Below are 72089 nucleotides of genomic sequence, written 5' to 3' on the forward strand. Positions count from 1 at the left end.
TCGGACATGGATGTGTGTGATGTCCTTAGGTTAGTTAGGTTTAAGTAGTTCTAAGTTCTACCCCTAGAACTGATGACCTGAGATGTTGAGTCCCATAGTCGTCAGAGCCATTTCAACCATTTAAAGGATCGTATCCACTACTTCTGGAGCTCGCCATCATCTTTCTCCCAGCACACTATAGATGAATTATTCATAATTACAGTAAACTTACGAAAACCTTACAATAAGTCGAAAGTGTCACTCGAGCCCAGAACAATGTTCCGTGTAGTTGTGCATTGTGTCGGAGGTAAGTGAATTGCGGGTGCTCGTACTTTGGATACTTACGCTACCAAAGTAGCAGAAGTGTTTGGCTTCTCAAGAGACACCGTATCGAAGATTTATACTGTATACAGCGAAAGCGGAAAAACATCATCTGCATCATGAAGCAGACTAAAATGTGTGTTGATCGTTTCGGACGGTCACAAAAAGGTCACCAAGGCTTACGTGAACGTTTTGGCTGCCAGGCCCATCCCATGATACAATGCTTGTTTCCCAAAGATTATGATTCGTTCCAAGGGGACAGGGCCCTCTGTTCAAACAGCTCGGAGCGTCAGGGCCTGGTTTTGTGAGCGGCAGTATTAATAATCGCATCCTCCCAGGACTCCAAAGTTACCGTATGTCATTATTATAGAGCCTTTGTAGCCTACTTTGCAGAGAACGCTGCGAGATCTCCAGCCGCCTCCATCATCGTTACTGGAACTTGCCATTATTTTTCAAGAAAAGATGATGTAAGATCGAGAGAGTTGGAAATTGTTTTGAATACGGGTGGTTTTCCTACACTGAGCTATACATGGTAATGTGTTTTTGGTGTTTCCATATTTTTGTTCACCCCATTTACGTGCATTGCAAAGCGCGCTGAAGTACATGGCAGAGAGGGTTTCACATTGCACCACATGATATTCTTTCCATAGTTGTTGTTATACAGCTACTGTCAACTACAAATCAAACGGCTGATTTGGGCTGTTTGCCATTTTCAAGTGGGTAGTCCAATAGTCGTAAGATTACATAGCTACCTATCGCGGTTGTATACAAATGACCAGCTGTCATTTTAACACGTATAAGCTGTCTTAGTGAAGAAGAGCGAAAATAGCGCTCTATATTCGTCTACGCTCGTCTTTACTACGGTAGCAGTTACGTTTGAAAATGACATCTGTCCATTTGTATACACCTGCAAAAGGATGACAGTATTAATTCACTAGAAGAGTACGTGATTGAAAATGGCAAACAGTCGAGATCAGCTGATAGTGATATAAATAACACTGACTGTGTAACAAGCCTAGTGGAAAGTGGAATTTTTTTGAATGAACTTGTGAACGCGGCGCTCTAATTGAAAAGAAACAGCGATTTTTCCTGTTCATTTCTCTTGCGGAGGGCTTCAAGAGAGATTGATAAATACCGCTGTGGTCGCTGTGAATAGTTTAACCTCGTGTTTCCGGTCCTACAAAAGCCATTCGTAAGGAAATGTATTCTTAGATTTATCACATATTACTAGCACTGAAATGCTGTCAGTGGGTTTTTGCGAGGTAGTTTACGTCTAATTGCATGCCACTGCGCCATTTAAAGGTATTCAAAACTAGAGAACCAAACAAACCTGAGTCCAATCGTGCTGTTCTTCGTTGTATACAAGAAGTATCCATGTTTATCTTGTGTGTTATGTGTCTCGCAAAGTTCAGCTATATTCTAGGACAGAGTTTTGTAACCAATTTCCTTTTCTGACTTATTACATTTTCCTTAATCCCATCAATGAGATGACGTATACTACCTGCTTTAACTGAGAATAAGCCATCGTTGTCACTACGTTTTTACAGACAGTTACATTTATGAGTTGACTGGCTAAAATTGTGATTCACTGTCGTTTATTGTCACGTAGCGCCCTCTTAAAATTCGTAGAATACTCTACGCTTAGATCTGTCAGTTCTCAGTTTTTCAGGATTCATTGTCTGCGGATGGCAGATCAGCCAGGAACACCAGAAGACCCCTGAATATGACTCCAATAAAGAGTTCAATACGTTGAGTATTCTTGAGGTTTGATGAAAAACACGACGTGGCTTAAAATCGCAGAAGATTTTACCAATAACTATTAACGATTTCTGTCCAGTTGTTAACACACCGTATGAATAAAAAGGACTCTCATACATTTCTCTGAGGCACACCTCAAATTACTTCTATACCTACCAAAGATAACATGCTGCTTGCTCCACAATAAAAAATCCTCAGTGAAGTCAATTTTGTTTGATATGATCGAACTTTCATTAATACTAGTAAACTTTGATGCGACACAGAGTCAAACGCACATAGCACGGGAAAATTCATGCACTATGTGGCATTCTGAATGTCTCCTTCCTACTATATTACTTTAGTCATTTTATTGTTTATCTCTGAGTTATATTCCATCCTATGTATGCTGTCCATCCTTATATTCCAAACTACGTATGCTGTCCATCCCTTTCAATAGATACACGTCTTCCTTACTTGCTTACATCCATCCACAAGGGCTATGCCATCTACAGATCGTAGAATTGGTATCAGCTCTGCTCGCTCTTTTATCCTTCTTCCGAAATTTTCGTTCTCATTCTTCATTGCATTGAGAGTGGCGGTCCAAGTTGCATTCCCACTTTACACCTGTCATATCACGAATAATTATAGTTCTTTGTTAGTCTTCCATTTTTTTTACAACCACTTGGATTCTATATATGCTATAGATTACTCATTTGGCTCTATACTTTAGCCCTAGTTTTGTAACGACAAATATTGTAAAATGTAAACTTTGGCAGCCGGAAACGTCTCACATATTCAACATTAAATAATGTTATGCCGTACTCAGAGGAATTTCGTAATGAAACCCAACGTTTCGTCTCCATCTGCAGTTTTCAAGGGATTTTTTTCAGCCTTATTGAAAGTCCGATGCACACCCTTGCTTCCTATTGATCAAAGTAAAATTTCGTTTCCACGTGCTTCAATGCAGAGCCGTTACACGTTTTGAATACTCGGACGCAGTTGGCCATTGACGATTGATCCGCTGTTGTTACCACCACATCGACATAGGCTTAAGTTTCACCCCCTACTGCTTTCGATTAAAATATCTCATTCTTTACCTTATCAGTCCACCTGTCTTTCAACATACGTCTGTAGCACCATATCTCAAATGCTTCGATTCTCTTCTGTTCCGGTTGTCTCACAGTCCATGTTTCACTACCATACAATACTGTGTTCAAAATGTACATTCTCGGAAGTTTCTTCCCCAAATTAAGGCCTATGTTTGATGGTAGTAGACTTCTCTTGGCAAGGAATGCCCTTTTTGCCAGTGCTAGTCAGCTTTTGATGCCCTCCTTGCTACCTAGGTAGCCGAGTTCCTTAACTTCATCTACTTCGTGACCGTTAATACTGATGCTAAGTTTCTCGCTGTTCTTATTTCTGCAACTTCTCATTACTTTCATCATTCTTCGATTTACACTCAGTCCATATTCTGTACACATTCGACTGTTCATTCCATTCAGCAGGTCATGTAATATATCATTGCTTTCGCTCAGGATAGAAATGTCATCAGTGAATCGTATCATTGACATCATTTAACCCAGCAGGTAATGTAATATATCATTGCTTTCGCTCAGGATAGAAATGTCATCAGTGAATCGTATCATTGACATCATTTAACCTTAAATTTGAATCCCACTTGAACTTTCTTTTATTTCCGTCACTCTTGTTCGATATACAGATTGAACAGTAAGGGCGAAAGACTACATCCCTGTCTTACGCCCTTACTAAACCGAGCACTTCGTTCTTGGTTGTCAAATCTTATTATTCCCTCTTGCCTCTTGTACATATTGTATACTACGCGTTTTTCCCTACAGCTTACCCCTATTTTTCTCACAATTTTGATCACCTTGCACCATTTTACATCGTCGAAAGCTTTTTTCAGGTTGACAAATCCTATGAACGTCTCCTGACTGTTCTTTGGGCTTTCTTCCATTATCAACCACAAAGTCAGAATTGTCTTTCTGGTTCCTTTACCTGTCTTAAAGCCAAACTGATCTTCATCTAACACATCTTCAATTTTTTTTCTATCCTTCTGCATATTATTCTTGTCAGCTGTTGAGCTGAATGTGCGATAATTCTCGCACTTTTCAGCTCTTGCAGTCTTCGAAATTGTGTGGATGACGTTTTTCTGAAAGTCTGATGGTGTATCGTCAGACATGAATAATCGTTTTGTTGCCACTTCCCACAACGATTTCAGAAATGCTGAAGAAATTATATCTATCCCTTCTGCCTAATCTGATTTTAAGTCTTCCAAACCTGTTTTAAATTCTAATACTGGATCAGCTATCTCCTCTAAATCAACTCTAGTCTCCTTTCTCATCAGACAAACATTCCGCCTCATAGAAGCATTTAAAGGCTCTTCCCACTTATCCTCTCAGCATTTAATAGTGGAATTCCCCTTGCACTCTTAACATCACCACCCCTGTTTTCAATTTCATCCAAGGTTGTTTTGATTTCTCTTTATTCTGAGTCAATCTTTCCGACCATCATCTTTTTTTTTGCGATTTATTCACGTTTTTGAGCAGCCATTCAGTTTTAGCTTTCCTACACTTTCTGTTTATTTCGCTCCTACGCGACTTTTATTTCTGTATTCCTGAATTTCTCTAAATATTTTTGTACTTTCTTCTTCCACAAATTAATTGAAGAATTCCTTCTGTGACCCATGATTCCTTTGTAGTTACGTTCTTTGTACCTATGTTTTTCTTCCCAGCTTCAGTGATGGCCCTTTATAGAAATTCCCTATCCTTCTCAACTGAACTACCTACTGTACTATTCCTTATTGCAGTTTCTATAGCCTCAGAGGACATCAAGGGTAAATCCTCTGTGCTTATTACTTCCGTGTTCAAATTCTTTGCGTGTTGATTCTTCCTGACATGTCCGTTGAACTTTAACTTACTCTTGATCAACAATAAATTGTGACCTGTGACTATATGTGCCCCTGTGTACGCCTTACAATCTAAAATCTGATTTCGGAATCTGTGCCTGACCATGATGTAACCTGACTGAAATCTTAAAGTATCTCCCTGCCTTTCTCAAGTACACCTCGTGCTCTTGTGATTATTGAACAGAGTATTGCTATTACTAGCTGAAATTTACTGCAGGTATCATTTAGTCTATCTCCTCTCTCATTCATACTAGCAAGCCCATTTTCTACTGCAACCCTTTCTTCTATACCTTCCCCTGGAACTACATTTCAATCCCACATTACTATTAGACTTACATCTCCCTTGACGTACTGGATTATCCACTCAAAATCCTCATACACTTTTCCTATCTCTTCATCTTGTGCTTGCAATGTCGGTATGTATACCTGAACTGTCGTTGTCGGTGTTGGTTTGTCGTCGAATCTGATGAGAAGAACCCTATCACTGAACTGCTCATAATATCTGCCTCTCTGCAGTACCTCTGTAATCATAACGAACCCCACTCACGTTATACTATTTTCTACTGCTGTCGATACTACCTTACACTCATGTGACCAGAAATCCTTGTCTTCTTTCCATTTCACTTCACTGACGCCCACTGCGTCTATATCAAGCATTACCATTTTCCTTTTCAGATTTTGTAGCTTGCCTACCACCTTCAAACTTCTGACATTCCACGCTCCGACGCGTAGAACGTTATCCCTTCGTTGTTTATTCGATCTTCTCCTCACAATCACCTTCCCTCTCCTCGCGGAGATCCGAAAGGGGGACTAGTCTGAAATCATTTGCCAATGAAGAGATCAGCATGACACTTCTTAAATAACAGACCAACGACGCTACAGAGACTGGAAGTTATAGGTGCTGGCGCCCGGAAATATATGTATATACAGGATGATTCCATGTTGGTGTCGGGAACTTTCAAGGATGATGAATAAGTGTGGCACAGGGTACGGCCGCATCGAACCAGTCAGAAGACTAAAAACAAGAGCGTCGTTGGATGACGTTTCCGCATATAGATCCCTATTTAAAATATTATATACGCACTCCGCTTAATAAGTACTAGTATCTGGTAACGGGAATTTTGGATCAAACCGTATTTGGTGTGCTTCGTGAAATGAGTGTATTATTAATGAGAAGGGAATTGTGAAAATATATTTACTCTAGTTCCGAAAACTTTTGTTTTATGTAATGACAAATAAGGGATGGTACATGTACCTTGCCACCGTGAAGGTCTGAAGGAAAGGGGCGCGGAGATATAACGAAGCTTATTTGAAAGCAAGTGTAATTGTATTACAATATTTCTTGAAGAATTTATCGATGCATGGTCTCGTAACACTATGCATTAATAATCTCTTCTCTTACTTCCAGCTTCGTCAAGTGCTAAAACTCCAGAATAGTGCCAACAAATGCTTAGCCGTCAATGGGTCGTTATCATGTAGCTGTCCACAATACTTCACCCGATTTTACATTATAACCAGCATTTCTATCTGTATCATGTATATAGATCAGTACAAGCACTTTTCAGTTACACACTCTTTTTTTCTTCAAAGCAGTAATCTACAAGATTATAAAGAGATCCGCGAACCGATGAAGAAGTCCTCAGATCGAAAGCGAATAAGACAGGCTAGCAGTTTTTTCTTCAACTATTCATCCTACAAATCGAAACAAGCAATGAAGGAATTTTTTAACAAATAATGCAGAACTAGGATTAAATCAGGGCAAAGGATATGGGTTAGAGGTTTCGCTAATAAACCTGCTAACTTTATTGAAAGTGAGAAAGACTTACAGGCATTCTTGACCGGATTGTCTACCGAGTGCTTAGTCAACAAACTGAATAATTACAAAGCTTATGACACAGCAGAGGCTTTACAGCCATTTGACAAATGTCTGTCACTCTTATTTATTTCTGTCCTACTGTGACGTCGGATAAGCCACTTAACTAGTTCCCACAGGGGAGAATCTTTCGGAATTCTTCACGAAATTATTTTACCCTTACGCTAAATCTCTATAAACACATTGTTCGTATGGGTAGTACTTCTTTTCCCTGACTTCAGGACCTGAGATGAGTCCAGCTGCTCGTTGCTAATGGGGGTATCTGCATACGCAAACTGCCTGTAACCTTTCATTCCTTCCCGTCATATCCTTGCGTCAAGACTTCCAGAAACTTCGTGAAGCCTCGCCATGGTTACTTGCTTGTTACTGGACATTTGTCTGTCCACCACGTGACAGTGGTCGCTTTCGGCTCACTACACGAAATTGTGATTCCAGCACTCAGTTATAATCTGAAGACTTCATGATCCAATAGGCGGATGCGATGCGGTTTAGACAAATCAGTCTTAATTCAAAGTAAGCACACTTACATGTTGTATTGCACTCTTCTTTATAATCTTAGTCGAATGACTTATTTACTGAACATAAAAAATCGGAAATGAGAGTGGTCAATGAGATATCATGTCACTATCATGTGTCAATGTAGTGTTACAGGGGCCACGAAATGCACGGTAGGCTGACAAAATAAGAGATATATGTCGTACCGGTTCTCTACACATTTCGAATTTGCCTCTGGGCCGATATTATGAGGGAAGTGTGCACCACGCCATCTGACGCGCGGGATTAGCCGAGCGGTCTGAGGCGCTGCAGTCGTGGACTGTGCAGCTGGTTCCGGCGGAGGTTCGATTTCCCCCTCGGGCATGGGTATGTGTGTTTGTCCTTAGGATAATTTAGGTTAAGTAGTGCGTACGCTTAGAGACTGATGACCTTAGCAGTTCAGTCCCATAAGATTTCACACACATTTGAACATTTTTGAACCACGCCATCTGCCAAGAACTGTGTGCACAGGGCGCATATTGCAGCGGCGCGCAGGCTAGGTGAGTACAAGACTAGAGGTCTCGGCAGTTTACTGTGGACGGAGGTTGTGTCACATTATATTACTGTGGCTGTTTTCTTATAGATTGTGGGGCACGTTGTGTGCCTGATACCCATAAATTTCAAGGTACTGGACTGTGACTGTTCTCTACTTCCCTTAAATGAAATCTATGTTTGAAAGTCTATTCCCGGTTACGGGTGCTGACGGCAGTTAAAAGATTGATGATTCATGCCGTTGTTAGTGAAACGTATTACAGAGTTGCTCTGTTTTGCAGTGTGCTATCCGAGCTTTTGTGGTTGCCTTCCCCTCCGCATTTTGAGCCGCAGGAGCTGTTTGCTGCATACTTACTTTGCATAGCATGTCCTGTTTGGACCGTTATTGCACCCTCACTATCTACGTAGCGAAATAGACGGTATGTGTGACGCCGGTAACCTGTCATGTTAAGTGGGATACAACCGATAAGGTTTTAAATGTTAATCAGTTAATTTTCAGGTTGGCACGACATTAATAAGTATCAGGTTACCTTCCATTCAGATAGCTGTTGCGATTAGCGACTGTTATATTGACTTGCAAATAATAGATTTCAGCTATCAGTCGTCCTTTTTAAATTTTATTGGCAGATCTAGATTTCAGCTAGAAACTAGCCATTCTCAATGCACTACAATTTTTGATCAATGCATGTAATGTCTGTAGGTCGGGCTTCATTGAACTGTGGACGAAGCCCGACCAATAGGCATTACATGCATTGATCAAAAATTATAGTGCATTGAGAATGGCTAGTTTTTAGCTGAAATCTTGATCAACCAATAAAATTTTAAAAGGATGACTGATAGCTGAAATGTAGCATTTCCAAATTAATAAGTATGTTCAACTGGGTACTATAGAGAATTACTAATTCTTGTGATAAAAGTACATGCTGTTATTAAGTTTAATTGGGTTGTTTTTCTTATAATTGTTTCTTGATTGGGATCGGACTGTAATTCTGGAGGTCGTTTACCACTTGAATTTTGACGTTGTAATAATATTCAGAAATAAATGGGTAATGAAAAGTGCAACTTGTACGTAAATTATCCCTGCCAATCTTACCATCAGCGCCTACTAAGTCTGAAACTTTGAGTTGGTGTTTTGTTGCCCCACTCTTGGCGAGGAACGATTTCAATACCCAGGGAACCACTGAGGAGCGAAACATATGGAATGTAGAAGATGGGACAAGAGATAACACGGGATCCCTGCAGACTCGGCGAGAAAAGGAGTATCTAGAGAACATCAAATAGAACAAGAATATAATGATGGGGCATGTGTTCAAGGTACTAGCTGAACCATTGGAAGGCAACAATTATAGAGAAAGACAAATATTTTAATTTACTTAAAAATACTTGTGGTTATTTGGCATAAGCGCTACTCTGAATTGAAGAGTTAGGCGCATTAGAAATGGAGGTAGTCCGCATTAAACCATAAGAAATCTGATGACTCATAATTCACGTGCTATGAACAATTACCATATACTGTTATTACCACTTACTGTTAAAAATTCGTGAGTATTGAGGTATCAGGGGTTCCAAAGATAATATGCACCGTTTCCTACGAGCAGTAGATGTGACTCTCGTTTCGTAGGTGAACCTTGAAACTTTGTAGCACAGCCAATGCAGCGACTCTCCAGACACTCTACTGATAATAGCAATCCACTTGAAACTTGTAACGCAACAATATATTGCGTGTTATTGATATTTCTAGCTCTGATATTCGAAAACGACTTCCATTTGCTATCCTACAAGTTAACACAATTCAGATACTTATTGACACTATGATAAAAGATCATGGGGTAGCGATATGCATATATACAGATGGCAGTACTATCGCGTACACAAGGTATGAAAGGCACTGGATTGGCATTTGTACCTAGGTGATTCTTGTGAAAAGATTTCCGACGTGATTATGACTGCATGAAGGGATTTAACAGACTTTGAACGCGGAATGGTAGTTGGAGCTAGACGCACTTTACATTCCATTTCGGAAATCGTTAGGGAAATCAATATTTCGAGCTCCACAGCGTCAAGAACGTTCCGAGAAAATCAATTTTCAGGCATTACCTCTCACCATGGGCAACGCATTGGTCGATGGTCATCACTTGACGCCCGAGAGCAGTGGCGATTGCATAGAATTGTCACTGCTAACAGATAAATAAACAACACTTCCTGAAATTACCACAGACATCAATGTGGGACGTGCGACGAACGTATCCGTTGGGACAGTGCTGGGAAATTTGTCGTTGATGGGCTATGGCAGAAGACGACCAACGCGGTTGCCTTTGCTGACAGTACTACATCGCCTGCAACACCTCTCCTGCACTCGTGGCCATATCGGTTGGACCTTATACGACTGGAAAACCGTGGCCTGCTCAGATGAGTCCAGATTTCTGTTGGTGAAATTTAATAGTAGGATTCGAATGGTTCAGATGGCTCTAAGCACAATGAGACTTGACATCTGAGGAAATCAGTCCACAAGATTTAGAACTACTTAAACCTAACTAACCGAAGAACATCACACACACCCATGCCCGATGCAGGATTCGAACCTGCGACCGTAGCAGCAGCGCGGTTCCGGACTGAAGCGCATAGAACCGCTCGGCCACAGCGGCCGGCTAGTAGGATTCGAGTGTGGCGTAAGCCCCACGAAGCTATGGAACCAGGTTGCACTGCGCAAGCTGGTGGTGGATCAGTAATGGTGTCGCCGTGTGTACATGGGACTGAATGTGGTCCAACTGAAACGAACATTGACTCGAAATGTTTATGTTCGGCTACTTGGAGACCATTTTTCGCCATTCATGAGCTTCATGTTCCCATACAACGTTGGAATTTTTATGGTAGCATGCGCCATGTCACCGGCCCACAGTTGTTTGCGATTGGTTTGAAGAAAATTTTGCACAATTAGAGCGAATGATTTAGCCACCTAGATTGCTCGACATGAATAACATCGGACATTCATGGGACATAATCGAGAGTTCAGTTCGTTCACAACAAGCTGCACTGACACTTTCTCAGTTATGGACAGCTACAGAGTCAACATGGCTCAGTATTTCTTCAGGGGACTTCCAACGAGATGATTCAAAAAATGGTTCAAATGGCTCTGAGCACCATGGGACTTAACTTCTGTGGTCATCAGTCCCCTGGAACTTAGAACCACTTGAACCTAACTAACCTAAGGACATCATACACATCCAGGCCTGAGGCAGGATTCGAACCTGCGACCGTAGCGGTCGCGCGGTTTCAGACTGTAGCGCCTAGAACCGCTCGGCCACCCCGGCCAACCAAGTTGAGTCCACGCCACGTCCGGTTGCTCCATTACGCCAGGCAAAACGTGGTCCCACACTCAAGTTTCCTTAATCACAATGCAATTAACCACTTAAGTGCCAAAGTGAAAATGAACGAGCATTAATACCATTGATTAACATTTTAAAACTTATCGCTTGTACCCCATTTAACATGACAGGTTGAAAATACATTGCAAAACACTTTTTCTTAAAATTACATGGAAAGTTTTCCTTACAAAAGAAAATTAACGACATCATTAAATGCTGGATGGAATACAATTATCCAACAAATGTACTTTGCTAATGACAAACACCCAGACTGATAATGTAGGGAATGGAGTTTACTGCTACCGCACAGGTTATCCACATTTTCAGTATTTCAAAATTTTCAGTCCCTCTAATGTTTCTTTCTGACGGTTGTAAATCGGAGAACTTGAATTTAACCTGACACAAGAAATTAAAATCAAATATGGTTGGTAAATAAATTATTAATCCATGTATAAATTTGTTAGTTACACGCAACTATTCTTTTATATATGCATAGTACTACCCTTATCATTACACACCTAGAAGGAGTGTTAATTGAATACAACATTTGTACAAAGGGAGTAATGTTGTTTCACTTTAGGCCGCTATCTTCCACAGAGTTTGAAACAGACATTGTATCAAATGTAATACATCGTAATGAAATTTGGGACTAAACTTGTCCCGGTAAACTAGTGACTAACACTGCAAGATCGAAGGTTCATGTAAGCGCGAGCTGTTGTCCAATGATGTTCCAATCGGTCCTTGATTGGAGACAGATCTGGTGATCGTGCAGGCCAAAGCAGCAGGCCGACATTCCGTAGAGCATGTTGGGTTACAACATGTGTGCAAGCTTTATCCTATTGGAAAACACTGCTGTTCATGAATGGCAGCACAACAGATGGAATCATCAAACTGACGTACACATTTTTAATCAGGGTGAATGAGATAATCATGAGAGTGCTCTTATGTCACACTAAATCGGACGCCAAACCATAACTCCACATGCAGATCCAATGTGTCTAGCACGTAGACAGGTTGGTCGTAAACCCTTTGCTGGTCTCCTCCGAACCAACACAAGGCAGTCAGTAGTACCGAGGTACAACAAGTTTAACAGCACTACTAGCGCCACTCAACGCGACTGGTGCAGAATTTGAGTAAACTTTATCTTTCAGAAGTAGAAACAAAGTAGAAACACGCCTACAAACTTTCATTCATGTCGCACAACTTCTTCTTGGTGTTCTATTTTTTCCGTCAGTGTATTTACTGATCACGATAAAAGGTATGACTTCCAACAATATGGTAGTAGCTGCTCGGCAGATCCTCGAATCGTGTTGTGTTAATAATTGCAGGAAGGTAAACATAGCGTTGGTCTCCTCTTGCATTCATCGGAAATGTCTTCATCAAATTGAAATAAAATTTGTGAAAATATATAAGTATCATCGCACCATCGAAAAAAAAGCAATGGCAAAGTACAACATTTCTTGTCATGCATTAAGAGTTTCGATTTCGGCTTTGCAACTCTGATCATTTCCAACATCTTGTTACCCCCTTCGATTAAGAGTATACGACACATTTAACGATGCAGAGGAACGTGAAGTTGTATCTGTCCTAATGGTGTTTTCTTCAAATGTTTTATTCGCCACAGGTGCAATCTAAGTGTGCCCACAAGTGTGAAGATCGTCGGGAGGGCTAGAATGGAGGCGTCTTCTATTCACCAGCATGTCCTAACTTTTTGTGACGTTTTAAGACAAAAAATAAACGTAAACGTAAAAGTTGACACCTTGGAGAGGCATTTCTTCGTTGATACTGACATAAACTTGCACGAGGTGCGTCATTAAATCTATAGCAAGAACAGAAAATCTCAATTTAAAATATATTTATGCTTCGCAGTTTCTAGCTGGATGTATAACATAATGGTAGCGTTCAAAGTGTGCCTCTCCCTAGCTATTTGTGACGTCATTATTTACGGATTCAGTTTTTATGACATTAATTTTTATAACTTACATTAAGCAGCCAGCAAAGAAAGAATAATTATGAGAAATCTCACACAACAAAATATTAGTTCTGCAGACACAAGGTATATCTTGTGTTTTCTTTTTGCGAAAAGTTGTAGAAGTCTTGGTATGGTTATCATAGTGAAGTCTTGGTGTAATTATCATTTTTCACCACAACTTATTCGAAAAATCGGTTACGTTATTAATACAACAGTCAGCTGAAGCTTCTGCAGGATCAAAGAGTTTGTTATGAAATTTTAATTCTCACTGCGGTTACGTTATTAATACAACAGTCAGCTGAAGCTTCTGCAGGATCAAAGAGTTTGTTATGAAATTTTAATTCTCCCTGCGGCTTTTATGTACTATGTAACTTTTACTAAATAAATAAAGGTTTATATCTGCTTTCTTCCTGTTTTATCTCAAGAAGTGTCCGTTGCAAAGAACTGAGAGGATTTTTATGTATCTCAGGAATTAAAATATAATACTTATAACTGTGCAACAGGTTAGAGATTACCCCCTCGTTACATCGTAACAGTAATCATATGGGCACCCATATTATTTCTGAATTTGGCCAGCTATGGACCGCATACAACTTAAGACGTAGGGTGTTTCTTTTCTTCCTTTTTTTTCATTACTTCTTCATTTCCTCTCCAACTGCTCATCTCTGCTCATCTGTCCACACTCTCTTGGGTCGATGTATTGGCTTATCTTCTTTATAAGTTTCGTTTTCTATCACCAGCCTGAAGTGATTCCTGTCACGTATTATTTCTTTCGTAACACGCATTTTGTTGGAATCTTTATTTATTGCTTCTATCCATCCTACAGTTTTTTCAGTTTATTAACGCAATTAAAATTTTCTTTTTAATCCGTGTTTCTTCCATTCTTTTTAATGTGCATAAAATTTTAGCCATCTCTTCCTCATTGTATCTGTGATCCTCCCTGTATTTTTGTACAACTCTTCATTTCTCCTTTCATCCCACTTATTTTCATTGTTTTTCTCATGATCTAGAGTTTTTCTTCATATTTTTCTCTCTGTTTTTTGTAGTTTTCTTAATTCGCCTTTCTTACCCGATGTTAGGCAGTCTGATCCACATGTTGCTTGTGTCCTAATAACTTAATTAAATGTCTAATCTTCCCTTTTAAGAATACTGATTTCTTATTGCATTAGTTATGTGTTAATTTATATGCAGATTTTAACTTTTATATTCTTTATTTATTTTTAGTGTTATCCAATCGATTGGCTTGACTCCACTCCCCAAGGTATTTGAATTTTAATATTTCCGCACTTTGCTTTCATGCATTGTGTTTGTGTTCTACGTACTCGGTTTTTTCATAGGATATTTTTAACCCAGTCTTTTGAGCAGTCTCGTGTAACAGATCAAGCATAACGGCTGCGTCTGCTCGTTTTTGAGTTATCAATGCCATATCATCCGCAAGGCCTAATTGTTTTGTTTTGTTTATTTCCGTTGCCTATTCTTATACACTTTGTGCCTCTGTTTCTAAATGTGCTTTCCCATATTTTTACTATCTTATCTAAAACCAAGTTAAAGTGAATTGGGGACAGTCCATTGCTTTGTCGAACTCCTGTTTTCATTTCGAATGGTTCAAAAATTTCTCCTTGAAACTTAATCCTTGATGTTGTATTTGTGAGCGTTTGTTCAACAAGTCTTGTGGTGTTTTCGTATATCCCAGAATCATAAAGTATCTGAAATAGTGTTTGTCTGTCAACTGAATCGTAGGCCTTTTGAAGTCTACGAAAGTAACTAATCTATTTTTATTTTGTATAGCTCTCACTGTCAAAATTGTTTTCAAGTTAAGAATATGTTCTGCACACGATCTACCTTTTCTAAATTGTGCTTGTTAATCTCCTGTATTAGATCATGCTTGTTCCTCTATTCTATTAAAAAGTGCTTTAGACAGTATTTTGTATGTTCCTGGTAACAATGATATACCCCTGTAGTTGTTGGTGGCTGTTTTATCTACTTTTTCATGGAGAGGATGGATCAAATGGCTCTGAGCACTATGGGACTCAACTGCTAAGGTCATTAGTCCCCTAGAACTTAGAACTAGTTAAACCTAACTAACCTAAGGACATCACAAACATCCATGCCCGAGGCAGGATTCGAACCTGCGACCGTAGCGGTCTTGCGGTTCCAGACTGCAGCGCCTTTAACCGCACGGCCACTTCGGCCGACGAGGATGGATCAATGTTTGTTTCCAGTCACTGGGTATAATTCCTTTTATCCAAATGTCTTTAATTACTTTATGAATTTTCCACCATGTGGATAAACCCCTAGTTTCCATATTTCTGCTACTATCCCATCCTCTCCTGGTACTTTGTTATTCTTCAATGCTTTGATAATCTTTTATATTTCTTCTACTGTAGGTGGTTCAGAAGGTGGATTTTCATTTTGTGGTTTTTGAAATTGTAATCTGTCGTTAGGCTCCACAATTTAATAGATCTTTCAAAGAATGCAACTAAATTTGGCAGTTCTCTTTATTGCTTAAAACCAATTTCAATTTTTATCCTTAAAATGTAAGCTTCGTGACTGGAATCCTATTAAAACTTCTTTGAAAGTCTTATAGAAGTCTCTAGTGTTGTTCCTTTTAAAGTCTGAATCCATTTCTTGTAATCTGTCTTTCTCACACTTTCTTTTTATTGATCTGACGAGTTTTGCTGTATTTTTTCTTTCTTCATTAAACTCTTCGCAGTATTCATGTTTCTTATTACTGTTCCATTTTTTCTATGCCTTTAGTCGGTTGTGAGTTGCTTTCATCACACAGATCGTTCCACCATCTGCGTCTTAGTAATCTTCATGGTACTCCCATTTCCTTAACTGACTCTAGAATTGTTTCTGTAATTTCTTCCCAATCATCCATTTTTCTTATGTTTAATATATCACAGAATTTGTCCTGATTTTGCATAAGAAACTTAGTGTTTACTCTTGAAAATTTTTTTTGGTTTTGGTTTAGGTTCGTTCAGTTGGAGCATGGTGTGCATTTCAGTCAGATAATGGTCTGAGTCTATGTTTAGGCCCATACTCATTCTGACATTCAAAATTTCTTTGTAGTTACGAGCCGTTATTGCCACATGGTCTAATTGATATTCAACTTAATTTGGATTAGATAATACCCACGGTTTTTTTATTTCTTGCAAGTTTCCTGAAAAATGTCTACATTAGTTTCAAGTTAAATTGTTTACAAAAGTCTATGAGTCTTTCCCCATTTCTGTTGATTCTTTCATCTACTGCATAATCTCCAACTACTGGTTTAAATGTTATTTCTGGGCCAACTTGTGCATTAAAGTCGCCCACTAAAATTTTGATGTGTTCTTTTGGTAATTTGGATGTTTCGTATTCCAGAATTTCCCAAAAATCTTCCGCCTTTTCAACATTTCTTCTGTTATGTTGGTTGATAGTTGCATGTGCATTTATAATGGTGTAACGTTTATTGCCTGACTTGAACGTCAGACATGAAATACGTTCTGATGGGGAGCTAAAATTAGTTATTGATTCTGTAAGTTGCTGTTTGACTGTAAATGATGTCCCTAATATATTATTATTATAGGAAGTCTTAATGGCTGGTTTTCCTTTGTAGATCCTGTTTCCATCTAACTGAGTGGCATTTTCATCCAGATACCTTGTTTCTTGAAGCGCTAATATAAGTATGTTGCGTTGATTGAGTGTGTCCGTTAGGTGTTTTAGTTTTCCAACATTCATTAGTGTGTTGATTTCACAGTCCCTAGTAGGTGATTTTTCTTGGATATTACCTTTGAAGAAGTTCTAGGAAGGACCAACTCTTTCTTCCATGACGTTCTTGGCTCTCCAGAAACCAAAGACCTAGTTGCAATACCATGAATGGCGATGGAAGATTGGTTACTTCCTGGAGTAATTTTCCTTTTGAAATTCACCATCATGTCTTAGGTTAAAGTTTAGTTTGGGAAAAAGTAGTTGAACCTTTCCAAGATACAAACTCAAGCATTTAGCTCAGAATTATGAGGCTACGACTAACATGGGGAACAGACGCCTTTTGTAGCCGCCTACTGTGGGAACAGACACTTCTGCTTTTATACAAAAGCCTGCCTCTTCCGCCAGTTCCGCTGTTCTGATAATCTACATCGCCGCCTTCATTGCCGTTGAAGTCTTTGCTGTTTCCCTGGCAAGGGACCCATGAGGTACTATTACCCATGCCAGGTGAACAAAGATTTTTTAACGAGGTCTTACTCCTCCTTTTTGAACTGGGCTTGGGACAGGCTTTGGCGGGGTCATATATATGGAATGTACATATGGCCATCTTGGTTGCATAAAATTATTGTCAAATTGACCATGGTTTCGATAGCTCTACGACGGTCTTCATCAGAATAAAAATTACGTAGGATTACCTAGAAAATATAATGACATAGCTCAAAAAATACAATATAATTAATAGGATTACTTCCATATACTGTACAAGGAGTGTACTTTCATGTAGTCACACCATAGGTGAAAAACATCTGAGCAAAAAGGCTCTTGTCAAAATGAAATATTGTCAAGAATAAAAATTAAAATGTAGAAATATAACATTTTTGTCAACTGGAATAAAATGTTCCATCGAAATACAATGGCAGACCGCCTTAGAGCTGTCGAAACCATGGTCAATTTGACAACAATTTTATGCAACTGAGGTGGCTATATGTACATTCTGTAATTAAGTTAACGCACAGTTGCTGGTCTTCAGCCTATAACAATGTTTAAAATTTCAATATATATACCAAATTTGCAAGAAAACTTTTATCATTGTATGCCTATATTTGTCCAGTAGATGTAAATGTTAAGATTAGTTAGTTTAGTTCACGATTGTAACATCAGAGAAACAAATTATCTGGTATTCGATGTACGAGAATGATTTTAATACAGACAGGCGTTGGGAAGTGATTGAGATGTGTGCCTATTAAAGGTACTATGTAAGGTGGCTTCTGTTACCTCCCCGAGAGCGTCACAGCAAAATTCATTATCAATAATTTAGTGCGATTCACTGCCGCGGAGATAACAGTTTCAAATCCAGGTGAGTAACGAATTTGTATCACAGGTGTTGGTCTATCAGCAGTCCTAAAGTTTGGGGAAGCACTTATTACTCAGATTATTACACAGATTATTATTGTTGATTAGGTAATAAGATAATCTCATGGCTTTTAATTACTGAATCCATACACAACCTCAGATCGTCCCTGTGATGTACACTTTGCCACAACGGACTGCGTTACAGAGAACAAAACTTGTAAAAACACATGTAATGGGAGTACTAATTTACTTTTTCAGTGTGAAACAAAGGATCGATAACACTTTCCACTGCATATTAGTCAAGTGTTCATTGTCCTGTATTTCTGTTCTCTTTTCTTCTTAAGGCATGTAATACAAGACCAGGTAATGGTTAGACGGAAGAGACCACGGTAGCACAGTGGAGAGCAAATCAAAGGATAAGAATGGAGACCTGGCATTGACTTTGTGCAGAAGAAGGAAAGGTTGTTAGTGTGGCGTGAGAGGAATGTGGTCATGGAAGGGGCCTGGGGTGCTGAGGGGTTGGATGAGCAGCCCAATGTTGAATGGAAGTTTATTAGGCGAGGGTGTTTACATTCGAAAAGATGTGGGATTGACTTTTAGAATATATAGCAGTGCCATGTAAATGAAATACAGAATCGGCTGTCAGGGTGACCTAAGAGACGATATGTGGACCCTCAAATAGGAGGATGCTTTGAAAGATAGTAGCGATGAATTGTCTTCATCAGTAGGGTTACAGCATAGGGAATTTCTGGAGTGAAGTGGTGTATCGATATTGCGGATTGGGACAGTCAGGTAGGTGAGGGTTTGGCTGTACACTTATAGAAGTAAGTGGGGTGAGACTTATCACACGTGCTGCAGCTGGTTGGGGGTTCTTGACTGGGACAAAGTTGGTAGAGGTTGTTGGATTTACAGTGGGGTCAGGTACGAGGGTTTTTACCGCCTGGACTTAAATGATCATTGTATAAGAAGGCAGAGTTCGTATTACAACCAGCAAATAATTGAGGACATAAGCTGCAAGTGCTACTCTGGGATAAGTAGGTTGGCACAGGAGATGAATTCGTGGCTGGCTGCATTAGAGAAATCAGGAAACTGATGACCCAAGAACTCATGAAAGGCATTTGTGTCAACATTAGGCTAGAGCTTGGGATTGGGAAGGGTCTACTTTGTGGTTTATGATGGTAGATGACATCTCCATTCTGAAAGCGGTGATTTATAGTTTAAGGGATCTTCAGAAAATGTTTGAATGAGGAATGTATGACCAGAATGATGGTGAACGTGAAGGGCTTTATAGATGCGAAATTTGGGATTGGAACTTACCTCCCAGTCAACGTCCCCTACAGTGATCTGATGATCTGATGGTCAACTCCCTTGACCACAGCAGTAAGAGGGTTGTGGTGGGCTGAGTGGGAGTGTGTTGGTATGTGGAGAGTTACAGGGACCAAAAGGTGATGATAGTCGTTGCTGTAGGTGAGTGAGGTAGTAGGTGAGTTAGGTAGTAGGGATCAGAGGACTGATCATCATGGAGTCTTGTTGGGAACAATTTCTGATATGTTGAGGTTCAGAAGGTACTTTTTTATTTTGACAGAAAGTGTTTTAGAATTATGGAATTTGACATGGGACCTGTGGATTGAGACACGATTTTGTCGGCTCTTCTTATTTTCCTTTCCTAGAGTTGGTGGGGTTGAAGGTGATGCAAGTATGGCTGTGTGGTAACAACTTCAGCGTATGTTGATGATGTAGGTGTGGTCGTTTGTAGAACAGGTGTGTCTCACCTTCTTCTGGGCCCTGATGCAACGATTATGGCAGTGGCAATGGAGCAGTAATGAGAGATGATGGCACTGCTATCTTGCCCAATTCTGATATTGGGGGCCGGGAAGGCGGTGGTGGCGTTAGTGGCGACAGAGGAGGTGGCAATTAAACTGCAAGCCACACTAGTGTGTTGTCATCTGCAAATGAGGAAGCAGTCCAATATAAGGATGTACAGTGCATGTTAGTGGAAAGGCGGGTGGAGTCGTCCGAGTAGAAGGGAAGGAGAGAAAGTAGGTAAGAACAGAAGGGGAGGGAGTAGGCTGGAAGTGAGTAAGTAGATATGGAAGTGGAGTGCAGGTGCGAGTAGATGACAGCGGACGTTTTAGTTGTCGGTTGATACATCGTTCAAAGGTGTCAGCGGCGACGATGAGGAGCACGTGATGGAGGCGAAGACTGTCAGCGAATATGTAGGCTGGTGATCACTGGCGATGACCTGCGGCGAGGGCAAGCTCTGGTGGCGAATATGATAACTGGCAGCGAGGACTGGCATCAGAAGCGCAGACAATGACGGACATTGATGAGTGGTAGCGGAGGAGATGACTATGACGCCAGCGAGACCTAACAACATTTAATGACGTAGACGGCGGCGGCTGGAAACTTTTTCCCATCTAAATTCCAACTCTAAGGACGCCCAGACAGCCTTTATTCTCGAGGGGGAGAGCGGTAACAGTCCTCGATTTGTCGGCTGTCGTCGGGTCGTGCAGCCTACTAAACAGGTGGCGGGAGGAAAGACCGTGAGTTCGATCTAATTTAGCCACGTGACTGGCACTGTAAAATAGAATAAGTCCGACACCTAGTGCGGTGTCGTCTCAACGCTTACGCCTGTAGCTTAGGTATAGCTCCTGACTTGGCTGTACCGCGTAGTGCCTCTGTGCCACATGGGTACAGCTGAAATTACGCAAACTTTCATGGAAAGAAATCCAGATGACTGTTCAAGAACTGAATCATCAGATAGATTGACCTCTTGACTGTACCCATCATGTTTGCTGAAACAGGAATATAATGATTCTTCTTGAAACGTCCCCATAGAAAAATTATACAAGACTGTGCTTAAACTGACACACAATATTTTTGGCGCAACGCAATCTGACTTTCAAAAATCCCTACAAAAGAATGGCCCTGACTAACATTAACCTATACCTTTCACAAATCACTTACCTCACCAAAAATCTTCGTTACTCGAACTACTGCAATACAGCGAACGCCACTACTGCCAGCTAAATAAAAGATTCAAACTACTGAAGGCACTAACTACTAATAGGCATAGTTAGCAAATGAAAGATTTTAATAGAGGACATACAATGTATTTACCTTAATAGTGTTGAAAAATCATAATGTACATAGCAGTTCATGACATCCAGACTTACAAATTTCAAAACTCCGCCATTTCTCTCCCCACATCCACCACTGCTGGCGGCTCACCTCCAACTGCGCAACGCTACGTGCTGTTAACAGCCAACTGCCCAACACTACAATAGCCAACAACAATGCCAACCAGCCACAGACTGCACGCAGCACAGCCAGTGATTTTCATACAGAGCGCTACGTGGCGTTACCAATAAAAAAACCTAAACAGCCTACTTACATAGCCCCCATGCTCCCCACAAAAAATTTTACAAATTGTTTTAGGCAGTGGCCAATACAGATTTGAAAAAAATTTTCATAATTACAATAACAAAGAAATCAAATGAACACACTTATTGATACAATGTTGGTCAAAAGCTAAAATTTTCTCACGGTCCATAAAGACAGTCCTGATCGTTCATCACAGTAAAATTGCAGTGCTTTTCTCCAAGTCTGAGCAGTAAAAGAAAATGTACATTGAAATAGTGGAATTCCATGCAGTCTTGAAAAAGTAGTGTTGTCCTTCCAACGGAAAGACAGTGCTGACTCTCGACATGCAGACAGGTAATGGGCCACAACAGAGCAAACCCACAGCAGAGTCAGTCAAAGTTTTGAAGAATATTGGTAGGTAGGACATCACAGAGCAGACCAACTGTAGTCCTGGTAGAGATTACGGTATTGGTGGGCCACCAGAGGTGCAGATCCACTGCAGGTGCACAGTCACCATTGAAGAGTCTTGCGGAGAATATAGAAAGTCCATAAACCACCACTTGTGCACTCACAAAGTTTTTGGAATTGTCCTTAGAACCAGCAATGCTGTTAATCAGCCCCTTGCTGAATTATTAACACACGTCCAAACATTAACAGTCCCAACTTCTCACATATTTTGCATATACTATGGCCATCAGAAATTTGATGAACTGGTGTCAATTACAATTTTGTAACATGAGAATGCAATAACAAAGGTACAAAATACATTATTAAAGAACGTAACAATACTGATAAATTTGTAGTAGTACAGGCTTTACAGAAGAATAGAAATAAACAGATACATCAGTGTTACAGGAATTATGACATAAGTGAATACGTAAAATAATGAGAATAGTTTTCGAAACATTAATTTCACACATGAGCATTAAAACAGAACAGAATTAATAATCTCTAAACATCTTTACAAAGAAAATAACATAGTATTAGAAAAATTCTACAACATAAATCTTATTAGCTAAACACATAAAGACAGGAAAAAGACAAATACACAAGGATATATAAACACATAGCGGAATAATACGAAAGGAAAGACAGGGTTCGTTTTCAGGGTAACATTTGGTACTGCAGTCCAACCCAAAACTTCATCCCATAGATCTTTCGTCTTATTTCAACATTTGTTTCCACCAAAAAAATCCTATCCAAGCATGCTTTCTGTATTTATATGTTCACATTTTCTTACCTCATTATTTATTTTCCATTATCTTACCTCATCATTTATTTCCAAGAAAATTCTACCTATACCTGCTTTCTGTACTTTTTTCGTATAACTTCTCAATGCATTTCTTCTAATTCATTGCAAATTGTTCTCTTATATAGTCTACCTCCTCTTAAGCTAACTTAAATCTACTGACCTCAGATGCTAAACTAAGGAACGAGGCAATGCAGCAGCACAAAACAATTAATACAAACAGCAATGAAAAAAATGGAAATTGTCAAAGCAAGCATCAGCAAATCTAAGGTAGCAGAGCAAATACAACATTACAACTAATATGAGCCAATGTGCAGCAACAAGAAAAATAGATCAGTAGTAAAACTGGCTTAACAGAGTAATACAAAGTGACATTCAGTAGCACTATGCATGGCAAACAGCAGCAGCAAATGCTATAACTTCTACCTAAACATGACAAAGCTCAAGCAGAAAAAATGTTACACTAAAGACAACAATTCCGATAAGGTAAATGTCTATTCACATCTTAATATCTATGTAATTAAAGTGGTGCACCACAACTTATTCTACGAGAAATATTACCAAATAGTTGAAAAGAAAATTATGTATGCAAGTCCTGTGAAGAGAAATGTCTTTTTGTGCTCCTTCGTTTTTTTTAAGTAGATCAGAAAGTTATTATTTTCTGGATCTGTAGGCATAAAATATGTATATTAGTACATCTATAAAATTTTATTTTAACCAATGCTGCAGTGCAGCTAGAAACTAGATATTAAACAAAATGAGCAAACTCTCAACTAGAAAGACAATAGATGTAAAATGTTTCTCATCATGTCATTAGGCATTTTAGTAAATATCATAAATTAAGATCTCCAAAGTATAATCATATGTTTTCAAGTTTGAGTGTGTCGTATTTGCGATGCTTTCTACAAAGAAATGTCAATAGCGAGGATAATGGCCTCTCTTTTTTTCTCCACCTGTGCCTCTGAAAGGCACACACTAATGGCTTTTTTCTAGGTGACTGTCGTGCAGCTGGGTGCTTACAGTGACCTACCTTCCATACCGAAATATTTAAGACATCAGTTTCTGCTACAGTGACAGTTTGATACAAATAAAATTTCACAGGTCGAAATATTGTGTAGAAACAAAATGCTGTAAATATAACAGTGTCCAAAAAATTTTCGTCGGCATTGTGGTACATTCACCCATTTACACACAATTCATAACTCTTAAAGTACGATTCTTGGTTTCCAACATCCTTTTTCACAAGTCAGAGTCCCTAACTACTACTCATAATTCCTTACCTTATTACACATATAAATATTGGTCGACACTTCTTCAATATTTCATCATAATAAATACATATCATAATAAACATTCCTCAAAAGCATAATACACATCGTCGTCGTAATATCAACATCATAAAAACTCAGCCAAATCTCAAAAACGTTGTAGCTTTCTGCAATAATTTCAAACCCTAAAAAATATTCTCTGCTCATTTCAGTAGTGTCATCTACCTCAAACGTACTTTAAAAATGATGATCCCATAGCAAATACATCATTCAAAGCTCTCGTAGTATCACTATGCTTCCGAAAAAATATGAACAGTTCATAAAGAACAGACAAAATACAGTTTCATAAGTGTTGTAAGTAGGCTGTTTAGGGTCTTATATTGGTAACGCCGCCGCCACGTAGCGCTCTCTGTATGAAAATCACTGGCTGTGCTGTGTGCAGTCTGTGGCTAGTTTGCATTGTTGTCTGCCATTGTAGTGTTGGGCAGCGGCAGCTGGATGTGAACAACGTGTAGCATTGCGCAGTTGGAGGTGAGCCGCCAGCAGTGGTGGATGTGGGGAGAGAGATGGCGGAGTTTTGAAATTTGTCATGAACAACAATGCAAACCAGCCACAGACTGCACACTGCACAGCCAGTGATTTTCATACAGAGCGCTACGTGGCGTTACCAATAAAAAAACCTAAACAGCCTACTTACATTCTTTCCTATGAACTTAGTTACAACCCCATTGAATCACACTCAAGCTTCTTTTTCAGGCACAGCCATATTTTATTCAAAGCTTTCCTAAAGTATTGATACAAGATAGAATTTCCTCCTTTTGGGTGAGGTTTTCAGAAATGCAGTATCTCCAACTTATTCTGCAGACGCGAAATATGTTCGCATTTGCGAATACAGGCAACCATCAGTTGTACAATGGAATGACAACAATAGAAATTTGTGACGGACCTGGACTTGAACCCGCATTTCCCGCATTTCCCGCTTATCGCAAGTGGTCGCCTTATCATGAAGCTACCTGAGTGTTGCCCAGGGGTAGACTGAAAATTCCACGTGTCGTGAACTGTGTGTCTACAGCGTGCACTGCTACGTTCGTTGTGTGTATTCCTGTACACGGCAGATATTTTAGTCGAAATTCACTTGCCCGGTGTCCGCGGACGAGTACAATATTCCAGTGCCTGTGTTGTTCAGAAGTACGATGCAAAGATCCTTCTGACATCGTGCATATCTGATGGAACCTTACAGCATACTTTTGAACAACACAGGTATTGCAATATCATATTATGTGAATGTGACAATAGAGCTTGCTCCGGATCCTTGAGGTTGTTGCGCAAGCAGAAGAAGAGAAAAAGTGCTTGTCATAGTACTTTCGATACACACTGAAAAGTGCACTCACTACCACGGTAATTTATGCTTCATATTATTAAAATAACATATAATATACTAAAATAACAACAACAATCTATTTTTAGACAAAATGTTGATTGTTCGTTGGCCTGTGTTATGTACCGCCAGTCCAATAGAGACAGTAGATTTGGCTGTTGTTTTGCTGTTACCAACAATGAATGAATTTTATGTCTCTTTTGAACGGCTGATACCGACAACTACACACTGAATATTCGAAGAGATCTCAAAATGTGCACGTTAAGGAAACTAGTGCGGCTGTGTTTATCTGCTGATGTATATATGACACTGAAAATTGCGTGTGGGTGAAACTCAATGTCTACCATGTGGCTGTAGAATATCAGTTACAGTCAGTTCCAAATGCCAGACGCTGTTGCAGTACGAGTATTACATGCAGGTCATAATCCGTGACATGTGATCTGTAACGCCTCAATAACTATTTTCTGATCTGTAGCGGTACGTCTGTTTCACTTTACGGTTTCAGATGTCTATATGTGATACAAATACTGCAACTCCCAGTAAGGTGCACCGAGGAAGAAGAATTTTTGAATTTAGAGAAAGAAAATTTGTTTTCCACAATCATAGCTTTGGCAGTGAGATAATTACAGAGTTTATCAGAGGTCGCAGTAATGCGTTTACATTATAACGCTTCTAGGTGGCGCAGCTAATAACGTCCATTAATTTTCAGCTTCAATTATGTCGTGTTTTATCCAATGAGCATTGTAATTTATAAATATACGAGGCTCAATAACAAATACAAATAAAGCAATAAAGCCATAACAAATAACTAATAAATAAACGAAAACTTCTACCAAACACTGCTGCTATTATTTTATACGATATTACGCGGAATTCGACGAACCGATGTTGGGTGGTAGTGAAAAGTTGTTTTTCGCCTATGGTTTCTGACAGCTGGTTGATATCCTGAAATGCCAAGTATATTGACGGAGTAGGTGAAACATTAACTAGTAATTTCAGAAAAGCCTTAATTAGCTAACAAATATATATCAGTGGCCGCGTAGAGTTTAGCATTCTAAAACCTCACTCACAAAAAGGCAAATATTCGATCTCCATAGTTAACAAGAAAGGGTTTTTCCAATAAAATGATTAACAGACAGAACGAGAGAATCTTCTTGAAAGTGCAGTTACTGTCCCCTATAAACTACAGGTCACACGTTCGCGAAACAGTCAGGGGAAAGACTGGTCTTCTGGTCTGCACGTCAATTGCTTTTGACATCTTAAAAGAGAGTTGGTGACTACTTCACGAGGCACAAGGATTGGTGTTTGCTAGCTTTCCCCACATAATGATGTCATAAAATTTTGTAACAAGAAGCCATCACTCACAATTTTCATCATGAAAACCAAATGAACATGGCGCAGTCGGTAGTAATAGAACGAACATGACACTGATGCTCGCCCTTAGAAAATGCGTCTAATAGTGTGAGTTAAATATGACAGTATGCCATTTTAGGCAGTGTGTAACAATTAAAACACTTAATAATGGTATTTTGAAGCCGAATCATGATCGTGTAAATGTAACACTGCAAATAATAAACAGTCTAATGGCGGTACTGACTTCAAAGAAATATATTATGACTGTGGAACCGCATTGTGAAAAAATTATTTATTAAGGTCGATCTGCAAAAAACTCCGACTACATTGCCTATCCTATTCGCCACAATCACGCAACGGCTTCGAGGAAGTGTACCTTCACCATCAGAAGCCGTGACTGAGTTGCTCCAATGAGACGCCTCACACCCGAATCGGAAGTGGACGTACTGCATCACGTTGAAGAGAATCCGTCAACGAGTATATGAGCAATTTCTTTGGTTATTAATGAGCAGAACTGTAAATAAGTGATATACTGGGTCAGAACTGATAAGTTACTTGTAAAGGTGGTCGCGTTACGAACATGTTTTCAAATTGTTTTAGCGCGGAAACAGTACGTTTTCGGATACGTATTCCAGATCAGAATGTTATCTAATCTCTTCCCTCGACAAACCCTAAACGTCTGCAAAGGGAATATCCAAACACCCTCTACATAACATTAAAAATGAAACAAACCAGCAGTGCTGGCTACTTACTGTTTTGTTACTCTTATACGAACATGGAACTGCAGATAAATCATATCACTGTAGGCTACTGCCCTCATTGTCCTCCGTCACGGCAGTCAGTGAATATTCCGACTAGTCGATCACCTGGATGACACGGTCATCGATGAAGCAAAAAAAAAAAAAAAAAAAAAAAAGAAAAAAAATCTATCAGGTGGCACGTCTGGATTCATCCATGGTCCAGGTTCGATTTCCCGTGCCGACCGCAATCGTACTTGACGACGCTGCTGGGCCAACGTAGTGCCACCTTCCCAGCTTCACAACCTGCAGCCAAGCGAACAGCGTTCAAAATTCCGCTGCCAGAGCCATAAAGATGCTGAGCAGACACGGCAAGAGCCTCTGGTCTGGCACCGTGGCGTTATCACACCCTGGACCCGGACACTTGCTGCCTGGAGCCCATACGTGACGTAACGCAGTGCCTTTTGAAGACAGCACCATGGCGAGCAACTATAAATGGAATCCACCTCGACAGTCAATTGCTGCTTACACTGAAACTGCCTTCATACCAACAGCCAACGGAAAGTGGGTCATCCAGTCTGAGCTACAACCAACCGCTACCTCAGCTAGCCGCGCCAAGTCCTGGTGCTACCGGGCCTTCAACTGGCGTCTTCCAGTTAGGCCAGGATGACTCGACCGGCTCCTGGGTGACCATAATGTATTTACAGTGCACATTTCTCACCTGAATGCTTCCTGCAGCTGACCCAATGCGAGCTGCTAACTGGTCGCTGTCTTTACACCTAAAGGCATGGCCGATCCGCACATGAGAATGCTGCCACTGCGCGCCTGAGATCTGTAGGTCTTTTTTAGCTGCGCTCTCGGAGAGGTGTTGACGCGTTCCTTTACGGAAGCCGTCTTTCAGATCTGGCGTCCTTGTAGCTGTCCTATGTTGTCGCCTGCTTTGCTGAGCCTGGGCGAGTGCCGCCGCACAGTTGGCCAACTCGCTTCAAACCCTGGGCAGAAATAAAAAGAAGCGCGTCCCGACTTTAATCCCGCGAAATCTACGCAAATTTCACTGCTGGATACTTGCACAGTGCTGCGTAACCTTGCAGTCTGAAGTCGACATCATAGCTATCCTAACAGGTAACTGTAATCAGTGTATTGGACATCGACACAGTTTTCACATACTGTTTGTGTGGCCTTTTTAATATATGACTGTGATCCCGCATCGTTGTCAGCACAAAATTAGTGATATCTTTATGTGATTATTAACCGGGGTAATGACGTATATCAGCGTTAAACTACAACCGTTATTATCCGGAATTATCGGCTACAAAATTTTCACAGCGTGGCTTCACTTCTGTGTATGTATTTGCTAGATAGTTCAAATGTATGTTGTTCGTGGACGATCATTTTTCTTTCATGCGGTAGTGCCACGTAGATAAAAACGGTTCCCTTATTATCGCAATTATCTCATAAACTATCATCTGCACAAAAATTTTCATTCGGGTTTTCTATAGAATTCTTCACGAACAATTAGGAACCGAGATCCTTACTTTTTCACAAAATGGCAAATAATTTTATTTTGTAGGGTTAAAATTTCTCTGAGTAGTACTGTTTCTTTTTTCTCGCTAAATGCTGCAGAGCCATTCAGAGAACCCTATAACTCGAACATATCTACGAACGATTTTGAAAAAATATGTAAGTAGGTATTTCTCGAAAGTCTGTGCCAACTTCACCAGAATCACAATATTCTGCAATAACACCTGGTGTCGACATCAGTCTACATACAGGGTGACAAAAATAGAAGTGGCCTGGAAGTGTGGATACGACTGAACGTGAATGTATGCATATAACCACAAACCGTGATGCACAAACCACGTGTACATCCGCCACGTAATCCACACCTGGTCCCTGGAACGCATTCACACAATCTTCACGCGTCTTCCAGAACAATTAACAAATTATGATGCGGAGTTATATGGCATTCTAATGGCACTGGTGAGGGTTCACAGGCATCACCGTACGAGTTTCCTTGTCTGTTCCGACTCTCTTAGTGCACTGCAAGTGCTTCACCAAATGTACCCGGTAGACCCGCTGATTCAGCTCATCTGCGACTGCTTATTGCGGCTCCAACGCCGTGGCAAGGAGGTGAGCTTTTGCTGCGTACCTGGCCACGTTGGGATACAGGTTAACGACGTAGCTGATAAAGCTGCCAAGGAAGCATATTGGGATGGTGCAGTCCATCAATGTCCCATCCCGTTGCATACCATTATCTCATTTTCTGACAGCCGTATCATGCGTCAGTGGGAGACTGAATGGTTGCAGGTGTCGGACAATAAACTGTGGTCACTCAGACCGACCACAAAGGCTTCGCGCACTTCGTGTCAGCATCACCGCTGGAAGGATGTTTTGCTTACCAGACTGCGCATCGAGGAACATAGCTTCCTGCTCTGGGGGGAGGATCCACCTTTCTGTGAAGTTTGTGGCGTGCCGTTTTCAGTTCAGTATATTGTGGCTACGTGTGTCCTACATACTGATAATAGGGCAGCCCTTGGTCTCGCTGGTGATCTGCCCACCGTCCTCGCAGTGTTAACAGAGTGATGAAGTTTTGTGAACTATCAGGCCACATCCCTAAACTAGTGGGAAAGGGTGGCAGACTTCAGTACGTTATAAACTGCTCTACATGTGGAGACAGCCTTCGTCCCCACCCATGAGATTTCCTGTTGATTTTCCGTCACGGCGCTGATGACTGTGGTGTCGAGCGCCCCCTCAACCCAACTCATCATCACAATCTTCACGCCTGTCAGAGTTGTTGGTAGAGGTCTGTCTGGATGCGGCCCTAGCTGGCCCCCCAGTTCACCCAATGTGCCAGTCTACGGTTGCTTTGTGCGGGGAGCTCTGTAGTCTAAGGCGTATCGCAACAACCCTAATAGTCTTCAAGAACTGCAGTTCAGCTTCGATCTGCCTTGAGCAACTACCTGGCCATAGTCCAGAAGTGCCAAGAGATGAAAGGTGGTTACTTGCAACATCTACTATAGTCCAAGGTCGATACGGTGTTTCCTTTGCTGTGTTTCTTTGTATCCTTGAACTCTGTTCTCTGGGCCACTTTTATTTCTCCACCCTGTATGTTTGGTGCATTGATGTGCCATAATTGAAACTGCTCCATTGCCGATCGGTCGGCTGTGTGCTCGGGGTAACGATACCCGGAGTTATCGAGAATATTTTACACGCAAATATTCCCGTTAGATAACGATGCGCACCGTATTCCATCGGCTTCTGCCATCGTCGGATTCATCCATCTCGGGAGTCCATAAAACGATAATTGAAAAACATAAATAGATGCCACCTGAGCTTAAGGAATTTCTTTTCGAACCATATCCCATTGGAGAACCCGACAACAACTGATCTGAAAGCAATAATGACAGAGGCGACGGATGTGACTACGATATCTATTGAAAAATGTAAAATATCTAATAAAACATTTCAATATGTCAATAATGACGTCTAATTCGTTATCAGCTATTCGAATCCGCTAAATTTATAATTTCTGTTCCATCAAATTGGATCCGCGATTTTCAATTTTGAGATTCCTACATTCCTAATCAATGACCCAAAGAATATAAAAACATAGTTTTTTGGTTTTTATATCCATTGTTCTGTTATATCCAGATTTTGAAGTTATAAGTAGGCTGTTTAGGTTTTTATGTTGGTAACGTTACGTAGCCCTCTATATGAAAATCACTGACTGTAATCTGTGAAGTATGTGGCTGGTTGGCATTGTTGGAATAGTCGCAATTGTAGTGTTGGGCAGTTGGATGTTAACAGCGCATAGCGTTGCGCAGTTGGAGGTGAGCCGCCAGCAATTGTGGATGTAGGGAGAGAGATGGCAGAATTTTGAGAGCGGACGATATGGACGTGTGTCCATCAGAAAGAGTAAATTTGTAAGACTGGATGTCATGAACTGATATATATATATTATGACTTTTGAGCACTATTAAGGTAAATACATTGTTTGTTCTTTATCAAAATCTTTCATTTGCTAACTATGCCTATCAGTAGTTAGTGACTCCAGTAGTTAGAATCTTTTATTTAGCTGGCAGTATTGGCGCTCGCTGTATTCCAGTAGTTCGAGTAACGAAGATTTTTGAGAGGTAAGTGACTCATGAAAGGTATAGGTTATTGTTAGTCAGGGCCATTCTTTTGTAGGGATTATTGAAAATCAGATTGCGTTACGCTAAAAATATTGTGTGTCAGTTTAGCGATGATTCAAATAAGTAAAGAGAGATATGTCTGAGTACGTTTAGTTTTGCTCAGCTGTTTGAAAATCAAATAACGTAAGGGGTTTGTCAGCACAATCATTCATTAATTTTTCTAAGGGGACGTTTCAAAGTCAGTTGACCGACTGTTCGCCGCCGAGGTTCGTCACACGCCACTGGGACACTGAGTACATCCACTGTATTAGTTTTGCTGAATAACCACGTTTTGAAACCGAAGGTAAAATCTTATAGGTTGTTAGGACACGTCATGTTTCTTCTACACCATGAGACTCATATAAAACGTGTTTTAGTTACCACTTCATTTATGATTCCGCGACAAACGGAAAACTGTTTCTTCATACAAAGTCATCTTGACATTTAGCGTGAGCAGACATAGCCTGCAGTGGGGAACAGCGACCGTTAGCAGTTGAAATTGTTGGGCAGCCACAAGCCAAATATAACTTTCCATTATTGACATGAAAATCAAATACTCCATTTTGCGTATCATGGCGGTGTATACACAACCAGATACACAGTATATGTCAAGAGGAATGATCGGCATTCAGCGATATTACAAGAACAATCACTCGAAGCAAAAACCTGGTAAACATGGTCCCTAAAATGAATACCTTAATAGCTAATAGCTATGACCACTTCTTCATATTTTATATTCTGGAACAAATCTGTTCTACTGTGAGCTCTTTGCTTTCCGTTTTCTGAAAGGTGGTAGTATGGACCAAAACAGGAAAAAAAGTCGAGTAAACATGACCTCGAAAGTGCATACCTTAAGAGCTATGATCACTTGCTCATCTTCTCCAATCTGAAACAGATCTCGCCTACTGAACAACATAACTCTTAAAGTAGGCGTTTTGGAGCCTATGTTTACAACACTTCTTACTTCGATAGATCGCTCCTGTTATGCCCCAGAATATTGACCATTCCTCCTGCGGAACACTGCTCCCAAATTTCTAAACATGCTCTTGTCTATCGAGTGAAACATGTAAATAAAGGAAAGTTACATGCGACTTGTGGGTAGTCTACAATTTTAATTCACTTTGAGGTGGTGCACAGCCAATAAAACTCCCTCCACCATCCATAAGAACGGAAACAGGCAGGATTCGACTGCAGCGGAACCCCATGTACAACTATTTGCGCTGAACAGTACGCCCCGAAACGTGTCTGCGTCAGCATTGTACTCTGTAGTAAGATCTACCGGGATCGCCACCTATCCTGCTTTACAAAGTAATCAAAGTTCCGATTTCCACATTTTTTCATGAGACGTGGACGTACAACACTTCGTCGCTCACTCCTCGTTTCACTGTCAAACCAATTAGTACAGATGCTCTCGGCAGTAGCATGCTAACAGCTGACGGTCTTCGAAGTTCATCAGATGGTCGTCTCCGAGCATCGGGGCATAAGATTGAGCCTTTTCTGAAAAATCTCTTATGTCAATGGATTTCACCACTTTTATAATTTCCTTATCGCGCTACGTGGCTTCCTCGCTACCAGGTGACATTTAATATCGCAATGGCCAGAGGTAATAACGCTTCGTCTCATCATACTCAGTACTCTGTCAGAAGATTCCATTTGTTTTTAGTTAAAGTTTTCGTGATAACTTACATTGAGATTAGCAGATTCTGAAATGATTGATAACAGTTTTCTATTCCATGAAAACTTATTTTGGATAAAATTTATTAACAACCTTTGTATCTTAAGCTATCTGAAGAATGTGTCCTGCCACACTTAAGAATAGCATTTTACTCGTTAAAATCGTTTAAGGTGTAAAAGGAATAAGCAACCAAAACAAATGTCTAAACAGATGTAAGACATTTCTTGAACATAAATCCACAATTCATAGTAACAACGTGTGCAACAAATTAAACTTTAAATTGTGCAACCGACAAAAATGTTGTACACAAAGCCAACCACCAATTTCATTTTACTGTTGCTGATCGTCCGATGAAGAATGACAGTAATTTGATAACTGTGTGTATTTGTAGCTGTTAACATTTTGTCGTCAACTATTCTATGTTTACGAGAACATCATGTTCCTATGAGTAGACCAATGCGAATAAAATTTCGAGCTACTGCATTTACACGTTAGAAACGGCTTCCCACGGTGTTAAGTACGCCACAAATTATGTAGGGACAGATATTGTTGATAAAATCAGAATTTTTGCTGTTGGAATGTCGTCACCAATACCTTATCTCGTCAGTAATTGAGCTATCAATTGAGTGTTAAAAGTTAGAAATTTACATTCTAATATACATACATAAAAAAAGTTTGGCGTCTCCTCGGCTCCGAGAGTTCCGGCACCTGTACAGAAAACTGGAGTAGAAATCAACATAAACATCATTTCCGCCCTTCTTATTGCTCATGAAAACCACACCTTGCGTGTAGTACCACCATACAGCGAGACCTTCACAGGTGGTGGTCCACATTGCTGTACACAACGGCATCTCTAATACCCAGTAGCACGTCCTCTTGCATCCTTTACGCAGGAGAATGTACAAACATACCGTCATCTGACCATCGGACATACGGCCGTATAGAAGACATAATGCACACATTAAAAAAAGTTTTGCATCACCTCGGTTCCGAGAGCTCTGAAATATGTAAAGAAAATTGGATTAGAGATCAACATAAACAACATTTCCGCCCTTTTCATTGCTCATGAAAACCACGCATTGCATGTTCTACCACCATACAGCAATATCTTCAGAAGTGGTGGTCCAGACTGCTCTACACACCTGTACCTTTAATATCCAATAGCACGTCCTCTTGCATTGATGCATGCCTGTGTTCGTCGTGGTATACTATACACTGTGCACAAGTTCATCAAGGCACTGTTGGTCCAGATTGTCCCACTCCTCAACGGCGATCCGGCGTAGATCCCTCAAAGTAGTTGGTGGGTCACGTAGTCCATAAAGAGCCCTTTACAGGGTATCACTGGCATGTTCGACAGGGTTCATCTCTGGAGAACATGCTGGCCACTCTAGTCGAGCGATATCGCTATCCTGAATGAAGCCATTCACAAGATGTGCACGATGGGTGCGCAAATTGTCGTCCATGAAGACGATTGCCTCGCCAGTATGCAGCCGATATGGTTGCACTATCGGTCGGCGGATGGCATTCACGTATAGTACAGCTGTTACAGCACCTTCCATGACCACCAACGGCATACGTCGGCCCCACATAACGCCACACCAAAATAGCAGGGAACCTCCACCTTGCTGCACTCTCTGGACAGTGTGTCTAAGCAAAGAAGGGAAAGCAGAAAGGTGGAAGGAGTATCCAGAGGGTCTATACAAGTGCGATGTACTTGAGGACAATATTATGGAAATGGAAGAGGACGTACATAAAGATGATATGAGAGATATGACACTGTTCGAAGAATTTGACAGAGCACAGAAAGACCTAAGTTGAAACAAGGCCCCGGGAGTAGACAACATTCCATTGGAACTACTGACAGTCTTGGAAGAGTCAGCCCTGACAAAATTCCACCATCTGGTGAGCAAGATGTATGAGACAGGCGAAATACCCTTAGACTTCATGAAGAATATAATAATTCCAATCCCAAAGAAAGCAGGTGTTGACAGGTGAGAAAATTACCGAGCTATCAGATCAATAAGTCACGGGTGCAAAATACTAACACGAATTCTTTATAGACGAATGGGAAAAATGGTAGAAGCCGACCTCGGGGAATATCAGTTTGGATTCCGTAGAAATGTTGGAAGACGTGAGGCAATACTGACCCTACGAATTATCTAAGGAGATAAAGGCAAATCTACACTTCTAGCATTTGTAGACTTAGATAAAGCTTTTGAAAATGTTGACTGGAACACTCACTTTCAAATTCTGTAGGTGACAGACGTCAAATACAGATAGCGAAAAGCTATTTATAATTTGTAAAGAAACCAGATGGCAGTTATAAGTTCAATTCAAATGGCTCTGAGGACTATGGGACTTAACTTCTCAGGTCATCAGTCCCCTGTAACTTAGAACTACTTAAACCTAAGTAACCTAAGGACATCACACACATCCATGCCCAAGGCAGGATTCGAACCTGCGACCGTAGCGGTCGCGCAGTTACAGATTGAAGCGCCTAGAACCGCTCGGCCACCAGCGGCCGGCGCAGTTATAAGTGTCGACTAGTATGAAAGGGAAGCATTGGTTTGGAAGGGAGTGAGAGAGGGTTGTTGCCTATCCCCATTGTTTCAGTCTGTACATTGAGCAAGCGCTAAAGGAAACAAAAGAAAATTTTGGAGTAGGAATTAAAATCGATGGAGAAGAAATAAAATCTTTGAAGTCTGACGACGACATTGTAATTCTGTCAGAGGCAGCAAAGGGCTTGGAAAAGCAGCTGAACGGAATGGACAGTATCTTGAAAGGCGAGTGTGAGATGAACATCAACAAGAGAAAAACGAGAATAATTGAATTTAGTCGAATTAAATCAGGTGATGCTGAGGGAATTACGTTAGGAAACGAGATACTTAAAGTTATCATATTTGGGAAACCAAATAACTGATGTTGGTTGAAGTAGACAGGACATAAAATGTAGACTGGGAATGGCAAGGAAAGCGTTTCTGAAGAAGAGAAATTTGTTAACATGGAGTATTGATTTAAGTGTCAGGAAGTCTTTTCCGAAAGTATTTGTATGGAATGAAGCCATGTATGGAAGTGAAACGTGGACGATAAATAATTTAGACAAGAAGAGAATAGAAGGTTTTGGAATGTGGTGCTACAGAAGAATATTGAGGATTAGATGAGTAGATCACGTACAAGAGGGTAGAGGAAATTGTGGCACAACAACTTTTTTTTTCCCAAAGAGGTGAAGCCCCTCCACGTTCACACGGGCATGATGGCCAACTCAAAACGTCTACTGCCATCTCTGCAGAAGTGTTAGTTTTCACCACAGTGTGGTGTCGCAGGACGTGGGTACTGCGATGTTTGCGTACGTCTGGTTAAGGTTAACCAGTAACACGCACTCATCTGTAGACAGATTGGGTCGAAGTCGAACGAAGTGTAGCGGTTTGAAGGGCAGAGGAAAAAAGTGCCAGGGCAAGAGCCAAGGGAAAAAATCCTCTGCGATAGTTAAGTTGGGTAGTAAGAGCAGTAGCGGATGTCTTGCTGTCTGCGGTAGATCATGCATGGGTATCATTGTTTGTAGTGGGTATCGTGCAGTTCGATACCTTTGACGTTGTGCGGTGCTGTTGCTCGGCGGTTGCCGCTGGGTGCCAGTGTTGAACACTCGATCATCGCCAGCAACCTGCAACAGTTAGGTTTATCATTGTTTTTGTGCCCGATAGGTTATATATCGGATTCACAGTGTATGGTGATGCTGGCGATTTGTTTGTGTGTCAATGGGCGAGCTCGTCGGTTTCCTTGCTGTGGCCTGTTGGTCGGCCCTAATAGCAGCTGGTAATTTTCAATCAACGTTGCTGATATGCAGTGGCTTGACGACGTTTGTCGCTTGCCATAGGTGGCTATTCCCTAGCTAGTAGTGACTTTGGCCGCTTATGCTTCTAGGGTTGTGACCGCAGTTTCCCAGAGTAAGTATGAAAGGATTGTTCGAGTGTCTCGAGTTCCTGTATAGTTGTGTGGCGTGATTTTTGAATACTTCCTTGAGGGTTTCAAGGCGGTATCCTTTGTGAAAACTCACGGTACGTGTGTAGCCTGGAGCGTTGCTAGTGATTCGTAGCACTTTGTTCTGTATGATCTGCAGGCGTCGCAGTCGTGTAGGAGCTGCATATCCCCAGACGGGAACTGCGTACTTCATCAGAGGTCTAATCAGTGTCATGTATATGGACCGCGATACCACTTGACTAGAAGAAGGGATCGGTTGGAAGGACAAGTTCTGAGGCATCAACGGATAAACAATTTAATATTCGAGGGCTACGTGGAGGGTAAAAATCGTAGAGGGAGACCAAGAGATGAATACACTAAACAGATTCAGAAGGCCGGCCGGAGTGGCCGTGCGGTTCTAGGCGCTACAGTCTGGAATCGCGTGACCGCTACGGTCGCAGGTTCGAATCCTGCCTCGGGCATGGATGTGTGTGATGCCCTTAGGTTAGTTAGGTTTAAGTAGTTCTAAGTTCAAGGGGGCTGATGACCACAGCAGTTAAGTCCCATAGTGCTCAGAGCCAAGATTCAGAAGGATGTAGGTTACTGTAGGTACTGGGATATGAAGAAGCTTGCACAGGATAGAGTAGCATGGAGAGCTGCATTAAACCAGTCTCTGGACTGAAGGCCACAATAACAACATAGATCGGTTCCATGACAGGGAAGCATGAACTACAAAGAACGACGACACACTGCTTTCAGTGCTAAATCGCGGATCTGTACTACTCAAGATGATCTTCCTCGGCGAGTATAGCGACTGCCTGGGTGAGAAATACTTCTCCCGATGTTTTTGAGAAGTATAAATGTGTTATTCGTGAGGTCGTGGTGAGAGAAGCAGTCGGTTATGTCTTAAGATGCTGGTAGTGGTTGAGGAAATTCTAACGGCACCAACGGTGCAGCAGGGACGTCCTGCATCATCATGTGTTAACTCTCTTTTGACAGTGTCAAAGTGTCACTTTCCAATAGGAAAGTGCTCACCCACAAATGGCACGTGCCTCTACGAACTTCGTGATGTTGAGGTATTCCTGGTTCCAGCAAGATTCTCATATCTTCCCCTGATAGAACTTGTGTGGACCCACCTCGAGCGTCAACTCCGTCTGATAGCCAGTATGCAGGTTATGAGTGACCAATTATAGAAATTGTGTGCCATCTTGCCTCGGAAGAGGATACAACTACTTTACGGCACCCTTCGGAAATGAATCAGTGCATACATCTATGTCAGAGTGGATTCAGCATCATATTTTTAAGTGGACTCATGCTGCAAGTTCTTTGCAAACTGGACTCAACATTGTAATCACTGAAGTAACATCACATGGCCTCTCGATCGACGAAGTTTAATTTTGCTCCTCCCCCCCCCCCCCCACCCTCCGCCCCCACCCCCCGCCACTCCCTGCTTCTCCTACTTTGTCAGCAGTGTACACACATTATCGCCATACATTAGAATATTTATCAGCATTACATGTACAGGTACAGGTTCCAGTCACCAATTTGGGAGATTTTCCGTGCTTATCAAGAGAATGACGAAACTGGGAATCCCCTCGCAACAGTGTTCCTCCTGCTGAGACAAACACCTCAACATTTCCAATTTATGCAGCATTATTAGATATTGTTTAAGAAAATATTACTTTTACAGTGAAATAGCTCTTTACTTTGTGTGGCAAAAACTTCTTAAGTTGTGTGTCACGTGAAGGAAAGATAGTGTTCATTCGCACGGAAAAGATGCTTGAAGTTATCTGTACGACTCATAGTAAAGAAGAAAGTCTTAAATATCGTGAACGGAACCAGATAACCAAAAGTACGACACGCAAAAAATCCACAGCTGATCCACAGGCCACATGGGCGACGTACGAATGTGAGGATGACTCTCATAAGTTGATGTCGAAATAAGTAACAAAAGTACATTTTGTGAAGATAAAAACAAGAATACTAACGGTAATGGGTTTACGTGCTCTTTGGAGGGTCAACGTGTACTTTTGAAAAATACGTGACGTTATAAAATGTTACAAGTAATACAACCTACATTATTTCTACAAAATGTTGCGCAGATGTCTTCAAACTAGTCAGTAAAACCGTTTGTAGGCCCTGAAACAAGATACGGGCGTCAGGGCACAGCGATAAAACTGAGCTGTAAGCAGCTGGTCGCTAACTATAAGCGTCGTGCATCGGGCCTGGCCCAGACCTAAATAACGCGCAATCTCGATTCATCTTCTGGTCCGTAACAATAAACGCCACCTATTTCTGAAACAATGACGTGAGGCACCATTTCGTAGCAATGTGAATGATAACTTTGCTCGTTAAGGTCATGGAAACAGCCCGACTAATGCACCGTAGAAGCTTCAAAATATTGAATGGACGCAGTAAATTATTGGGTTTAGGCGATCATAAGGAATGTGGGGCAAAGTTAAATAAAAAAAAAAAACCTCTGAAGATGGTGAAAGAGAAGAGAAATATATCTGGGGAAGTAATCAACAAGAATAAATTGTGTTTCTCTCAAAGTAAAATCTTTGAAATTTACGTTTAGTGGGTATAGAGTGTCAGGTGGTACGAGAGACACACAACGGTAGATTTTGAACAGCAAAGCTACAAATCCTCCAACGAATGGCTGTGTCCAATCATTCATTTATTCTCTGAGTTATACGTAGTCGTGGAATGAATAGTAGCGACATGCGAACTGCGTCCTTGTTGACCGTTTCAAATCACGATAGCCCCCCTTTGAAGCAGCTGAAAGGACGTTTACTTAGTCTGAAGCTTTCCTTTTTCTGGGAAATGAATCATCTCTGTAGTGTAATTTTTCCAATCAAATTTTATTTTAAGCCACCACGCCTTTTCCCTATGGATATGTGCCAATCATTAGTATAATTTGTGTGGTGCTAGTGTGCTCGTTTGTACACCCATCGTGTTCATTATTAATTTCTTTAATAAATGAAGCAACAGTCTTAGTTGCAGGGTTGTCATTATAATTTATTTAATGAAGAGGCGTTTTGCCTGGATCAGGTGTCTTCAGATTGTCCGATATTACACCGTATTAGGCACATAGGATAACCAGAATACAAGACGTCCCAGCAGATAACAACCCCTGTAAAACATTCGGAAACATTGCGCGGTGTTCTTGCAGTGGTATGCAACGTATTCCAATGAGTACACAACAGGTTCAGGCCTACACAGATCCGCCACCATGTAAATAAGCAGGAGACGTAATTGCTTATATTCGGGATACTCAAATAGTACTAATTGCTCAGTCTGAATATGAGCAACTACACCTTCATGCTTCTATATCTGCTTCTGCATAGATACTCCACAAGCCACCGTACGGTGCCTGGCGGAGGGTACCCTGTACCTCTATTAGTCATTTCCTTTCGTATGCATCCGTATGATCCATAATTTCTTGTACCTTATCTTCGTGGTCCTTACTCGCAATTTATGTAAGCGGCAATAGATTCGTTTTGCGGCCACCTTCTAGCACCGAATCTCTAAATTTTACGAAGCATCTCCGTTACACATACGTGTGGTTCGAACGTACCAGTAACAAATCTAGCACGGCCCTCTGAATTGCTTCGAAGTCTTCCTTCAACCCGTCCTGGTATGGATCCAAAACACTCAAACAGTACTCAACAATAGGTCAGACCATCGTGCTATATGCGGTCTCCTTTATAGGTAAACTTTCAGTAAACCAGTGTCAACCATTCATCTTCCCTACCAAAGTACTCACATGTTCGTTCCATTTCATTTCGCTTTCCAATGTTAAGCCAAGATATTTAAACTGCTGACTGTGTCAAGAAGGACACTAGTAAAACTGCATCCGAACGTTGCTTTTTTGTTCTTCCTATTCATCCGCAGAAACTTACATTTTTCCATATTTACGCCAGCTGCCATTCATCACACCAACTGGAAAATTTGTCTGAGTCGTCTTGTATCTTCCAACAGCCACGCAACTTTAACACTTTACCGTGCACCACATTATCATCAGTTAAAAACCACAGGTTGTTGCCCATCCTATCCGTCAAATCATTTATGGGAGTAGAGAACAACAGCGCTCCTGTCTCACATCCCTTGGGCACTCCTGACGATAACCTGGTCTCTGACGAGCACTCGCCGTCGAAGACAACATACTTGGCCTATTACTTAAGAAGTCTTCTAGCCATTCACGTATCTGAGAGCTTATTCCATATGCTCATACCTCCGTTAACGGCCAGCAATGGGCCACAGTTCCAAATGCTTTATGGATATCTAAGAATATGGAATCTGCCTATCGTCTTTCATCCTTTTTTCGCAGAATATCATGTGACAAAAGTGCAAGCTGAATTTCGCCTGAGTGTTGCTCTCTAAAACCACACTGATTCTTGGACATAAGCTTCTCAGTGTCAAGAAAGTTTATTAAATTCGAACTGAGAATATGTTCAAGGATTCTGCAGCAAACGGAAGTTAGGGATATTCGTCTGTAATTTTTTAACTCCGTTCTTTTATCCATCTTATATACTAGAGTCATCTGCCCCATTTTTCATTCGCTTAGTACATTATAGTTAGCGAGAAATTCACTATAGATGCAGGCTATGTAATGGGGCCAATGCGTTAGAACCCTTTCTAGAAACGAGTTGGGATTCCAACCGGACCTAGTGACTTATTTCCTTTCAAATCTCTCAGTTGTTTCACTACGCTAGGAATACGTATTACAGACACCAAAAAAAGTTTTACATCACTGCGGTTCCCAAAAATACTGAAGACTGTGGATATTGTATCACACACAGTCCATTTGACTATCGCTAAACCCGCCCAAAGATGTAAAAACCATGCATGAGCTACGCCTGTTAGACAGAGGGGATGCGACAGCCGATAAGTCCCAGTCATTCCACCAGAAACGAGGAACACGGCTCGTGTAGTCTGTAGTTGAACCACGTCTGAACAGTCAATACGTCTGTTCGATTGCCTCTACATTGTTGCTTTGTGTAGGGAGGGCTCTCAACAAGGGCAATGTCTATGCATCTCGGAGTGAACCAAAGCGATGTTGTTCGAACATGGAGGAGATACAGAGAGACAGGAATCGTCGATGACACTCCTCGCTCAGGACGCCCATGAGCTACTTCCGCAGTGGATGACCGCTACCTTCGGATTATGGCTCGGAGGAACCCTGACAGCAACGCCACCATGTTGAATAATGCTTCTCGTGCAACCACAGGACGTCGTGTTACGACTCAAACTGTGCGCTGTAGGCTGTATGACGCCAGTGGTGGGGTCCATCTTTGCAACCGCGACACCATGCAGTGCGGTACAGATGGGCCCAAGAACATGCCGAACGGACCGCTCAGAATTCGAATCACGTTCTCTTCACCGGTGAGACGTGTTTGGAGGCAACCCAGTCAGGCTGAATCCTTAGACACATCCTCCAGCGAATGCAGCAAAGTGCAGGTCCCCTGCCGTTTTGGGGTGGCATTATGTGGGGCCGACGCACGCCGTGGGTGGTCATGGAAGGCGCCGTAACGGCTCTACGATACGTGAATACCATCCTCCGACCGATTGTCCAACCATATTGGCAGCATATGGATAACGATATTGCTCGACTAGAGGGGCCAGCATTTTCTCCAGACATGAACCCTATAGAACATGCCTGGGATAGACTGAAAAGGGCTATTTATGGACGACGTGACCCACCAACTACTCTGAGCGATCTACGCCGAATCGCCGTTGAGGAATGGGACAATCTGGACCAACAGTGCCTTGATGAACTTGTGGACAGTGGATAGTATGCCACGATGAATACAGGCATGCATCAATGCAAGAGGACGTGCTACTACGTATTAGGCTATCGGTGTGTACAGCTATCTGGACCACCACCTCTGAAAGTCTTGCTGTATGTTGGTACAATACGCAATGTGTGGTTTTCGTGAGCAATATAAAGAGCGGAAATAATGTTTATGTTGATCTCTACTCCAATTTTCTGTACAGGTTCCGGAACTCCCGGATCCCATGTGATGCAAAACTTCTTTTGATGGGTGCGTTCTGTCGTCCATACGGGCGTCTGTCCGATGGTCAAATGAGGGTATGTTTGTACAATTCTCCTGTGTAAAGGATTTCTTGAAGGTGAAATTTAAATCTTTGGTTTTCATTTTGCTATCTTCAACTGCCACGCGGGGCTGAACGGAAGCCTTAGATCAGCTTAACGATTTTACATAAGACCAAATTTTCTTGGATTCGCTGCCAGACCGTTTGCTAAGGTGTGGCGGTGGTAGTTGTTGTATGCTCCACCTGTACTTTCTTTTCACAGACGATCGAATCTCTGCTAACCTTCGCTTGTCATCGTTTATGAGTTCCCTTTTTAGCGAGAGTGCTTTCTTAGCATCGTCCAAATTTTGTTATTAAGCTGTGGCAGGTCTTTTCCATCCTTTACCCACTTACTAGTCACATAACTCTCCAGACGAAGATTTACGATCTGCTTAAACTTTGCACATAATTCTTCTAGCCGTCCAATTGGAATAGTCTACTAGCCTTCTTCATTGATTTATTAATTTTCGTAATCATAGTCACGATAATTACATCATGATCGTTAGTCCCTGTTTCTACACTGAAAAAGTCGTTAGGGTCCGTCGTCCGTCCTGTTAGTATCTACAAAGTCTAAGATATTCCCATTGCGTTTGGGCTGCCGAGCTAGCAGCTCAGGACAGTTTTTAGAAAACGTGTTCAAAAGTATTTCTCAGGACTGTCTGTTTGTACCCTCGGCATTGAATTCATTGACATCACAGTCTATACTTGGTATGGCTACGAAGTCTTTCGCGACGTATTTCCTGAGTAAGTGCTCACCTCCGCCCATCATGCTTCTACAGATACGTCGACGATACTTTTTTAATCTGGCCACACGGCAGCGACACGCTGCAGCAGTTCGTCGAACATTTGAATGGTGTACATCCAAACATAAAATTTACATTGGCCGTAGAGAAGGAAGGGAAGTTACCTTTTTTAGATGTGTTGGTAGAGCGAAAGCCGGATGGACGACTGGGCCATTCTGTGTACAGGCAGCCAACCCATACAGACTTATATCTGCATAGCCATAGCTTCCATCATCCGTCTCAGAAGAGAGCTATGCTGAATACTTTAGTACACAGAGCCAGGACTATTTCCGACAAGGACCACCTCGGTCCCGAGATCAACCATTTGACGACTGTTTTCAAGAGGAATGGTTATTCTGCCGGTGAAATTAAATCCGTATTGTCCAAGAAAGTAAGACACGATGCCGGCCACATACAAGAAGAGGACCAACACATAGCGCGGCTTCCTTTTTGCGGTGCTACAACGAGCAAGATAGCCAGAGTCCTGAAGAGGCAAGGAATAAAACCAGTTTTCCGACCACCTAGGAAAATTAAGGAAATGTTGAGACCAGTCAAAGATAGTCTCGGCTTAAGAGTTCCGGGAATTTATAGTATTCCTTGCGAATGCAGCAAGAATTACGTGGGCCAGTCTGTAAGAACCGTTGCCGACCGCTGCATCGAGCACCAACGCCACCTGAAATACAGGTATTTGGAAAAATCAGCGGTGGCTGAACATAGCCTGCTTAACAAGCATAAGATTTTATTTGAAGAAACCAGAGTAATAGCCCACACATCGAATTACTGGGACTCTGTGACCCAGGAAGCAGTCGAAATTAGACTTAGCGATAGTAACTTTAATAGAGACAACGGCTATGCACTTAGCAACACTTGGAAGAGTGCACTGGATAAAGAAAAATCGCAGAGAAAAACTTCTCGCACTTTACCTCCTGATTTAAGGGATGGCGCTGCAAGCAACGCGGGATAGGAACTACATCTATGGGAGTAGAGGGCACCACTTCGCTACGCGCCATATCGTTGACGTATTACAGCCAATAAGAAGCCGTCCTTTGCATGTAAAAGAGGGAACCTCGCTAGTTCACGACAGTCAGTTTTAGCCCTGACGACGACCATGGAGGTAGTGGTCGAAAGCTTGGAGATTTATCCTGATTTGACGCGGCATATACTTGGTAAGTTGAAGTGCTTCCAGCCAGTATTGCATAATCTAGGAATTTACGCGCTACTGACCGTAGACTTTCCTTGAATGACTCTAGAACCGTCAGAGCGGAATCGGTATCTTGGTTTCGCCTACATGTAACTTCGCTGTCACACTCAACTTTGACAACAGTAGAGAAAACTGCAGTGAGCACTCTCCCTCCTAGGACCTTCAGTCTGTCTTTCCGATATACGTTCGACGACTGGCTAAGTATCTCCACTCGGCATCCTGATCAACTGGGAATAATGCGAGCTCTGCTTTCATCCAACTTGTGAAGCCAGCAGTCTTTACCACATCTGCCATCCGCCTGTACGAACAGAGGATGGCCTCTGAACCCATGCGACAGGAGTCGCTGACGCCGACGTGAATCATAACATGCACGCAGGCCACCTCCACGTCTAGGATGAGGCTCCCTGGTGGTTACGCCGTGTGCATGTTGGCTCTCTTTCCAGCCCTGAACGGTTATCTACTTATTGGACTCCATTATATGACTTGTATTGGAACTCCCAATAACTAGTTAACACTTTCCCCTGTCGCCTGCTCAGACCCTTCTGAAGACGCGGCCACCTGTCAACTCACAGGGTGAATGGGCAAGGCCATGCACCAGTCTTCTCATTGGCCATACACCTCGAGCGCCTAGAGCTCGTTACCGCCTCCACTCACCCTACTGTGAGGGTGGATCCCCTGCGACAGGTGGCATAGGACGTGCCTCGGAAGCAGAGCCCATGGGCAAAACAAGCGACATCTGAGTTGTTCCATGCGACGCGCCAGATTCTCCGCCACCGCTACACTCCGAGGCAACAGCCTTAAGGTGACTGACCGTAGCTAGAAGTAAAGCCAGCTGTTCGCGAACTGCGGTCATCTCCTCGTGCGACCGCACTCAGCACGCACACGTCCTAACCATCCTAGCAGGACTAGCTGAAGAAGTAAACCATAAAGCCAGACAGAATCGTAGACATGCTACCCTCCTGATGTGTTGTCAATGGATGCCGATGCGTCAATGATCCATGTAGCTGGCTGTTCAACGAACCACAACGTCGCTACAAACTGAATGAATTTACTCTCACAAACGCAAGATTAAATCTCTTAAACAGAAAAACACGCACGAAATTAAATAAATGTACACTGAAACTTGGTGGCACATTAAGTTGTTTGCTGGTCTGGGACGCGAATCTAGGTTTGTTGTTTTACGTGTACAATTCCCCTAATGACAGAGCTACCCACCAGACAAACCTAGGATCATTGTCTTAAGTGGGCACACAAACCTGGGGTCATTCTTTTATGCGGGCAAATGTCCTACTGACAGAGCTACCTCGTACGCAAACATGGAGTCTTTGTCTTAATCGAACAAGCGCCATACTAACTAAGCTACCTGAGACACGAAACTGACATCTTTGTCTTACACGGGCAATTGCCCTACCAACTGGGCTATCCAGACACGAATCACGATCCCCCATCACAGTTTTATTTCAGCCAGCACCTTTCAACTACATTCCATTTCGTACAGGAGTGCTGATTCTGTTTTGCAGTGGAAAGTATGAGAGAGAGACTGGACAAAGTGGAACTATCAATCCTTATGGTAATTCGTACGTGGATAGAACAGTCTTTGGAGAACTTGACTGCAAAAGCAAAAGTCCCCATCTCCGAATCTTGATTTGAGACATATTTTTAATATGTCGGGAGAACTGCAGTCAGTGTACACTCCACTGCAGTGAGAAAATTCATTCTGTATATTAATGATGTTTGTTTTCTGGAAGAAGATCCCTTTTGCCACTGTTCAAAGACAAGGATGACACGTAGTTTTGGCTGTTGCAAAAAGTGGAATCTGAAAAGTCTTGAGAGAGTAAGTCAGATTAACATCTAGTGCCATTAATAAATAGAGATGCACTAAACTCTCATTAAAAAAAAAAAAAAAGTGTTCAAATGTGTGTGAAATCTTATCGGACTTAACTGCTAAGGTCATTAGTCCCTAAGCTTACACTCTACATAACCTAAATTATCCTAATGACAAACATACACACCCATGCCCCAGGGAGGACTCGAACCTCCGCTGGGACACAGTCGATGACTATAGCGTCTTAGACCTCTCGGCTAATCCCGCGCGGCAACTCTCATTCAATTATTTAAATAACTGCGTAAACCAGCAATGTGACAAACTGCAGCCGCTGCTTTGCGTTCGAGCAGCACCCCAAAAATCCCATTGTAGTAGGTCCCACGAGGCTGTCTCAATTCGTACAAGGGGTGCCGACGAGGTTCACGAGACAAGTGGGCCCCTCTTCCGACGGAGACTGACCTCCGAAACCACGGTCAGGGGGAAACAAGTGAAGAGCCAAGTGGGAGGCATCGGGCCTTTAGCCGGTCGGTTAGTGGGTCGGGCGCCGCCGCGGACCCTCGGGCGCGTTCGCCGAGCCTGTGGAGGTGGTGGGGGAAGGCAGGGGGCGGAGCCGCGCCGCTCGCGAAGCCAGCCGGAGGAGCAACAGTTCGCCGGCAGCCTCGGTCTCGGTCCCGGAAAGCGCGCAGCCCGGCTGCCGCACCGCACCGCCAAGCTGGCAGGAATGTTCGGCGGCAAGAAGCGAGGTGAGTCCAGCCGGGCCCACGCGCTACGTACTCACCCATGAAGCTCCGTCCAGCACCGGCCGTGATAAATATTCCTGAAACGGTGACATCGTCACTGAGATGTAGAGCTCGCAATATATTTAGTGATAGAGAAACTTTCGTCATGTTCGCAAAGCATTTTCATTAATAACCGACCGGTGTCAATGACGTTTGCACTGTCATCAGATCTGAAATATTTCGCTACGATTTGCGCCTGAGCGTGAACTGTAGTTGGTAATCAGGCATTTCATATCTGACGGTGGTGCACGAGCTTTGAAACCAGTCGAATGCTAATAAAAATATCTTTGTGAACAAGACGGAAATTTTCGTATTGCTAACCTGAATACAAGCAAACGTAGGTATCGTGACAGGGTATTCACAGATCGTTAGAAATTAACGTAAAGATAAACCGCCACAGATGGAATATTATTTGATTAATTGCTAAATTCACTTACCGGGCTCGAGCTCCCAGAGTGATTCACGGCACTGAAAGGCCCTTCAACGTGTTGCCATCAGGGCAATGAACATCTGAAGATGCTGGTGTCTTGATGAACAAACCGTACATTAATAAAATATCAATGTTCTCCAAGTGAAGGAGCGAACTGCACTATAAAAGACGTCGTATGTGTTGCAACCAAAGCATTCTCCCTTCTTAAATGGAGCTATGATACCTGCATTGATGTTTCCTGTGCAAGAACAGCATAATAAAAACGGGTAATTAGAGCACGTATGGTAACAGAGCAATTGCAGCAATTTTTTCTTTACTTTAAACTCTTTTAAACGTTTTCAGACCGTTTCTACATAATGTTCTGTACTTAAGTGGCAGTGAGGTCACTGTAGATCTCCTGTTTCTATTCAGACAAATCCCTATGAATAGAATGGGAGTAATGGAATTTTAATTGGGATGTTGTAGCACTGTTATAGAGTTCAGACACTTGCGTCGCAGCCACTCAAAAATTCCAGGAAACCTCGACGTGGACAGCGGCTAGGATCTCTTACGTCTATAGGTGTTGGAATGGCGTGTTCGAGCAAACATAGAGTAAAATTACTTTACAAATAATTACACGTTGGTGACTGACTTCCTCGCTCATAAAAAATGCACAATAATATGAAAGAATGATGTTGCAGTGTTATCTTTCTTTCATTTATAAATGCGAGAAACCGCAAGCATCGAGGACGCCTTTGACATTTTATAAACTAATCGATACACCGAAACAAGGTTTTCATCAGATGACATCACACTTAAATGGCAAGTATCATATATGGACACCAAACAAACTATTTTGTAAACGTAGGGACTAGAGCAGATACGTGTCTTTACAAAATTTGTGAAGGAGTAGTTCTTTCTTTTTCTTTTTCCATTCAAAACTGCATTCGATACCTCACGAAAATAATAGTAGTACAATCCATTTGTTGGCACTAAAATCAGTACAAGCAGTGGGGAAATACGAAGCGGTCCTTCCATAATTTTGTATCAAATTGTCGCGTAAGCACATCATAACGTGATCCACTCTGACTTGTCGATGGATTTACACCGATATTTAATTAACTTCCAGGGTACTTCGGTGAAGCGCTTCAGTAAGAATGTTGTGTGTTCTCACTCTTCTCATACAAGAATTCCCAAACAGCACGGTAGTTTCAAAACAAAATACGCTTCTGAGTACAACCGCAAGCCAAAAGCGTCCAAAGCCTTTAATTGCTTGTGAAGTGCTAAGAGTTTCCACGCAACGTACGACATTCATATACACGTAGGTAATGGAAACAGATGAAATAGGAAACAAGTGACACGAAATTGGATATGCTGTTACATTAGTCACGCCTTACGCAACTATTACGATTGCTGGTAACAATAGTGTGTACATAGATACGTACATACGTGTCTGGAATTTACGGTGGTGTTTTCAGAGGGCAGAAGAGGTCTTTATCGCCAATTTCACAACGGTAGACACCAGCTACAGACCTCTGTAATGCGAAAACACAGGCATTTTATATTGGTCGGAGTATCAGCTGCAGACTGACTGGTAAATAGAGGGGAACTTCTGTGAGCACCACAACTAGAAAGTTACGTTTCCGGAAAGGTCGATTATGCAATGGCGAAACGGGCCGTAGAGTCTTTACTTGTAGGTATTTATATGTTTCAGTAATGTTATAGAGTATCTGATTGGTGACAGAGATTACAGATATAAAAGGGGGGGGGGGGTGATCTATTTAAGAACATTGAATTCCGATACGTGGATTTTCCTTTCTAGTCAGTCATTTTATCTGTAATTCCTGTGTATCCTGGCGACGTTACCTTCTGCGCTAAAAGTTACATGGTAGCATGCGGGCAACGTACGAAGGGAGACTGTGTGGTAATTAAAAAGCTACAATTTCAGACCTATTGAAATGTAATTCAATTTCTCGCGAATTTTATAGGAACTGTCGGTTATTTATTTAAATCACTGCCGAGCTGACATTTTTAAGTGTTTATTTCTTAGTGAATTTATCTATAAACAATTAGCAAAATGTAGAATCTGAATAAACATTCAGCTTCTACATTTTGCTAATTGTTTATAGATAAATTCACAAAGTCGCGTAATACTAATTTTCACTCACATCTACCTAGATTACTTTGTTGCCGCTGCTTCTAGCTTTAACACCCTACGGGAAGGGTAATTAATTTCTTTGTCAAACATCGACCCTTTTCATCACACCGTGCGTTTGCTTCAAACGCATTTTGACACTAAAGCTCGCTATCAGTTTGGTTAAAAATGCTGCAACAGAATATTATAAGTGGAACCTAATATCAATTTTACCTTGTAATACCAATGTGTTTCAATCTTTTGTGTTAATTACGTGCTAATCGTTTGTAAGGTTTATGATACAAAATGTACTGTCGTGATTCTTTCATGCAGTGTACTTCATATTAAATAATTAATTACTTAAATAACTGCGTTTCAGCAAATAACGTAATGTGTGCTGATACTTCTTTCGGCTGCAGCACAAACCATGTATAACATTAATGGACTGTTTGATTTTCCCACTGCTGCGATACTTTGTATTCAGGACGTTTTACTGACCTCTAATCATCAGTGCAACGAATAAATCTGGAGAGAGGTATTCAATGTATGATCGACAGTGAATTTCCAGGGAATCTGGAGACGGAAGCAAGAGATAAAACTGAGAAACAATTTGTGACAAAGCAACGAAAATGGACATGAAAGCAAACTTTCAACGGACAGAACATTAGATATCTCGGTGTCACGGTTCTTCACCTGTTCTTCTTAGAACTTAGTAATAATGGTCTGCTAATATGTCTGCATAAAGCGTTAAGGAACAATGAACAGAAAGCAATGAAGTGATTGTCCTCTCAGAAAGCGCTAACTCTCGTCAGTAACTTGGAAATTAGTTCTAGGAAGAAGGCGAGTGGGTTCACAATCGGGTTCACAGAAAGCAAAGAAATTTGAAACTAGATTTGGAACTAGTAGGAATCTTCTACGACCTCTGCAACCACCTTAAGTGGTGCTGTTCCCACATACTACAGCCAAGCGACACCATCTCATGGTATCATCGGGAAATCATAGGTGGAAACATCAGTTTGTCAGGCCTGGAGACATGCTCCCCACATATTCATCACATGGCAAGTTCAGGGGTTCAAACTGATATCCTCTCATGTCTTCATATCTAGAATAATTTCATCTCCACGTACGTTCATTGACTTAATTTCAGTGCACTTGACTCATCTCTACGTTGTTCACGATTTGCGCCAATCTCTTCTTTATCAGTCACAGTGGACTACGTTTATTTCAATAGTTTCTGCTTTATTTTCTTCCAAATTTCTATTATTTTCCAATATTCGTCTCCTCTTATTTCTGCCCTTGTGGCTCCAGCCTGTTTACATAGTTTTTCATGGAAACCTTAGGAATCTTACACTTTCTTTCTGAGTCTCACTATTTCTTATTATCTTGTGGAGTAATTCAACGTTCGTGTGTCCCTTTAATTTCCTTGCACCATGCGTTATCCATTTCTAATGTACCTAAATAAGTGAACAGTCGTTTTGTCAGTCTGCGGGATTCATCCCATGGATGCGATCATAGAAAGCTATTCTTCTTTTCCAAATCACGTCTGCAATTTTTTCAATAAGTATGTGAAGTTCGCTATTACGACGTCTTATATATTGTATTTACTCTTTAACTGGTCGCAATATTTTCCTTTGTAATTTTCTTCCTGTCATTTTCAGTGCTTCGATAATCGCCTTTTTGTTTACAGTTGAAAGTCCTGCGGCACAGGGCGCTTCTGGCTGGAATACAATAAACTAGCGCATATGTTTGGCACTGAGGGATACTAAGTTTTTGTTAAACAGATCCTGGTGAGCTAGTATGGCGTTTTCTTCTTATTAACTCTTGCTTTAATGGCTTCAACCTCTGATACGTCTTGTTCAATTACTTTCCGTGTGTACTAAATTTTTCCATATTAAGTTTTCAGTATTGTGGGGACTCCCATAATGTTCGTCATACACTTGGCGTTCTCAAAGAAGATTACAAGTCGTCATTTTAGCTCTTTTTTTCAGAAATTCTTCCTATCTTTAGCTGTTTCCATTGACTCGGAAAAAAGCTACGTTGGCTGCAAACGCTAGATTCCTTATTTGTAGGTTGTCTTTTTTGTAAACTTATCTAAATCCCTCACTGATTCGAGTTTCACCTAATGACGTTTTCCATTCCCCTACTTTTTCGAGAACAGCAGTGGAGAGAGACCATCTCCCTGTCTGATTTCAGTTTTATTCTCATAACTTAGAGAAATTTCACCTCTGAATTTCAGTTTAGAATGGATGTTTCTTAGTGCTTACTTAAACGTCTGGTTTTACCACCTAAGGTAGGTTCGCTCAGAATTGAAAACAGTTTGGCATAAAATATTGATAAATATTTACGTTATTTCAGTCATAACAAGTCCATATAATCATATTTCCTATGTTTTTCATCCCTCATGAAGTGAATTAATTCACTTCACCGTACGAAATGCGTATTTCCCTCCCACGACTGCGGCACCAACGAATAGAAACAGCACCACCACTTGATATGAAACTTCCGATGAAATAAGGCACGAGCCTAAATGCTTAGTTTTCTAATACACGACATGCAGTATGCTAGTGTGGGCTGCCTAACACTCTCAGTACGTTTTCAACTCAAGAACGTGATTTCTGCATTAACGATGTGGACTAAGCCTTACTACGAAGCACACCTATTTCATTGGCTCTTGCCTGCTGCTTGTTAGTACGTAATATAAATTTCCGTAAAGTCCAGGATTAAGAATTTATCAACGAATCTAATGTACCAATCACTGTCTCATACACAGTCTTCGCAAGGGTATGACGAGTGGTAACATGGCTTGCGAACATCTGCAAGTGAGCGAACTGTTTTCCATGTATTGTGGAAGTTGAATGGGCTGATATTTCCTGGCGAGAAACTCTCAAAACTCACACTGTATCCCTAAATTGTTTCATATTTTGCTGCTTACGCCAAGGATTTTCCTGGCGATAGAGCATCAGATATTAATGATACTCTTTATTCATAAATAAATAATGTTTCATGCCAAGGTGGCGCCTATAACGATTATCATTGAACAAGTAAGCTAAATCAGCTGTAGAAGTGCCTATCAAACTTTACTCACCGAGATCTGTTACTAAGGCAAGATTTAAGTATTGTTGTTTGCTACCTAGAAATGTATATATATTTTCTTTGTTTAATAAGAGTACTGTCGCTTTTTCAATCAGGGGTAGTCTTTGCGCGATAATCTCCTGTAATCCAGAAAGTTACTGTACTCATGGTGTATTTCCTTGCATCAGGAACCATCTCGTACCGACAATAACGGCCTCTTCAGGGATGAAGCGAAGCACATACATGCTTGCCTGCTGTACGCTTTAAGAAACGAGACGCTGTTTGCGGTTGGTGGATTATTGGAGCTGCACTGACGCCAGGCGATGAAAGGTGCCTTGTAGACTCCCATTATATCTGCCTGGTTTATCAAGTAGTGATCTTCCGTATAACTTTCTTACTACTTTATTGCTCTTTTTAGTCAGATCGGCACTCGTTTCTGACATATGTCAACTACTCCAGCCGACCCTTTGCTCTTATACTTGCATGAACTCCATTTAGCTCTTTGCTCTACAGTAAACTGTGGTCTAACTGATCGAATGATATAGTCAAAGAAAGCACGTAGTTCTCCGGTCTCTTCACTTACGTGCATTTTGAGTTGATATACCAACTAAAATAATTTAGTATATAAAATATTATATCGTGTAGTTTCATAGGATCACCATTTCGACCAATATTGGTATCAATAGTAGCTTCCATCTATTACGCAGTATTCCATAATTCTTCACGAGTATGAGGTGATAGGTGGACGTTTAAATACAACGCTCACGGTTGGGGAAGTATTGTTTGATGAATTTCGTCAAGACTGAAGATGGTTGCGTTTATACATAATTTTATAAATATACTGGTTAAAAGTAAAAACATTTCGCGTGTAGTACCGTACCATTCTATAAGAATTAAACAGCAATTAACTTCAACCAAAGATTTATATTCTGATTTGGCGTCTCTAATACGCAACATAACTGTTGTCACTCAGACAGTAGTAGATCGTGGTACGTGGTCAGTTAAAGAGATACAGGTCGAACACATTCGCTATTCGCGATACTTAATACGCTTCGAAGAAGTCTGTAGAAAGTGAATGGAAACCGTTTTGTTACACTTTCTGTGCACCACACAAATTTCTAAGAATACGATTCGGTTTGACGCTACACATGGTAACATACTGTCTTTTACGTCTTTGGTAGAAAAGGAAGAGGTACATTGCTAACAGTTTGGAGGAAAAGCTCGAGCCTTCATTATTTTTCTTTTTTCTTAATTTTCTTCCATTACTTGCTCGCTTGTCCCGATTAAATTCTTGAAGCTAGTGTCGTTCGTTAAGTCACTGCAAATATTTTATGGCTGTCACGTGAAATAATGTACTTTTGTGTTGGTTTGCTGCTCATTTAAAAAAAATCTTTAACTTGATAATCCTTAATTCTTCACGTAGTGAATTGTTATAAGTATATAATACAAACAAATGTCGGGTGGGGTGAATGATTGTTTTCTATGCTACTAGCACTCGTAGAAAATTGTTTGTTGTTGTTGGGGTCTTCAGTCCAAAGACTGGTTTCTTCCATCCAACACTTAATTGGTGATCCCTTCATGCCTAAGAACGTGTACTACTAAACGATCTCTTACTTTAGTCAGTTTGTGCCACAAATTCCTCTTTCCACCACTTCTACTCAGCACCTCCTCATTAGTTACATGATCTACCCAATTAATCTTCAGCATTCTTCTGTAGCATCACATTTCAAAAGCTTCTATTCTCTTCTTGTCTAAACTATCTATCGTCCATGTTTCACTTCCATACATGGCTACACTCCATACAAATACTTTTATAAAGGACTTACTGACACTAAAAGCTATATTCGGTGATAACAAATTTCTCTTCTTCACAAACGCTTTTCTAGCCATTGCCAGTCTACACTTTATAACCTCCCTACTACGACCATCATCAGTTATTTTGCTTCCCAAATAGCAAAACTCATTTACTACTGGAAGTGTCTTATTTCCTAATATAATTCCCTTGGTATTACGTGATTTAATTCTATTGTATTTCATTATCCTCGTTCTGCTTTTGTTGAAGTTCATCTTATATTCTCCTTGAAAGATACTGTCCACTCTGTTCAACTGCTCTTCCAAGTCCTCCGCTGTCTCTGACAGAATTACAATGTCATCGGGTAGCCTCAAAGTTTTTACTTCTTCTCCCTGGTCTTCAATTCCGACTCCAAATATTTCCTTTGTTTCCGTTACTGCTTCCTCAACATACAGATAGGTTTCTGTACAAATTGTAAACAGCCTTTCACTCCCTATATTTTACCCCTGCCACATTTAGAATTTGAAAGAGAGTATTCTAGTCAACATTGTTAAAAGCTTTATCTAAGTCTACAAGTGTTACAAACATAGGTTTGCCTTTCTTTAACCTTTCTTCTATGAGAAGTCGTAGGGTAAAGATTTTTAATCTTAATAAGAATTTGGAACATGAACTCTCAATATCAACAGGGTGTAATTTAAAAATTTCTCAATTTTGTTACTTATAATTGAAATATGTTAAATAAAAAAGTCAAATCTAAAGACACATATAAAATAAATGTCTGCCTTCTGCAGTTAATATTTGAGTATAAAGATATAATCAAACAATACAAAATAAATGAAAAGTCGAATAAAGATTTCCATCGTAACTGCTAACCTAATTGCTAACTTATGCCAATTTATTAGTGAAAAATATATAATTTTATTGTTAATAGAATTTTCTACTCAGATCATTATTGTTAATTGTTGCAAATTAGTTATAATATAAATTATTGAGGTGAGTTTCAATTTGTGCTTTAAACTTAGCATTTAAATATAGTTGCATTTCTGTACTATACAAGAGAGACTTTCTTCGCCCTTATTGCGGGCACGTTACTAATTTGTCTACAAAAATAATACTCATAAATAGTCGTTCCCTCACACAGCCATATAATTAGTTCTGAATCTGGATACAATATAGAAAAGAAACTTATAACATGCATTAGTGTAATGCAACCCAGCTGATTTTTTGAAAGTAATTAACATTTTTACCTCAATAATAATAATAGCGAACAAGAGATGAGTCATTCATGTAGATCATTTGTAGTGTCAAAATTTAAATTGTGAACTCTGTTTTCGAAAATGATTGTTTGGAAGCATTTTGTTTAGCTACTATAGGAAATATTTGATATCTCCTAAGACTGACAGAGATTCGACCAGATTACTGTGGACACAGAATTATTTTCCTGTTTATCAGCCAAATGATCCTGCTCTCCCTTCGTGGCTTACATCAAAACTATACGGAAATACACTAGATTTTGTTCCAGTTGTCATCGTTTTTACGAGACTAAGACGATACCCTCGTAACTGTTGTAAAATGAAGAAACCACATGCAGCGATTAACATGCTATTCTGCACTCAAGCACCAATAAACTGGTATAGCCATGCGTATTCAAATACACGGATATGTAAACAGGCAGAATACGGCGCTGCGGTGGGCAGCGCCTGTATAAGACAAGTGTGTGGCGCAGTTGTTAGATCGGTTACTGCAGCTACAATGGCAGGTTACCAGTATTTGAGTTTGAACTTGCCGTTGTAGTCGGCACACGAGCGGTGGGACACGGCATCTCCGAGGTGGCGATGAAGTGGGGATTTTCCCGTACGACCATTTCATGTGTGAACCGTGAATAGTAGGAATCCGGTCCGCAGCTCGTGGTCGTGCGGTAGCGTTCTCGCTTCCCACGCCCGGGTTCCCGGGTTGGATTCCCGGCGGGGTCAGGGATTTTCTCTGCTTCGTGATGACTGGGTGTTGTGTGATGTCCTTAGGTTAGTTAGGTTTACGTAGTTGTAAGTTCTAGGGGACTGATGACCATAGCTGTTAAGTCCCATAGTACTCAGAGCCATTTGAACCATTTGAACCAGGAATCCGGTAAAGCTGATAAAGATCCGACATCGCTGCAGCGGGAGAAAGATCCTGCAAGAACAGGACCAACGACGACTGAAGAGAATGGTTCAACGTAACAGAACTGCAAACTGCGGCAGATTTCAATGCTCGACCACCAACAAGTCTCAGCGTGCGAACCGTTCAACGAAACATAATATGGGCTTTCGGAGCCGAAGGCGCACTCGTGTACCCTCGATGATTGCACGACACGAAGCTTTACGTCTCGCCTGGGCCCATCAACACCGATATTGGACTGTTGATGACTGGAAACATGTTGCCTGATTGGACGAGTCTCGTTTCAAGTTGTATCGAGCGGATGGACGTTTAGGGTATGTAGACAACCTCATGAGTCCGCGCATTCACATCAGCAGCGGACTGTTCAAGCTGGTGGTCACACTGTAATGGTGCGGGTCGTGTGCAGTTGGAGTGATATGCGACCCTTCATAGTGTAGGTACGATTTTGACATCTGACACGTACGTAAGCATACTGTGTGATCCCATGCATCCATTCATGTCCATTGTGCCTTCCAACGGACTTGGGCAGTTCCAGCAGGACAATGCGACACCCTACACTTCCAGAAATGGTTCAGAATGGCTCCAGGAACACTCTTCGGAGTTTAAGCACCTCCGATGGCCACCGAACTCCCCAGACATAAACGTTATTCAGCTTATCTGGGATGCCTTGCAACGTGATGTTCAGAAGAGATGTCCACCCTTCCTACTCTCATGGATTTTATCATTGGCAGAACACTTACAAGGTGCAACAGGTCTATTAAACTGCTTAAACCGCACTTGTCCACCCTGTTCTGGAATATTGCTCTGCGGAGTGGGATCCGCATCAGGTGGGACTGACGGATGACATCGAAAAAGTACTAAAAAGGGCAGCTCGTTTTGTATTATCATGAAATAGGGGAGATAGTGCCACAGACATGATACGTAAATTGGAGTGGCAATCATTAAAAACAGGCTTTTTTCATTGCGATAGGGTCTTCTCATGAAATTTCAGTCATCAGCTTCCTACTCAGATCGCGAAAACATTCCGTTGGCACCCACCTACGTGGGCGTCTGGGGTCTTGTCCACTCGTCTCGTATAAGGGGCATAAAATATGCTGCGTTCTTGGACTGGCTATACAACAATTCAAGCAATATCGCATTAATAGTTTTTATTACAAATAAGAAGAATGACAATTCTTTACTTGTATTTTGCAACGGTGCCGCAGTCGATGGATGACATGCAACATAACTCTTAGTCGTTTGCTGTATACAGTGTTCATGCAAGTTTGATACACAGTTTGTGGATCACTAGTAACTGCTATCGTAGTGTTCTCTGTCCGTATACTGTCCTAATACTCTGCGAGTAATGAACCGATACTGACGGACGAGGCTGTCAGGTGCGGCGGTTATATTCTCCTCTTGTAGAGGGCGCTCTTGTCGTAATGCGGTCCTAATCAGCATACCATTGGCTGACGTTTTACCGCCTTCTATTCTCTTGTGTTCTTCATATTCGTTCCGGCGCTTGTGATTACGGCAGATCGTAGGGATAAATGATTAAATAAGAGAAATCTGGGCTCGCACTGAAAAATGTAAGTGCTCGTTTTTCCCTCGCGCCGTTAGTGTGGAATGGTACAGAGGCAGCTTGAAGGTAGGATGAGATTTTTACTCTGCAGCGGAGTGTGCGCTGATATGAAACTTCCTGGCAGATTAAAACTGTGTGCCCGACCGAGACTCGAACTCGGGACCTTTGCCTTTCGCGGCCAAGTGCTCTACCAACTGAGCTACCGAAGCACGACTCACGCCCGGTACTCACAGCATTACTTCTGCCAGTACCTCGTCTCCTACCTTCCAAACTTTACAGAAGCTCTCCTGCGAACCTTGCAGAACTAGCACTCCTGAAAGAAAGGATATTGCGGAGACATGGCTTAGCCACAGCCTGGGGGATGTTTCCAGAATGAAATTTTCACTCTGCAGCGGAGTGTGCGCTGATATGAAACTTCCTGGCAGATTAAAACTGCCGGGCGTGAGTCGTGCTTCGGTAGCTCAGTTGGTAGAGCACTTGCCCGCGAAAGGCAAAGGTCCCGAGTTCGAGTCTCGGTCGGGCACACAGTTTTAATCTGCCAGGAAGTTTCATATCAGCGCACACTCCTCTGCAGAGTGAAAATCTCATTCTGTAAACATCCCCCAGGCTGTGGCTAAGCCATGTCTCCGCAATATCCTTTCTTTCAGGAGTGCTAGTTCTGCAAGGTTCGCAGGAGAGCTTCTGTAAAGTTTGGAAGGTAGGAGACGAGGTACTGGCAGAAGTAAAGCTGTGAGTACCGGGCGTGAGTCGTGCTTCGGTAGCTCAGTTGGTTGAGCACTTGCCCGCGAAAGGCAAAGGTCCCGAGTTCGAGTGTCGGTCGGGCACACAGTTTTAATCTGCCAGGAAGTTTCAGCTTGAAGGTAGTTCATCGAACCTTCTGACAGGCACTTTATTGTGCAAAGCAGAGTAATCACATAGATGTAGATGTGTAGATTTATGGACCACCCTGCAGGATTCATGGTGTCAGTTCCCTCCAGTACTACTTCTGACATTAGTCGAGTCCGTGCCACGTCGTGTTACTGCACTTCTGCGTGCTCGCGGGGACCCTGCACGATATTACGCAGGTGTGCCAATTTCTTTGAACTTCAGCGTATATCCGGCAAACAACAAGATTATCACTAAAACAACACTAAATAAGCAATTAATAATGACTTATAAGGTGATAAGATTTGTATTTCCTTTCCATCCCATTGACATTTATTCGAGAACATGTGTGTAACAGAAGACCACACATAATACTAGGAGACGAGGTACTGGTGAGGACGGGGCGTGAGTCGTGCTTGGGTAGCTCATTAGGTAGAGCACTTGCTCGCGAAAGACAAAGGTCCCGAGTTCGAGTCTCGGTCCGGCACACAGTTTTAATCTGCCAGGAAGTTCCAACAAATAAGACGAAAATGTGCGACCAACAGTAAACACCTTGCAGTTGACTTCATTGTGCTAATTACATGCTACTTACAGTGGACGTCATTTTCAAACCAACGCACCTGAGCTCAGACTTTTTAGAGGCTTATTAACGAATAAATAGTTTTAACATGGTCACCGACAGTTAACACTTTGCCGTCCGGCGAAACCACAGTGGTGTCGTCTGCATAGTATCGCTCCGTGGCGGGCGACATCACTTTAGTATCTTTTTCATTCTGTTTGTGTTTTGTTTAGGTAACAATAAGTTACACACGACAACAAGTATTTTGTTTTTATAAGTATTTTTGCACTTTTATCATGGCAGACGAAAGAGACGATACAATAAATGGTTCAAATGGCTCCGAGCACTATGGGACTTAAAATCTGAGGTCATCAGTCCCCTAGACTTAGAACTACTTAAACCTAGCTAACCTAAGGACATCACACACATCCATGCCCGAGGTAGGATTCTAACGTGCGGCCGTAGCAGCAGCGCTGTTCTGGACTGAAGCCCCTAGAACCGCTCGACCACATCGGCCGGCGACGATACAATTATTTGCGATGAATGCGCGGTCGTCTTGTCTGACGTTCCGGAAGACTTGGCCGATTGGGAAGAAGGCATTAGATATCAAACAAATCAAAATTAAGCAACATCGTCGGAAGATAGTGAAATACGTCCAAGAAGAATTCGGCGAACGCTACAGTTGCCAATTGATTTGGATGACTCAGACGAACAAGACAGACTATGATTTACTGAGGACCAATAATAAGTTTGAAGGACTTCCTGGTCCACACATATTTCCCAAAGATACACAGAGCGTCGTGGGTATCGTAGAATTACATATTTGGAACGATCTGTTTGAATATACACTCCTGGAAATTGAAATAAGAACACCGTGAAGTCATTGTCCCAGGAAGGCGAAACTTTATTGACACATTCCTGGGGTCAGATACATCACATGATCACACTGACAGAACCACAGGCACATAGACACAGGCAACAGAGCATGCACAATGTCGGCACTAGTACAGTGTATATCCACCTTTCGCAGCAATGCAGGCTGCTATTCTCCCATGGAGACGATCGTAGAGATGCTGGATGTAGTCCTGTGGAACGGCTTGCCATGCCATTTCCACCTGGCGCCTCAGTTGGACCAGCGTTCGTGCTGGACGTGCAGACCGCGTGAGACGACGCTTCATCCAGTCCCAAACATGCTCAATGGGGGACAGATCCGGAGATCTTGCTGGCCAGGGTAGTTGACTTACACCTTCTAGAGCACGTTGGGTGGCATGGGATACATGCGAACGTGCATTGTCCTGTTGGAACAGCAAGATCCCTTGCCGGTCTAGGAATGGTAGAACGATGGGTTCGATGACGGTTTGGATGTACTGTGCACTATTCAGTGTCCCCTCGACGATCACCAGTGGTGTACGGCCAGTGTAGGAGATCACTCCCCCCACCATGATGCCTGGTGTTGGCCCTGTGTGCCTCGGTCGTATGCAGTCCTGATTGTGGCGCTCACCTGCACGGCGCCAAACACGCATACGACCATCATTGGCACCAAGGCAGAAGCGACTCTCATCGCTGAAGACGACACGTCTCCATTCGTCCCTCCATTCACGCCTGTCGCTACACCACTGGAGGCGGGCTGCACGATGTTGGGGCGTGAGCGGAAGACGGCCTAACGGTGTGCGGGACCGTAACCCAGCTTCATGGAGACGGTTGCGAATGGTCCTCGCCGATACCCCAGGAGCAACAGTGTCCCTAATTTGCTGGGAAGTGGCGGTGCGGTCCCCTACGGCACTGCGTAGGATCCTACGGTCTTGGCGTGCATCCGTGCGTCGCTGCGGTCCGGTCCCAGGTCGACGGCCACGTGCACCTTCCGCCGACCACTGGCGACAACATCGATGTACTGTGGAGACCTCACGCCCCACGTGTTGAGCAATTCGGCGGTACGTCCACCCGGCCTCCCGCATGCCCACTATACGCCCTCGCTCAAAGTCCGTCAACTGCACATACGGTTCACGTCCACGCTGTCGCGGCATGCTACCAGTGTTAAAGACTGCGATGGAGCTCCGTATGCCACGGCAAACTGGCTGACACTGACGGCGGCGGTGCACAAATGCTGCGCAGCTAGCGCCATTCGACGGCCAACACCGCGGTTCCTGGTGTGTCCGCTGTGCCGTGCGTGTGATCATTGCTTGTACAGCCCTCTCGCAGTGTCCGGAGCAAGTATGGTGGGTCTGACACACCGGTGTCAATGTGTTCTTTTTTCCATTTCCAGGAGTGTATTAGCAACGAAACCAACAAGTATTACAGCCAGAATTGCAATAGGACACTGGATAAAAAAAGAATGCCAAATTTGTCGACGTTACGGGACCCGAACTTAGAAAATGGTTTGGGCTTGCTATTCTTATGGGAAGTGTGAAAAAAACAAGGATCGATGATCATTGGCCAACGAATCCGGTGATAGACATACCGATATTTCGCAAAACGGTGTCTCACAACCGATTCAGACAAATATTTTAATTTTTATATTTTTCCAACAACATTAAACCGGATAATGCCGACCGGCTTTTCGAAGTGCAAATCCGAAAAGTTTAAAGAAACGTTTAATCTAAGACAGAACATCTCAATTGATGAAGGAATGATACCATGGCGTGCACAGTTAATTTTTAAAGTTTATAATCTGTCGAATATTACGAAATATGACATACTCATTCGGATGCTGTCATTCGAGTATGGGATACATTTCCTCATTCAAGATATATTCCGGCGCTGGACAACCTTTAGCAAAAACAGTAATGGAATTATTGACACCTTCTTATGGAAATTGGCATCACCTCTACATGGATAATTATTATAACAGTCTAGAATTTGCAGAGAAGTTACTTGAAAAGAAAATTAGAGTTTTGGTAACGATACGGCAAAATAGAGGATTTCCGGAAAAATTAAAGCTCGCAAAAGTCAATGTGTTTCAAGTTGTCATTAACGGAAAGGTGATAAGCAGCCGGCGACAAGCCAAGTAATCCCAATTAGCGCTGCCGGCGCCAAGCGAATAAATTTTGTACGAGACGTATGGACGGCAAAGTGTTAATACTGCTACCAATTCATTACGAACTTCGTATCGATGTCACTACATATAGGAACTAATAGATAATGCCATCATCCGACAAAAAACTTCTATAATTTGCTACAGTGCTAACCAAACAATACTGTTGGTTCGTTAAATTGTGCATCATTAATGAGGAAATGGTCGAAAGACGAAAAATATCAAATTCTACATTATGGTACTTTATATGTGGTTATACTTACTAGGGACAAGTTTGACCATGAACGCTCGGAACGGCAAAAAAACATCTTAAGACTAACACGAGATCAAAAAAATGACAGTGGTCTGTGTCATTTCTATGTAAACTCTGCACTTGCCTGCTAGCCCCATCAGACTGTGGCATGTTGTAGCTACACAGACAAGTTCTGGAGTTGCGTGAATGGTACATATGCAATACGAATGTGTCTCTTGAAGTGTTCGCATACGGGTTACCGTGTAGACTGAGTACAGTCATATCACGAAGAGAATTAATCCTCGAATGTGGTCCAAATATAAGGACAAAGTTGCAACGTATTGAATATGGGAAAGACAGGGATCGAAGATAGGGAGTTCGTGGATATGTTATATAACATAGTAATTCAGAAACCTAATCGGGATGACACAGTAATACATGCTCCTTTGCCGGATTGATACGCTGATTTTGAAGGACAGGAAGAACCTGAACATGAAGGTGGCTGTTCAAGCAGTCAAATGCGTCCATCTCCAAAGCAACAGGAACCGTTCCGTCAATGTAAGACCCAGCTATCTACGCCCAAAGAGTTGAGGCCCAGTGCTCTGCTAAATACTGATGACAGTCGCCTGGAGAACATTTATGAAGACCACTACATTCGTGACTCCAATTTCCATAGTAAACTAATGAGGCGCATTAGTGCATTTAAAGTATACTCTGTGATTTACCATCAGTTATCTGCACCATAGTACACGCCTATGTTGCGATATGCATGGCGGAAGGCAGGTTATGACACTGACATACCGATATCATCATTTGAAAACGTAATTAGTGTGGCTTTGGATATTAGACTGCTTGAATGCAAAAGTGATTTTGGACGTAAAAACGTGGCTGTAGTGAGGTGTGCCCATTGTACTCCTCCACTTCATCGAAATTCCGCATCTGCACTAGACTACTTTAAACACTGTCGGGTTTGTAGGATATGTGCTGCTTTGTGCTATTATAATTGCTTTAAGCAGAGGGTTTTTGGCACTCTTGACTAAAAACGTAGTGATACGCTGACGCCATTGAACTACATATAATTTCCCCCCTACGGTACTGGCATCTTGCTACTTTGTTTCTCTCTATTGTAATGTCACTTCTAGTAGAATGGCTGCTTGTTCCATTGACTTCCTTTGGGTCCCTGGCCATGTGGGTATCCCTGGTAATGAGCTCGCTGATCGTTTGGCTGGGGGAGCAGTCACTTACCCCCCGTTTTCTGTAACCCCTCCTGCAGCGGATTTACGGCTTCACATCAAATCCCACTTCGCACAGTCATGGGCCAATTCTTGGGAGGCTACTCCCCTGTCTAATAAACTTCGTGCAATTAAGGTGACACCAGGTCCGTGGCGTTCTTCCTTTCGCCTCTCCCGAAAGGACTCGACCACACTGTCTCGTCTCCGCATTGGCCATACCAGGCTGACCCATGGTTTCCTTTTGCGTGATGAGCCACCCCCACTTTTTGGATGTGGAGCCTTCCAGTCAGTTGAATGTCCCCCTTCTTTTGGCTCTGTGTGCTAAGTACAGACTCCCCCGAACATTACCTTTGATGTTGGCTGACGATTCCTGGATGGTCGACCTGGTTTTCGGTTAGCGGAATGGACCATATCTGAAACAAAGGACTGATGACCTTGCTGTATGGTTCCTTAAACATCAAACAACCAACCAACCATCTAGTAGAATGCAACTTTTGTATGGAAATTGTGGTATCAACGTTCGATATCATACCTGTTTGGGGTTGCAGATATCGACCGTGGTCCGCAATAGATATCGCTGGACCCGCGAGTCGCGACAAGCGCCGCTCCGCGGCTTGTGTCAAGTATCCGAGCTCTCGTCCACTCTTGCTCGGGACGCCAACTAAGAATGTAACATAGCCTTCAGCTGATAGGAAGCAACCTCTAACAAGGCTCTTAGTTAAATTATGGCCTATGTGATGCCTCTCTACATATGTTTCCAATTATATGTATGCAGCATATGAAGAAGCCTGTAACACAAGTTAAGTACAATATATATTATTCTTTACCAACAACTACTAATAATTTGTCGTTGCAGATACAGGCTATGCAGCCAGCTTCTTACTGACTTCACTGCCAAACCTGCAATATATGTTTCTATTTAGCATTCGCCACCTGTCATCATAACAACTGACGACAATCATAACACAAAAAACACTGAACATTGTCTTTTTTTATTATAGAGTGTTTTTCTAAGCATGGTTTCGTGAGAGGTCAGAGGCGTCCCTTTTTAGTAGGCCTGGAATTAAACACGTCATTCTATTTCAATTACATCTGTTATTTCCGCTGTGGTGTCCTGCCCACTAGTCTCTTATAGTGTGCCTAAAGGACGCCGCTTTCTCGGATAGCTATACAACAATTCAAGCAAATCACATTAATGGTTTTTATAACAATAGAGTAGATTGACAATACTTAACGTTGGGTCGCAAGAAATTGGCGACATGCAAGTAATCAATGTCCTTCGCTGTATACAATGTCCATATAAGTAATTCGCACAGGTTCATATGACTCACAAGTAACGGCTCTTGTAGTGTCTCTCCTCTAGTGCGTGGTTTCTAGTCCAGGTCTGCTAGTATGGGTCCGCTAGTGCCTGTCTTCTATTGTCCGGCCTAGTCTGGCTTATATTCTTTTCGGATAGAGGCCGCTCGTTTCGTGGTGCGGTCCTAGTCAGCTTACTATTGGCTGATGTCGTCTCACAGCCTTCTCTGCTGTTACGTTCTTGCTCTTCGTACCGGCGCTTGTCTTTACGTTGGAACATCCTCTATATCATATATTCCCAAGGCAATGACATCTTCTTCTATAGCTGAATGGAACAGGTATGGAATGTGTTTATTATACGTACTAAGTAAGTACGTGGAATATAAAAGAATTGAGTTACCGGTAACAATTGTATAAGCAAAACAAGGTGATAGGAAACGTTACTAGGGTTGTGCAAACAGCCAAAAGAAGTCTTCACACAGTTTTCTCCGGCACAAGACCTGCATTCTGTGAATAAAAATTTTGCTTAATAATGACTTCCGTAGTAATATTAGCATATCAGTATATATTATAGCGGTACTGCAAAACACATTCATCCGTTCAAAACCGCCAACTGCATACAATAGTAGTCGGTTCCCTTCAATAGCAGCTAAGTGAACTTAAAACGCTTTCATGAATAAGTAATTATAATTTTATCTGCCAAATAATGGGAAGATTCCGTAGTAAATGGCGAACATCTCCGTTCATATGTCCAGTCGTTTTACTAGTCTGATATATGACGACGTACAGTGAGAGTTTTCATATTTAATGAAGCTATGTAAATAACTTCGTAAGTATAGAATCACCTAGAACGCAGTGCCTATGTGAGTGTACGGAAAATTAATGTTACTACGTTTCCATCAGGCAGAGAGGATGCAGTGACATTGTTTTGTTTCAAGTGAAATGAAATGATCGTATGGCATTTATGGGCCGGGATATCTCCTTTCGGGGTTTCGGCCTCCTTAGTCCTACTCTTTTTAGTTGGCGCCACTTCGGCGACTTGCATGTCAGTGATGATGGACAAACACTCAGTCACCTGCCGGGAATCGAACCCGGGCCCCCTTGCGTGATAGGCGGTGCGCTACGGAGGCGAACTTGATTCAAGTGACCACCCTTCGTCTGGAAGTTTGAACGAGATCGGAGCGCATTTCTTCCTGCATCTGCAGTTTTGAATGCCCTTGAAGTGCGCGGCAGTGGGCATGGACTGATTCTGGGAAGGATGATGTTCATGCATAACTGTAAGAGCTGTTATTTGCATGAACTTTCTGCACCATCTCTACATTTTCATACTTAATCGTGGACGTTACAGTCTATTAACCCGACTGTGGGTTATTTTCTTTGTCACAGTTATTAAGTCATGTCCGCACCAGGAATGTAAACACACACGTGAAACAGCGTTTGCGAATCAAGCTTCCCGATCTGACGCAGCCGCACGGATGACTATTGGTCAGCTGATTGCAAAACTGTAAGCATGTTGACACCAGAGACATACTGTGGAAGGCGGAAACAGAATTTCTGAAACAGACTACCGCTGTCATGTTTACATGTCACTATTTTTCTAGCCCGCAGAAATCAGGAAATTATCATTGATTTCGGTATTTTACTGATTTTTCTTAGGCTATCTCTATTTTAAGCGTAAACTGTTAACAAAAATGGATTTTCATTCTCCGAAATTTGTTTTCACTCGCCTCGTTGTTTCGAAACCTCTGTGTGCCTGGATTTCATCTCTCACACTTTCTTTGGTCTGCCAAGTAGTCTTCTCCCGTTGAAAGAAAAAGCCGTTGATTTCAAAGGCCGTCGACACGATGAGCCCATTCGATCAGTTTGGTTCTCGTCGGGCCTATAATATTTTGTCTGTTGTAGGTATCATTCAGTTCACAATTACACCATATCTTTCATTCCCCAGTGATATTTCCTTGTACAGAACTTTCCGCTCGAAAACTAATTATTATTTCAGTCTTTTATCTGGACACTCCAAGTTTTCCAACCATACTGCTCTATGGGATAAATCATTGCACGGGTGTTGAAAATTCCTTAATCGCGTTTTATAAAGCTGACTGAGACTGAAGTATGATCGACTGACAGCTTGGATTCTCGCTTTGATTACTTCGTCACAGGATGAGTCCTCTATAAAGATTACTCTCACAAGGGAACCTCCCCATCGCACCCCCCTCAGATTCAGTTATAAGTTGGCATAGTGGATAGGCCTTGAAAAACTGAACGCAGATAAATCGAGAAAACAGGAAGAAGTTGTGTGGAACCATGAAAAAAATAAGCAAAATACACAAACTGAGTAGTCCGTACGCAAGGTAGGCAACATCGAGGACCATGTGAGCACAGGAGCGCCGTGGTCTCGTGGTTTGAGTGAGCAGCTGCGGAACGAGGGGTCCTTGGTTCAAGTCTTCCCTCGAGTGAAAATTTTACTTTCTTTATTTTCTCAAAGTTACGATCTGTCCATTCACTGACGTCTCTGTTCACTGTAATAAGTTTAGTGTCTGTGTTTTGCGACCGCACCGCAAAACCGTGCGACTAGTTGACGAAAGGACGTGCCTCTCCAATGGGAACCGAAAACATTTGATCACAAGGTCATAGGTCAACCAATTCCTCCACAGGAAAACATGTCTGATATATTCTATACGACACTGGTGACGGCATGTGCATCACTTGACAGGAATATGTTGTCGACCCACCTAGCTTGCACACATGGCGAATGGGTAAAAAGATTCTTTTACCTTGCCTGATTTAGGTTTTCTTGTGTATGTGATAATCACTACCCCAGTTACCCAATCGGGGAGAGGGGACCTACGGCTTAACGTGGAAGGCGAACCACGTGTTGTTTCTGATGACTCCTCACATCGATGAGAGCTGAAGGCTGGGTTAAAATGAAAATTGAACTATCCTTGGTCTGACCAGGATACAATACCGCAACCATCCGGTTTCCAGGCATGCGTTTGGCTGCTGTTTTCGCTTAGTTTTATTCGTTATTGTTCCTGGCATTTGGTATAGGTGGACGTCACGAGCAATCTCTTCAAGTTCGTCGTTGAATACTTCACTCAGCTTTTTTAAAAGAGAGGGCAGCCAGACCTCTGACTGAACAAGCCGATGTGCCGCTACACCATCGGGCCCGAAAATGTGTAAAAAGTTTGTGTATGTGTCTCGATGTGGTGAAAATGTTATATCAATGGCCTTATCTTTTGACTGCGTTGACTTAGATGATATTTTTTGCACTAGCAAGGCACCATAGACATTAGTGTTTGACATAATTATTTAAATTGATGCCTTTAACTGTTTCTGACAAATGAAGTAGCTTAACAGTCCGACAGACAGACAGATGGACAACATTGTGATACTGCAGGAGTTGCGTTTCCTACGATTCAGGAACCAAATCCTAAGACTGGAGCGTTATTGGCAGGGTGGGGGAAGCTGCAAAATCTAAGTTTTCAATGGTCGCCGGTTAGCCTAGCTCTACCGCTGAGAGGGACTTACAACATAACGTAGATTCCGAACCACTGCTAAGTAAATTATCTGTGGTTTAAATAAAAGCAAATCACAAACGGACAGCCGGCCGAGGTGGCCGAGCGGTTCTAGGCGCTTCAGTCCGGAACCGGGCGACTGCTACGGTCGCAGGTTCGAATCCTGCCTCGGGCATCGATGTATTTGATGTCCTTAAGTTAGTAAGGTTTAAGTAGTTCTAAGTTCTAGGGGACTGATGACCTCAGATGTTAAGTCCCATAGTGCTCAGAGCCATTTGAACCATTTGATTTTTGAACAAACGGACATTTCCACAGAGGGCATCCGCGAACGATAGTTCTGTGTGTCCAAATCTGTGAATTAAATTATTCGCTGTCCGCTGCAGACACTTTCCGTAAAGTCTTCGGCCATCACACCCCTCTCTCCACACACACACACACACACACACACACACACACACACACACACACACTTACTTGCGCCGCTCCCGGCACCAACAGCCACTTTCATCAGTCGACCAGCTAGCTTTGAACTGAAGAGTTGTTTGCTTGGTTCTGTAAACACGCCCTTCTTTGTTTTGTTTGCACTGCGGAGGCTACGCGAAAAATATGTGCGCCTTCGCGGTGGCCGCCGCTGAATAACCTCCAATGGAGAGGCTGATGGTAACAGCCCATCACAACAGCTAGATGCTGTTTTCAGACTTTGCACCGCAGGTTGCTCTGCACTAACACCCCGCTTGTTCAGGGCGTAGTTTCACGTCGCCGATGTTGTATTTCATTCTGATATCGTCATAAATATTGACGGGAAATTTTTATGGTGTGACCCACAGCTACAATAAATTTAAGCATGATGACTACTATGCTGCTAAAATCTTTTTTGTGTTGCAACTTGTAGCACTGTACAGCATCTGTCAGTTTTCAGAATTTTAAAGTTTTATGTTCACTGTTTCCATAATTTTAACATATATGTTGTTTCCACAAATAGAAATATTTCTTATTTTTCTATTGTGTGTGTGAGTCGTACTTCATTTTAAAATTCTGAAGTCTGCCTTATAATTTATACCTCCGAAACCAGTTGCAAAAAAGCAAATATTTTTACTGCTTTGTGGTGGTTACACATAAAACCGGGATACTGAGTTTCTTTACGCAAAGATCCCATCATAAATCAGGCGGGACCGTTTGAATACCGAAAATCCCTTAGATATGAGTCCAATGGCTAGAGTTGATACTTAACAGAGCAATGAATATTCACAGAACGAGCGTTCTATTTAATCGGGAAATAGGCATGGCCCCTGTAGGATCCATTCACTATTTTAACGTTTCACGGAAGTTCTCACCTGATGAAACACTTTGTCAATCCCACACTACTCTGAAACAAAATTTAAGACAGTCGTAAGTTTTTCACCCGCAACTGTAACTAGGATTTTTATGATACACGAGTGTAGGGGCACTCGACTAGGAGATAGCTGGTTCGGACCTTGGTCGTGGAAGAAATTTTTATCGACTATTTTTATCCCACACCGGAACGAGAGGTATTCTGGTACTCTTCCTGATCACAGAACTTTTTGCCGATGTTCTGAGTTACATTCCTAACGTTTTCGCGCTGTCTTATGGACTGAGTACACGTGAGATTATAGATGGTGATTCGTTCATTGGAAAGGGACATTGACATCGGCATTCGCTTTCATACTGTTAGAGAGAAGTAGACTATGTGCTTGCAACGGTTTATCTCTTCTTCCCTCCATATCAGTCGTTCTTATGGAAGATACACACTCGACATTTCTCATAACAGGCAATGGAGAACCACTTTCGCTCAGACCCTGCTCACGACGGCACTGCAAAATTCCTGCATCTGGCCCTACCTTCCTTTTCTGATTATGTGACTTAATTATGATAAATTTTGCAGTAGGTTTTCCTGATTTTTGGGTCCTTTCGTTTTCGTGAAGTTGATGAATTGAACGTGTCACATAACGATGTTAGAAGTTTAATTCGTAATGCTTCAGATGTACTTTGTCGAGAGATTATGAAGATATGCTTCACCTACGCTGCACTTAGGATCTTAATGTGCTGAACTTCATTTGGAACATTAATACAACAGTTCGAACGAGACATTCTGTACCATCTAAAATTATTACAAATTTAATCAATCGTAGCTAGAGAAAATAAACCGTGCGAC

This window comes from Schistocerca serialis, chromosome 5 (genome assembly GCF_023864345.2).
Source record: "Schistocerca serialis cubense isolate TAMUIC-IGC-003099 chromosome 5, iqSchSeri2.2, whole genome shotgun sequence".
NCBI lineage: Eukaryota > Metazoa > Arthropoda > Insecta > Orthoptera > Acrididae > Schistocerca > Schistocerca serialis.